The sequence below is a fragment of the Diplotaxodon limnothrissa genome, linkage group LG14, assembly GCF_057381915.1.
Source record: "Diplotaxodon limnothrissa isolate DT_005_m linkage group LG14, D_limnothrissa_male_GT1.1, whole genome shotgun sequence".
NCBI lineage: Eukaryota > Metazoa > Chordata > Actinopteri > Cichliformes > Cichlidae > Diplotaxodon > Diplotaxodon limnothrissa.
The window spans coordinates 12,558,795-12,630,647 of NC_140609.1; the positions used below are offsets into that span (position 1 = coordinate 12,558,795).

Genomic DNA, 71,853 nt, shown 5'->3' on the forward strand with positions numbered 1-71,853 from the left:
GATGTTTATTCTCAGGCTGTGAGGCAGGCCTACGTTTAGTTTGACTTCATTTTATTTGTTTTATGGTGTGTTTTTAATTTTATCATGTGTTTTTGTTCAAATTATAGAATCAAATCTGTTTTATCTCACATCATCATTTTGTGTTAATATTTAAATTGACAGCAGTGCATCTTTTCAGGCTTTGACTTTTCCACCTCCTCGTTGGTCTGTCCCAGTGCAGCAGCCAGAGCTGGATCAAGCAGCCAGCAGCCAGACGCCTCCTGCAGGGAGACTAACTGCAGCAAAGGGTCTCTGGGTGGCTGCTCAGGCACAGCAGCTGGAAAATCTAAGATGCAATAAAAACAAAACCCGATTATGGTGCTAGATGACAAACAGAACTCTACATGATAACTCAGTGCATAAAACACCGCACTGTAAACTATGCAACAGATAAATATTATGTTTTTCACTTGAAAATTACATCTTAAAAATGTAATCATTACATAAGAGCTCCACATCAAACACATTAATCACATCATCTTTGTAGTGAAATAGCTGATGACTCATTAAACGTTTCCATGCAATTTATCCACAGTGAAAAATATCCACTTTGCTGGATCTGAAAATCACGTTTTCCGAGATCAGACAAGAGCGGGCGTGTTCAGTTCACGTGCTGCTCTTTGGCAGTTTTACAGATTTTATTCTGAACATCTTTCTGAAGTGACTGGTTTTTGCTTGTATTCAGCAGAAACTGGAAACTAATCCAACTTGCTGAATGTATTTACACAGTCTTGTTTGCCTCCAGTGCAGTGTCTTTGTCACAAATGTGAGAAACAAATTAAAAGGTGATCATGCCAAAAGGTAGTGAAATTAATACAAAATTGTGAAGGCAAAGTGCCAGAAGAGTAAATACATGGTCACAAACTGTGTATCAGGTAAAATTGTCTAAGTGAGGGTTATGCTTGTGTTTTACTATAACACCATCTAGTGGATATCTAGTGCTCATTGTTCTTTGACAAATACTTTCAAATAGCTTCACAGTGCAAAGCAACCAGAACTGAAGGCAGATACAGTAAAGGCCTCGCAAGGGAGGAAACAACATTTGATATCTATGAGTTCTACACTCCAAACGGTCAATTATTAACAAAAAAACTTGCTTGTTCAATCCAATTTGAGCCTTTGAAAATGGGGGGATTGTATGAAAAAGGCCTAACTCCTGAACGAGCATTTTCAAGGATTTCAAGCACCTGTACCTGTTCAATGTTCACTTGAAAGACCCCCTTATAAAGTACTTCTAGCTGAAATGATGAGGACAAAATCCGTGCTGCTTGTTTGTGAAAAATCTGAAAGTTGTGGCTGTATAGACAAACACAGTGAAAAATTTCTGAAGTCTCAGTGTCTCCCTGTGTGTTGATGCAGAATGTGTGCACACAGAAGACTCAGTGCCAGTTATCAATTTAGTTATTTATTTTTTGCACTGCATTAGATAACATCAAAATAGTGTTTTCAAAAATGACAATAATATTCCCAATTGTGTTATTTTTATGTTGTAATCTTTATGAAAAAACTTAAAAAACAAACAAACAAAAACAAAACACCTACCTCATAATCTTTTGAGTCTGGTATATGGCGGGGCGCTGTGGACACCCAAGTTTGTGAATGCAATAACTCAAGAACGAGACAATGTAGAATTTTTAAATTAATACCATGGTAGCATTTACTAAAAATCTCTGTAAGGTTTAAATCTCAGGGACCTTGACTTCAAGGTCAGAGCTTAACTTTTCTAAAGAAAAGAGGATTTTCCCATTTATAAAACATGTATGTCTACTAGGAGGCTAAAGGTTAGCACTATATTTAAAAAGAGTTACAAACAACAATTAGATGATGCTTAAAGCTGGTTTATTTAATAAACATCCAGTTTATTTCCAATTTGGATCAAATTATGTCTGATTGAAGGACTGATGTAATGGTAAGTTGTCCGCTGCTCCGCTTTGAATATTGGTAAGAACTTGACACAGAGATTACTTAATGGATTTTAAGCAAAATTGTGCCTTAGTTCAAGAACATATTCATCAGTTGTTTTTATGTTTTTAGGCTTTTTTTCCCTTTTCAATTTTCACAAGAATTGCTAGTTCCCCTAGAGTTTTGGCCACCTCAACAATCAAGTGATTCCCTATGAGCAAGCAATGAGCGACAGTGGGAAGGAAAAACTCCCTTCTAAAAGGAAGAAACCTTCGACAGAACCAGGCTCTTAAAGGGACAGCCATCTGTCGCGACTGGTTGGGGTGGGGGGAGTGAAAATTAAAAAAGACAAAAAAGCCAAAGTGATCATTATTGGAGCAGCTTAATTAATTCTTGCAATGTAATCTGCTGTTAATGGCTTTTTACAATCCCTGTTTGTGTTTTTGTCATTTTTGTCCGTGGTTGAAGCAATGCTGGAGATTGATTCTCTATGATCTTTCTGTTTTGAAGGCTGCTGAGAGACCACAAGGTTTGGTCCCCGTTTGCTACTCATGTCAGGGAGAACTCTTAGAGAGGCCAGGACTGAAAAAGGGGTGGTGGAGAACCTCCGAGGGTGTTATGCGCTGGTTTGGATCCAATGCTAACATCTCTTTGATTAGGCTGACAAATACAGTTTGGATTTTTTCCTTGCCCCACATTATACTCAGCATTGGTCCAAGGTCATCGAGGCACTTAAGTTTTATGGATCGAGTGTCGTTGGACTGATAATCTGTTTCATCTTGAAATTGTTTTTCGGTCTTAAATGTCCAGCGTTGTCCGTTGTAGTTGTCTTTTATGAAATAGTTATCAGTGTAAAAGCCAGAGTCTAAAACATGATCTGGTGGCTGTCCCTGGGTCTGTATGATGAATTTCAAAACATCATAATCATTTCTCCCAGGGTAGAAAGGATACCCAGTAGCAAGCTCCACAGCTACCAGCCCCAGGGACCACATGTCTATTGCTTCATTAAATAGACTACCAATCATAACCTCAGGTGCTTTATAACCAACCGTCCCCACACAGTCACCAGGAATCACTGTAGATGCGGGACATGCAATGCCAAAGTCTATAAGTTTGACTTTGATGGGACACTCATAGCGGTCCACAACCATTATGTTTCCAGGTTTGAGGTCAGCATGCACTATTCCCACAGAACCCAGGTGGGACAGGGCATTTGTGAGTTGATGTAAAATTGGCCTGATTTCGCTTATGGGGAGACCCTGGTTTTCCGGGTCCTCTATGTAGTCCCACAGGCTTTGGTCAAGGAGTTCAAAATTTAAGCAGATGCGGTCACCGTCGATGAAAAAGTCGTTCCATTGAACAATGTTGCATCTATCTGCATCCAAGCCTCGCAGCTGCTCCAGGATGAGAATTTCCATTTTTGCCTGTTGCAGAATTTCAGGGTTATTTTTGTTGACTTTAATAGCAACAACTTTGTTGGTTTTTGTATTGCAACATTTGGTTACAATACCAAAGCCCCCTTCTCCAAGGAAACCCTCGACCTCGTAGTGACCTCCCAAAAGGGTCCCTTTAGATATTTCAAGATCATCTATAGAGGAGGATGTGTTGGCTGATGCGTTGACGTATTCTTGTTGAGAAAATTCTTCTGAGTATTGGGAACTGCAGCTGATTTTCTGTGATTCTTCTCTTTTGCAACTAGAAGGCTGCTGAGAGACCACAAGGTTTTGTCCCCCTGTGCTACTCATGTCAGTGCAGGGAGAACTCTTAGAGAGGCCAGGATTGAAAAAGGGGTGGTGGAGAACCTCCGAGGGTGTTATGCGCTGGTTTGGATCCAATGCTAACATCTCTTTGATTAGGCTGACAAATACAGTTTGGATTTTTTCCTTGCCCCACATTATACTCAGCATTGGTCCAAGGTCATCGAGGCACTTAAGTTTTATGGATCGAGTGTCGTTGGACTGATAATCTGTTTCATCTTGAAATTGTTTTTCGGTCTTAAATGTCCAGCGTTGTCCGTTGTAGTTGTCTTTTATGAAATAGTTATCAGTGTAAAAGCCAGAGTCTAAAACATGATCTGGTGGCTGTCCCTGGGTCTGTATGATGAATTTCAAAACATCATAATCATTTCTCCCAGGGTAGAAAGGATACCCAGTAGCAAGCTCCACAGCTACCAGCCCCAGGGACCACATGTCTATTGCTTCATTAAATAGACTACCAATCATAACCTCAGGTGCTTTATAACCAACCGTCCCCACACAGTCACCAGGAATCACTGTAGATGCGGGACATGCAATGCCAAAGTCTATAAGTTTGACTTTGATGGGACACTCATAGCGGTCCACAACCATTATGTTTCCAGGTTTGAGGTCAGCATGCACTATTCCCACAGAACCCAGGTGGGACAGGGCATTTGTGAGTTGATGTAAAATTGGCCTGATTTCGCTTATGGGGAGACCCTGGTTTTCCGGGTCCTCTATGTAGTCCCACAGGCTTTGGTCAAGGAGTTCAAAATTTAAGCAGATGCGGTCACCGTCGATGAAAAAGTCGTTCCATTGAACAATGTTGCATCTATCTGCATCCAAGCCTCGCAGCTGCTCCAGGATGAGAATTTCCATTTTTGCCTGTTGCAGAATTTCAGGGTTATTTTTGTTGACTTTGATAGCAACAAATTCGTTGGTTTTTGTATTGCAACATTTGGTTACAATACCAAAGCCCCCTTCTCCAAGGAAACCCTCGACCTCGTAGTGACCTCCCAAAAAGGTCCCTTTAGATATTTCAAGATCATCTATAGAGGAGGATGTGTTGGCTGATGCGTTGACGTATTCTTGTTGAGAAAATTCTTCTGAGGTTTGGGAACTGCAGCTGATTTTCTGTGATTCTTCTCTTTTGCAACTAGAAGGCTGCTGAGAGACCACAAGGTTTTGTCCCCCTGTGCTACTCATGTCAGTGCAGGGAGAACTCTTAGAGAGGCCAGGATTGAAAAAGGGGTGGTGGAGAACCTCCGAGGGTGTTATGCGCTGGTTTGGATCCAATGCTAACATCTCTTTGATTAGGCTGACAAATACAGTTTGGATTTTTTCCTTGCCCCACATTATACTCAGCATTGGTCCAAGGTCATCGAGGCACTTAAGTTTTATGGATCGAGTGTCGTTGGACTGATAATCTGTTTCATCTTGAAATTGTTTTTCGGTCTTAAATGTCCAGTGTTGTCCGTTGTAGTTGTCTTTTATGAAATAGTTATCAGTGTAAAAGCCAGAGTCTAAAACATGATCTGGTGGCTGTCCCTGGGTCTGTATGATGAATTTCAAAACATCATAATCATTTCTCCCAGGGTAGAAAGGATACCCAGTAGCAAGCTCCACAGCTACCAGCCCCAGGGACCACATGTCTATTGCTTCATTAAATAGACTACCAATCATAACCTCAGGTGCTTTATAACCAACCGTCCCCACACAGTCACCAGGAATCACTGTAGATGCGGGACATGCAATGCCAAAGTCTATAAGTTTGACTTTGATGGGACACTCATAGCAGTCCACAACCATTATGTTTCCAGGTTTGAGGTCAGCATGCACTATTCCCACAGAACCCAGGTGGGACAGGGCATTTGTGAGTTGATGTAAAATTGGCCTGATTTCGCTTATGGGGAGACCCTGGTTTTCCGGGTCCTCTATGTAGTCCCACAGGCTTTGGTCAAGGAGTTCAAAATTTAAGCAGATGCGGTCACCGTCGATGAAAAAGTCGTTCCATTGAACAATGTTGCATCTATCTGCATCCAAGCCTCGCAGCTGCTCCAGGATGAGAATTTCCATTTTTGCCTGTTGCAGAATTTCAGGGTTATTTTTGTTGACTTTGATAGCAACAAATTCGTTGGTTTTTGTATTGCAACATTTGGTTACAATACCAAAGCCCCCTTCTCCAAGGAAACCCTCGACCTCGTAGTGACCTCCCAAAAAGGTCCCTTTAGATATTTCAAGATCATCTATAGAGGAGGATGTGTTGGCTGATGCGTTGACGTATTCTTGTTGAGAAAATTCTTCTGAGGTTTGGGAACTGCAGCTGATTTTCTGTGATTCTTCTCTTTTGCAACTAGAAGGCTGCTGAGAGACCACAAGGTTTTGTCCCCCTGTGCTACTCATGTCAGTGCAGGGAGAACTCTTAGAGAGGCCAGGATTGAAAAAGGGGTGGTGGAGAACCTCCGAGGGTGTTATGCGCTGGTTTGGATCCAATGCTAACATCTCTTTGATTAGGCTGACAAATACATTTTGGATTTTTTCCCAACACCCCCTTATCTTCAGTAGTTGTTCAAGGTCATCGAGGCACTTAAGTTTTATGCATCGAGTGTCCTTGGACTGACAACCTGTCTCATCTTGAAATTGTCTTTCGGTCTTAAATGTCCAGTGTTGTCCGTTGTAGTTGTCTTTTATGAAATAGTTATCAGTGTAAAAGCCAGAGTCTAAAACATGATCTGGTGGCTGTCCCTGGGTCTGTATGATGAATTTCAAAACATCATAATCATTTCTCCCAGGGTAGAAAGGAAACCCTGTAGCAAGCTCCACAGCTACCAGCCCCAGGGACCACATGTCTATTGCTTCATTAAATAGACTACCAATCATAACCTCAGGTGCTTTATAACCAACCGTCCCCACACAGTCACCAGGAATCACTGTAGATGCGGGACATGCAAAACCAAAGTCTGTAAGTTTGACTTTGATTGGACACTCATAGCGGTCCACAACCATTATGTTTCCAGGTTTGAGGTCAGCATGCACTATTCCCAAAGAACCCAGGTGGGACAGGGCATTTGCGAGCTGAAATAACACTGGCCTGATTTCTGTTACTGGGAGAACCCGGTTCCTCCGGTACCGCATGTACTGCCACAGGCTTTCATCGAGGAGTTCAAAATTTAAGCAGATGCGGTCACTGTCGATGAAAAAGTCGTTCCATTTAACAATGTTGCATCTATCTGCATCCAAGCCTCGCAGCTTCTCCAGTATGTAAATTTCCATTTTCGCCTGTTGCAGAATTTCAGGGTCGCTCTTGTTGACTTTAATAGCAACGACTTTGTTGGTTTTTGTATTGCAACATTTGGTTACAATACCAAAGCCCCCTTCTTCAAGGAAACCCTCGACCTTGTAGTGACCTCCCAAAAGGGTCCCTTTACATATTTCAAGATGATTTGAGGTGAAAGTCATCTTGACTGAAATGTGTTTGTTTGCTCAGTGAATTGGTGAGAACGTTTAAAAAAAATTTCAGTGACTCTGAAGAGGTTTACAAATACTTTCAAATATAGCTCTGGTCGAACGTTTGAAGGCTGCGAACAAACTGACTAAAACTTGCTGCTCCTGACCCCTATTTATAGAAAAACTTCAAAGGCTCAAAGGCATGTGCTTGTGACATCATCACATGTCCTTGTGACATCATCACATGTCCTTGTGACATCATCACTCTTCATGAATCAGATTGTCACATGACATTTTAGAATGGGGATGTTTTTTTTTAAAACCGTTTTCAAATTTAACCCTCTGTGGTCCAGGGTATAATTGGCCGTTCTTGACTATTTTTGATTTTACCTCTATATTTCACCTTTAAAATATGTTTTTCTTGCCTTATTTGGCACCATTATTTTCAGCACAACCTCAAATATCTCAAAGTCAAAGTCAACTTTATTTGTCAATTCTGCCACATGTACAGGACATACAGAGAATAGAAATTTCGTTACTCTCAAACCCTAGATGAAATAGCAAATGAACATTTAAATATAAGAGAGTGATTAAAAAATGCAAATAAAATAATTAAAAAGTAAAAATTTAAATAAATACAATACAATTTAACAAGAAAGCTATGCAATATACAATATACAATATTCAGGTATGGGTAAATGACATTGAGTGTAAACCAGGCAGAGTAGTGCAAATAGGCAAATAGTGCAAATGGAGATCTAGTAATATACGGTTAGAGATAGTATAACAACAAAGTCTTATGAGGTAATGGCAGTCCAATGCTCCACAAAGTGACTGGTAACTGGTGCAGGCCAGTGAGTGAGTCAGAGAGTGTGTGTGTGTGTATGTGACAGAGTTCAGTGAGACCATGGAGGAGAGGAGGGGAGAGGGGGCAGAATCGGGAGGGAGTTAAGCTTCCTGACAGCCTGATGGATGAAGCTGTCCTTCAGTCTGCTGGTCCTGGCCTGGAGACTCCGCAGTCTCCTCCCTGACGGCAGCAGCTTGAAGAAGCTTTGCATTGGGTGCGTGGGATCAGCCGCTATGCAAAGGGCTTTTTTAGTGAGACGGGTGCTGTAAATGTCCTGGAGGGAGGGGAGAGAGACACCAATGATCCTCTCTGCAGCTCTCACTATGCGTTGGAGGGTTCTATGACAGGACGCATTGCAGGCTCCAAACCACACAGTGATGCAGCTCGACAGGATGCTCTCGATGGTGCCTCTGTAGAAAGTGTACATGAGAAATTTGAGTTATTGTTTTCATTTTGGTATACTATATTAGCACAGTTGATCTAAATTAATAACACAATAAATTGTGTGTGCATCTCCTGTTTTGTCATGGTTGTATGTCCCGGTTCGTGACAGGCTGCATGAGCTCATCTGGTGGGAGTGTAGTACTGTAGAATTTCAGGCATAAAAACGTGGTTTTCACAGACCTTGTCACAGGGTCTGAGTTGGAAGATTTTGGTAAAGCTTTGTCCCTGAGGTAGTTGAAAAACCCCAGTTGGGTAAAGCGTTTGGGTTTTTTTGTTAACAGACATGCTTATCTATTTAGTTGGTGTTATTTTTTCAGCTAAATTTTTTAGTGCAATTAGCACTTTCAGCATCAATCCATAGCAATGTGTTGTATTTTTCACATTGTCTGTGTGTAAAATACATATGTAAGCATAGATTACACAAAGGATCCTGCACGCCAAGCTGGATACAAATAGAAATCCCTGGAAACAATTCTTTCTGCGCTTAAGAGCAGCTTCCTATTGCAACGCTGGAGGATTTGTCACCATTACTGGATACGCTGCAGAAGCACAGCAAAGCAGTGACTGTGTGGAGTCGAAAACTATTACACCAACTACACTACACAGTCACCCACATTACTCCCTCCAACAGAGGTGGACAACGTCTTTGGGACAACGTCACAGAACACAGAAACGTCACAGGGCTTTGGAGCGTGACGTTACATGAGGCGGGCCACGCCCCCTGCCGCCATCACAGTAGGCCAGACAAAGGATACAGCTTCAGCTATGGTACGTGTTGTGTAGTCGGTTGCAACGTTAAAGCTCACGATCGTGAAGGCAAGAAACTGGATTAATCTTTTCATCGTTTTCCATCCTGGCGGCAACGTGAGGGATCCCATGTATCCACCAAACAAAGACGCCAGGCATGGATTGCAGCGGTGAGACGAGCGGATATCGAGTTCCGTGCAATCCCCAGCTTTTTGTTGGTTTGCTCGCGGCATTTTCTCTCCGGTGAGTTCTAAAGTAATTCATATCACTATCCGATTGTTGAGTCTGACGTCACTAGCCGTGTCTGGGCCTAAACTCTGCTGCAGGTCCATATATCAAATGATCACTGTGGCATTACTGAGAGTTAAAACACTGTCTTAAGTCTTTCATCTTTAATAAAATTATCAGCGTTCTGCTCTACCAGGTGTAACAACTGAGTTAAACATCCAGGCATCCATGACAATGGAATTTATGACATATGAGTTAGAAGTTAGCAGCAAGTTAGCTCGCTAGCTTCTATCTAAATACAATATAGCATGTCCTGACTGCGGGGTTTTGGAAACAAATTAAAACGTACAGCTTTCTTATCACTTCCAACATAAATGAAGACAGAAAACTAAACAGCAGTGACATTTGTAGGGTTACTGAACTTGGGCTAGCTGGTATATAATGATGTGCTACGTGACCGCTAGCGACACAGCTATGTTAGCATAATATAAACACGCTAACTTTTTTTCCACTCGATAAAAGTTAACGTGAGTGTTCTCGGTGGTCAGGAACAAATGTAATCGCATGGCAGGATGCTGTAAAAGGACCAAACTAAAAGGCTTTTAGTGGGGGTTTTTTCAATGCGCTGCGGTCATAGATAATGAGATAAAACATGCTAATGTGTGATGCTGCAGAACCACGTCATGTCGACTGAATAGCTTTTGATTTGGCATTATTGCAGGCAAACCAGCATATGAAATGGATGTAACAAATCCAGTGGTGATGGGAGTGACAGCGTCACGGAAGCTGAAGGGCAGACGAAGGACTGTGTGTGCAGTCAACAGGGCAGAGCAGAAATAAACCGGCTGTTGGAGGAGAACAGACTGCTTCGAGCACAGTTGCAAAAGACAGAGCTGAATGAAACTTTCTTAAAGGACGATACCGAAAAAGTAAGATATTACACTGGACTATATTGTTATGCAGTCTTAATGTCCCTCTTCAACACTGTCAAAGATTTCCTGCCAATATCGAAGAAACTGACAGGTTTCCAAATGCTCTTACTCACACTAATGCGTCTGAGACTTGATCTTCCAGTCCAGCATCTTTGTCATCTATTCCATGTGTCGCACAAAACACTGTCTTCTGTCTTCACCGATACCGTTGATGTTTTGGGCAGACTGACAGAAAGAAGGATGACCTCAAAAAGTGATATAGTCCAGACAGAGCTTACAAATGATGGGCCATTTGCTAAACCTGCAGCACACACTGCTTTCTATGTGAAAGAACCATTCTGTGAGAAAAACTCTACTGCTCATTTGATCTATGACCTCTGAAAAACAGTTCATGATTTCCATTACTATTCAATTATATAAAAAAAGTACATTCCCTGGGTTATACAGCACTGATATGCAAAGCTTAATTGTATATCTGTAACTCTAGAACTGCAGTATTTATAGTTTTCTTAGTTTAATATTTCAATTTCATATTCTTCTTCTAAGTATAAAATCCCTTTTGTTATATTTGTCTCGTTAATTTAACTGAAATACACTGAAAATTGCTCACAAATTAAGGTTTATGTGTCAATACAAATGCAGGTTTTATTGCTGGGAGCTTCCCGTGATGCACTGACTATTTCTTCTTCCATGACACTAATGTTTTGTCTTTGCTTCATCATTTATGTACTGTACTGTATCCCCAGTTTTCCAGCGAGGGCTGCGTACATTTTGATTGCATTAACGTTTTTATCCAGCCTTTATGTGCAAGCTTGAGCTGCAAAATTCAAATGTAGTTACTGACAGGCCAAAGTGCAACAGGGAAGAGATTAAATGGGATCAAAGGGAGTGGCATTATAAATTCCTTCCTTCCTGAGATTCAAATCCTCCAATCAAAACGGTGCCAGCAATGCAAAGACAGATTTCTTTAAAAGATTGCACACAATAACAAAGTCAGTCGTTTATTTATTAAAGCACTGTTAATAATTTTAGTTGCTGCTATTTCAAATAAATGTTTGGTACAACAAATTTCTCCGTGTTCTGTCTCAGGCTTTATTCGGGCCCTGGTACTAGAGCTATGGTCTGTTCTTGAGTGCAGCAGTGACGACATCAGAGTGGTCCGTCCCAAACCAACTCCCATTGACCCCACAGATAGGAGTTGCATTAAGGTATTGTATGTATGTGCGTGCGTGTGTGTGTGAGAGAGAGAGGGAGAAGGAGAAACTTCCTGGAGCCCACAATGCCCCAATTTTTAGATATCTACATAATAGTACAGACACAGATCTCTTAGAAGTTTTGCTTTTCCATCATGTTTTTAGCTCACTGGTTACAAAGGTGTTTAAATTGATTAAAATTAAATTGATTCCAATTATTATTAACCCAGGACTCAGAATAGTGGTCCATGTGTTGCTGTGATACCAGCAGCCATGTAGAAAATTCACTTGTGAATATTCATATTTAAGAAACTGGCAATAGTGATTTTGTTAACAAGAAAGGCTTTTTGCTGATTGGTTTATGGGTGTCTGGGCAAATAAGCCTTACTTTCATAAGACTGCATTTTTAGTTATGTTTTTGGCAGAATTTCTCTCAGGAAAGCTTCAACAAGCTCCAGCGTGAGCCTGTCTGTGTGTGTCTGATGCTTGGCCTCTGACAGCAGCCAAGTCATCTCTCTCAGAGAGACTAGCCAAGTGAATACGGACAGCCAGTGATGTGTAAACTGTGTCCTGCCACAGGCGACTTTAAAGTCTGCCTTATCAGTGGGTTATACATATATGCTGAGGTCAAAGGAAAACTAAATATACACACACCAGCACTTTGGTGAATTAACTCGAGTCTTTGCTTTAATCTTTGGTAGTACATATGAAGATAAGTTCACACATGCACAGAAACATCAGAAGACACATGAAAGTATAGATATTTCTATTTTAGAAAAAAAAATCCATCGTATCTTGTTTTTTTCTTTACGTTTCTTTGAAGCTGTTTAATATAATCTAAGTTGTAGCTCGTTTGTGCAAGTGTCTCTCTTTTTTTCCTTTGATGCTTTTGATGATATGTTTTCCCTGTTCTACCAGACCCAGTGAAAAATGCAGGGAGCTTTCCTGTAGTTTAATATTCTTCAGGCTGCAATAGGTTTCTGCTCAACCACTCTGCTCAGAATATATGTCTTATTCAGTTTTGAGAGTGTGGTAAACCATGTTTTATCTTTGCAATCATAAATTCTTTTTACATTTTGTTTTGCTTTGAATACTACAGATATTATTTGTCATATTATCGGTAGTGTTTGTAGTTGAATAGTGTTATATTATTATTATGTGTTAGGATTTGATCAATCCATGACGTGCACAAATGCATTCACAATGGTCTTTAAAAGCAAATACATTTTTTCTCTCTAACAGCTGCTGTATTTACTTTCCTCTTCAGTCCTTCCTGTACTTGGTCAACCTCCTCTCCTCTTCCCAGTCGGTGTGGCAACTGCTGGGCCGACAGTCTTTGGCCAACAAAAGCGAATACACCCTGAGGGAGATGCCAACCTCCATACCTGTAAGTGTTTTTCTTCTTCTTCTTTTCCACACACTGCAGTTTTTTTTTGTCATCCATCTGAGGGCATGTTTGCACTTTTTATTTGGCCTCCAAACACCACCCACCCATTTGTTTTACTTCAAACGCATTCAAATAAACCCTCTCACACTGAGACTGATATACGTTCTCCACCTTACCCATTGTAAATTTCCACACAGTTTTCGTTTTGCACCCTATCCGGTGCATTCTTGTTCAAAGCCTCTCATTTTACTCCACAGGATTTGATTGACAGACTGATTGCCGTGAATTCGGATGGGAAGATTCATTCTCTCTTCCACTACGAAGAGAGTCACACATTCGGCCTAAGGTGGGATTCATTATTTTTTTCATATTACTTAACATCAGTGGGGAAGTAGACGATATCAGATTATCACCTGGTGACTGCACACACACTTCAGCCTCTGGCAATAGGAGACTGGCATGGTGACGTAATCGGCCTTAAAATGCGGCCTTTAAGGCTGCAGACCCTGAATTGGGATACAGCCTCTGAATCGCTGCATCTTGTAGCTGTGTCGTCTTAAATTGGTCATGTGATTTTGACGCGCCGGCGCGTCCGGCAACCCCAGAGGTTTAACTTAATATTTAAGTGTCTCTTGGTTTTAGACTAGTTGTTTAGTCTAATTTGATGTTTTAAACCAGAAAAGGAAGAAGAGGGCTTAGAATTACAGGTAAGAACTGCTCAGTGGTATGTGATAAACTGTAAATGTAAAGCTTACAGGTCAGTCCTCATGTTTTTAAATCAGATTTTGAGTCTATACATGGCACATTATGCTTTTGCATGTTGTGAAATGTGCTGCAAAACAAACTGAGGTAAACTAACTGGTTTACTGTGATGGATTTAAAGTGCGTGTGACTGGTGCGCAGTGGCTGTGGTGCTCACGGTCAGAGTTCAGTCACAAAGAGGGTAACAGAGATGAATTTAAAGTTAAGGTGATGGTGCTTAGATTCATTCACAGACTGAAACCTTCACACCAACTTTATCCTGTGTCTCTTAGTTTTAGACTAGTTGTTTAGTCTATTTTGATGTTTTAAACCATATCACAGGGTTTTTACTTCACCATTTACGGGGTTTTAACAAGCAAACAAAAGACAGATCGTGATGTTTGAAAATGTTTTGGAAATATTCTTTAAAGATTAGATGTAAAATACGCAGAGGACAAATTCAATTGGTTTATTAGTTTATTACATAAGTTGAAAAAAAGTTAAACAAGTAAATAAAGAAACAACGTAAAAGAAAAGTAAACAAAACAAATCGGTAAATAAAGGAAAATGGTAATAAGAAGGGAAAAAAAAAGAAAAGAGAAAACCCCAACAATCCCCTCTGAGCAAGCACTAGGCGACAGTGGGGAAGAAAAACTGCCTTTAAACGGGCAGAAACTTCCGGCAGAACCAGGCTCACGAGGGGCAGTCAACTGCCGGGACTGGTTGGGGTGAAAAAAGATGAAGGAGAGAGGGAAGAAGTGTTAGGAGAGAAGGGGAGAGGAGAGGTGAAAATTAAGATGGAACAGAGGTGGAGGGAGACGAGGTGACGTCAGCAGTAGAAAAAATAGAAAGAGTAGAAAAAGCAGGAGTGTCCCTCCTCCAGAAGAAGCGGAAACGTTTTTTCTTCTTTTCCATGAGCTTTTCCACGACCACTTTTTTCTCTAGGATGAGGGTTCTCAACTGATCGGTTGTTTCTTCAACTTCCTTCTCAAGTTTCTGGCATCTTTGCTCCATTTCTTTTAATAGATTGCACTTGTCTGTATTTTGCTGTTGTTTTTCCTTGTGCATCTTTTCTAACTGCTCATTTCTTCTTGTGATTTCTTGAAGCTTACGCTGCAGGTCTTCATTTATTTTCTCTTGTTGCTGCTTTTGTGCAAGCATTTCAGCGTTTTCACACTTCAAGTTGTCTGAGTTCAACAACATCTCATTAATGACCTCTGAGTGTTTTTTCGCCATTTCATTGATCCTACGCTGCATCTTTGAACATCGTTTTTCCAATACTTCTCCTTCCAGTTCAGGTGTTCTGTCCTTCATTGTATTAATTTGTTCAGTTGTAGATTTCTTCTCTCCAAGTCCTGGAGAATACGTTTTTTTTCTTTTTCCTGTTGCTCTTTCTCTTGAAGAAGCTCTTTATTTTTGCACTCTGTTTCATCCAGCCTGACTGGATTTGGATTTATTGAAGAAGGACCACCAAAATCTTTGTTCTATTTGGTGTACATGTTAAGAGTTGCTGGACTAACAGTTGGTTTGATTTGCTTCAGAGAATCCTCAAAGTCTTTTATCTTAATGTTGCGCACCTCAGCAGCAGCTATAACACGGACTTGTTCTGGTGCCAACTCTCTTATTGGGCCAAGTGCAGCATCTTTGGCTAATGCTGTCAAATCGCTCCCTGAATATCCTTCAGTCACTTTTGCAAGACAGGACAGTTCGTCTTGGCTCAGTGGACTCCCGTGCGTTCCCAAAAGATTTTTCAGCAGCGTAAATCTTGTCTTCTCATCGGGTAAGGTCACATATACTCTTTTTGCAAAGCGCCTTAATATTGCTTCATCGAGCTCCTGGGGCCTGTTCGTTGCTCCCATTACAAGTACTCTGTCATCCTTTCCTGACTGCAACCCGTCAAACTCAATGAGGAACTCAGTTTTTAAACGGCGAGAGGCGTCGTGCTCCCCCTCCCTCCTTTGACAGAGCAAGCCGTCCACTTCATCGATGAAGATTACTGAGGGCTGTCTCTCTCTTGCAACTGCAAAGAGTGCTCGTACGAGCTTCTCGCCTTCTCCCACATATTTGGAGGTCAAACTAGCAGCACTGATGTTGAAGAATGTTGCATTAGACTCTGCAGCAACTGCTTTGGCGAGCATGGTCTTCCCATTTCCTGGTGGGCCAAATAAAAGCAAGCCACGTGCAGGAGCTCTCAGACCAGTAAAGAGATCAGGTCTTAAGGCAGGAAGGATGACAATTTCTTGAAGTGCTTGCTTTGCCAGATCCTGCCCTGCGATGTCATCAAATGACACAGTCGCTCCACTGTATACAATTTCATTTGTAATTAAGCTGACCAGTTTACTGTCCACATTCTTTTTCATATCCCTCTTCGGGGGCTGTTTCACAGCTGCCGGTCTTCCATTCTGAGTTTTTCCCACCCGAGCGGTTTTCTTTGCATCAGTTATTCTTAATGGAGGTCTTACAGAAGTGGAGGGTCTGATGGTGGTGGAAACACCTGCGGGTTGACTTTTAGGAACTGACTTTGGCTTACTTGCAATTGTTTTGGTCGACATTTCTCTTGCGCGACTTCCCCCCTGTTCACAGTCATAACACGGTAAACTAGTCATAAACGAAAACGTTTAGGCTATTTATCGCATTTAAAGGTCTTTCTTTGGGACAACGTCACAGAACACAGAAACGTCACAGGGCTTTGGAGCGTGATGTTACAGAGGTTTACAAATACTTTCAAATATAGCTCTGGTCGAACGTTTGAAGGCTGCGAACAAACTGACTAAAACTTGCTGCTCCTGACCCCTATTTATAGAAAAACTTCAAAGGCTCAAAGGCATGTGCTTGTGACATCATCACATGTCCTTGTGACATCATCACATGTCCTTGTGACATCATCACTCTTCATGAATCAGATTGTCACATGACATTTTAGAATGGGGATGTTTTTTTTTAAACCGTTTTCAAATTTAACCCTCTGTGGTCCAGGGTATAATTGGCCGTTCTTGACTATTTTTGATTTTACCTCTATATTTCACCTTTAAAATATGTTTTTCTTGCCTTATTTGGCACCATTATTTTCAGCACAACCTCAAATATCTGAAATTTGAGTTATTGTTTTCATTTTGGTATACTATATTAGCACAGTTGATCTAAATTAATAACACAATAAATTGTGTGTGCATCTCCTGTTTTGTCATGGTTGTATGTCCCGGTTCGTGACAGGCTGCATGAGCTCATCTGGTGGGAGTGTAGTACTGTAGTATTTCAGGCATAAAAACGTGGTTTTCACAGACCTTGTCACAGGGTCTGAGTCTAAGATTCAAATTGTAAACACACAAACACTCAGGCTTGCTGCAAACCTTAGCTGATCCCCCGTGGGCTTAATTTACTGCCATTGTTTACGCACCATTGTAATTGCTTCTCTAGTTTGGCATTACACTTTAATTATGGAATGTAATTATATTTTGTCTATTTTTAGTTGTGGCATTGTGTTGTAATTAATGAAGGGCCTGCACACTCCAATATCAATTTACAATTTAAATTCTCCACAGCATGTTTAACTACATTATGTTGTGCCTTTCCAGAATCCCAGATTTACTTACACATCTCCCTTTATGATACATTAGTACTACATTTGACCTAAACCTTTTCCATCCTTTTTCCAAACTCTCATTCATTTTTTACCTGATAACCAAAAACTGTGATAGTGAAAGGCTGAAATATTTCTAGGGGTATGAGATTTCTGTGTGTTTTCTGTAGGTGAGCAGCTGCGAGAAGTTTGGCTACGGGGTGATGGTGACACAGGTGGCAGCAACTGCTCCGGGAGTTGTGGCTCTGCACAGTTCAGGTACTATTGCAGTTATTTGGACACAACAAACACTTGTCAGCTGTGATGCTTAAGGCTTATATTATAAGTTGTTGTTGTTGTTTTTGTGTTGTCGGTATAAAGGAGACTTAAGGCAGCTTAGGGAGAAATGTATTTGTCAAACCGTTTTTGTTTGGGTAAGAAAGAGTAAGAAGAGGCGTTCTTTTTTGATAAATGGATTCACATATCAGTTGTATACTGATACTAGGTTTATCCATATGCAAAAGGCTCCAGGAAATACCGTACTCTTGTCAAAAGAGGTCAAAAAATGAAGCTAGTGAACAAATATTTTAATCCTGCATTCTTTCTATTGGCTAGAAGGGGCGACTCAACTGGTTATGGGAAAAGAAGTCTGATTACTTATCAGCCCTTCGCTTATAACAGCACCGCTGCGTTCTGAAACCTATTCTCTCCTATGACTTTACCCACGCAAGAACAGTTCCCTGCTGTGTTGAGCAGCGCTGGCTGTGGAGCACTCATGTGTTCCATGATGTGACATATGTTTGTGCCATCGATAAAAAGGCAGACTGACAGAAAGAAGGATGACCTCAAAAAGTGATATAGTCCAGACAGAGCTTACAAATGATGGGCCATTTGCTAAACCTGCAGCACACACTGATTTCTATGTGAAAGAACCATTCTGTGAGAAAAACTCTACTGCTCATTTGATCTATGACCTCTGAAAAACAGTTCATGATTTCCATTACTATTCAATTATAAAAAAAAAAAAAAGTACATTCCCTGGGTTATACAGCACTGATATGCAAAGCTTAATTGTATATCTGTAACTCTAGAACTGCAGTATTTATAGTTTTCTTAGTTTAATATTTCAATTTCATATTCTTCTTCTAAGTATAAAATCCCTTTTGTTATATTTGTCTCATTAATTTAACTGAAATACACTGAAAATTGCTCACAAATTAAGGTTTATGTGTCAATACAAATGCAGGTTTTATTGCTGGGAGCTTCCCGTGATGCACTGACTATTTCTTCTTCCATGACACTAATGTTTTGTCTTTGCTTCATCATTTATGTACTGTACTGTATCCCCAGTTTTCCAGCGAGGGCTGCGTACATTTTGATTGCATTAACGTTTTTATCCAGCCTTTATGTGCAAGCTTGAGCTGCAAAATTCAAATGTAGTTACTGACAGGCCAAAGTGCAACAGGGAAGAGATTAAATGGGATCAAAGGGAGTGGCATTATAAATTCCTTCCTTCCTGAGATTCAAATCCTCCAATCAAAACGGTGCCAGCAATGCAAAGACAGATTTCTTTAAAAGATTGGACACAATAACAAAGTCAGTCGTTTATTTATTAAAGCACTGTTAATAATTTTAGTTGCTGCTATTTCAAATAAATGTTTGGTACAACAAATTTCTCCGTGTTCTGTCTCAGGCTTTATTCGGGCCCTGGTACTAGAGCTATGGTCTGTTCTTGAGTGCAGCAGTGACGACATCAGAGTGGTCCGTCCCAAACCAACTCCCATTGACCCCACAGATAGGAGTTGCATTAAGGTATTGTATGTATGTGCGTGCGTGTGTGTGTGAGAGAGAGGGAGAAGGAGAAACTTCCTGGAGCCCACAATGCCCCAATTTTTAGATATCTACATAATAGTACAGACACAGATCTCTTAGAAGTTTTGCTTTTCCATCATGTTTTTAGCTCACTGGTTACAAAGGTGTTTAAATTGATTAAAATTAAATTGATTCCAATTATTATTAACCCAGGACTCAGAATAGTGGTCCATGTGTTGCTGTGATACCAGCAGCCATGTAGAAAATTCACTTGTGAATATTCATATTTAAGAAACTGGCAATAGTGATTTTGTTAACAAGAAAGGCTTTTTGCTGATTGGTTTATGGGTGTCTGGGCAAATAAGCCTTACTTTCATAAGACTGCATTTTTAGTTATGTTTTTGGCAGAATTTCTCTCAGGAAATGTCAATGGTTTATTTAAATTAAACAAGACATTCTACAGGTTGAATAAAAACACTCAGACTGTTGTTCAAGGTTCAACAATGAAGACGTGCACGGGTGGAAGCTCGAAGGAGATCCACACCCGAGGCCTTGCAGTCAGATTTATTTATACAAAGGGACAGTTGCATTTCCTGTTTTTCAAGCATATTTATCAGCATGTGTGTGTGTTCTGTGTGTGTGTGTGTGTGTACGTGACAGGATGTAATGGCATGTGATACACAAATATATGAGCATTGCAATACATTCGAAAGCTTCATAACGGAGGTATCTTTTAATAATAGACATCTGCAGTTTAAACTTTAAGAGTTACTTCTAATGTCCCTGTGAAATATATGAACATTCTGAAGCATGCTAAGTAATAAAACCTTAATGCATAAGTGAATAAATCATAGTACAACTTAAATTCTTCTAACATTCCCTCCTGTTGTTCAAATATTTCATCTGTAACTTTATTGAGTTCAGTAGACAATCACTTGTGAAACATTTTCAATTGCCACGTCATTGACTAAGTACAGACGGAAACTACACATAGTCGTCATCTTCTTCACTGTCCGGGTTCTGATCGCTGTCATAGGCTGCGGGATTATGCACTGCTACATAAGCATTAACGGAATGAGCTATCATATTTGACACCATTTTCTTAAAGCAGGGTATTACACAGGTTGTGAAAACACACATTAATAAGAGTAAGGAGGCAATTCCAACAAGTCCTTTAATCAACAGGGACCTCCACGATCCGTTCAATAACCATGTTAACCAATCTTCAGGATCTAATATTTTGTCTTTTTGTTCTGCATTTCTAATTTGTTTCAGCACGTTTAGAGCGTCGGTCATGTTAGGTGAGTGTATGTTGTCTGGAATGTATGTGTTCTATCGTACACATAGCGGTACCAAGCGTTGTTCATCCAGGGGTGGTCATGGTCCTGTGTCAGGTCACATAGGTGTGAATCGTCGTGTGTCCATCTTTTACTGTGGGTGATCTCTTGGTCTTGTTTCCATAGGTCGCAGGGGTTGGTGCCATTGGGGTCAACACCATATCCTCTTGGACAGTAGGGATTGCAGGGGTTGTCCCTGCAGGCTATGTCCATGCAGATGGCGGCGAGTGCTGTAAACACTGAGATGATGAATAGAAAACACAGGGTTATGCATATGGTCAAGTAGCAGTTTTCAGACCAGTTCTGGGGGTTTAAGCGATCTCTCCATTGTGGGCTTCTGGGGGCTTCTTCTTCTGGGCTGCTCGTCTGCTCCTCCTCCAGCTCCTCTAATTCCTCCATCTCCATCTCCATGTCAGGCATCACGATTGGTCCCCACACCGGGCAGGTAGGCTAGGTTTGAGTCAAGGGAGCGATCTTCCCGACTGCAGCCTCTTTAGGCCTCCCGTGTGGCGACCCCTGGCCAGAGGAGCGAAATCACCTGTGTTGCCACCTGTGACCCTACTCCCCACCAGGCGGTACACAAAGAGGTTTGGAGAGAGCTGGAGTCTATGTGTTGGGCTCAACCTTCTTAGTGTGACTCTGGTGTATCCACGACGGCCTTTCAGCTATTTTGCAGGCTGTAGGGGTCGTCAGAAGAACCTGATAGGGGCCTTCCCACCTTGGTGTGCTCCAGCTTTTCCGCTGGAGGACCTTGATCAGGATCCAATCACCTGGCTTCAATCTGGAAGAAACTGGAGAAGAATCATCCGGCAGTTGGTTGTTCAGTACTATGTCTTTGTTTTTTTAACAGTTCAGTCATCCATTCTGCTAGTGTGGTTTCTCTGATTGACTTGTCTATGGGTTCGCTAGTTAAAGGTCATCCAGTTTAGTGGACGTTACCATTCCTCTGTTTTGCCATATCTTAGCGAAATGATGAACTGCAGCGAAAACGTATTGGCTGTCAGTGTGGATGTTTATTGCTTCGCCTTTGTGTAGCTCACAAGCTCTAATAACAGCAGTTAGCTCAGCACTCTGGGCTGAGTGAGAGGAGGTGAGGGGCTCTGCCTCTATTACAGTATCAGTTGTGGTTACTGCATAACCCACACGGCTTTTCCCCAAGCTATCTTTTGCTGCAGAGCCATCTACAAAAACGTTCTTGTAGCTTTGCTGTGGTGTGCTATAGATATCTGCTCTTGGTTTCGTGTCCTCATCTAATTTTTGCATACAACAGTGTTGTTCACCATCCTCCTCTGTGGGGAGGAGAGTGCTTGGGTTTGGCTGACCACATTTCTCGATTGTGATGTGCGACTGTGACAATAGGATGCCTACATATGAAAGCTGTCTTGCATGTGTCAGATATGATAGATTTGCTTGCAGTAGGATCGAGGTCACAGCGTGTGGCACCTTGATAATCAGGGTGTGTCCGAGGATAAGGTCAGCGGACTTTTTCACTGCTTCCGCTGCAGCCGCACAAGCTTGCACGCACGACGGTAGTCCTGCTGCTACTGAGTCTAATCTGCATGAGTAAAATGCTAGAGGCCTTTGCTTCTCGCCAAATGCTTGAGTTAGCACTGCTCTCATGTAGCCTGAGCCTCCGTCTACATGCAAATAGAAAGGCTTGTCATAGTCTGGCAATGCTAAAACTGTACGTGTTTGTAGCGCAAGTTTTAGATCATGAAATGCTTTTTCTGCTTTTGGTGTCCACTCTATTTTGTCTTTTAGAGCTAAGTGTTTGCCATAGATCAGATCCTGCAGAGGCTGCACTAAAAGTGCGTATTTGGGAATCCAGCATCTGCAGAAATTACATAGGCCTAAATAGCTCATCATTTGCTGCTTTGTGAGAGGTTTTGCTGCGTTCTGCACTGCTAGTTTTCTGCTGTCTAACAGTGTCCTGCCCTCTCCTGTGAGTTTGTGGCCAAGGTATGTAACTTCCTGGCTCCAGAGCTGTAGCTTGTGTTGTGAGACTTTGTGACCCTGTTCTGCCAGATGTCTCAATACCTTCAAAGTATTTGCTTTGCAGTCGACCTGCGTGTGTCCGGTGACCAGGATGTCGTCTACATATAATAGGAATTGTCCTGGAGCAGGCAGAGTGCAAAAAGACATAGATTTCTTTAAAGCTTCTGCATACAGGGTGGGGCTGTTTTGGAAACCCTGTGGTAGCCTTGTGTAGGTGTATTTTTGCCCATCAAATGTGAAACCAAACAACCCGCGTGAGCCAGGGTGCAGTGGTACAGAGAAGAACGCGTTTGATAAGTCTATCACTGAAAACCACTGTTCTTTCCGTGTCACTTGATTTAAGATGGTGTGAGGATTGGCAACTACTGGTGGAATTTGCTCAGTTATCTCGTTGATGGCTCTCAGGTAATGTACAAGCCTATACTTTCCTGTGTTTGCCTTTTTAATTGGGAAGATAGGCGTGTTACAAATTGTTTCATTTGTTTTTACTAATATTCCCGCTTTTTCCATGTCTGCAATCACTGGGCGAATTCCTGCCTTTGCTTCTGCAGATAGTGGATATTGCGGCTTCATTGGTCTGTGTTTTGAAATTACCTTTACTTGTATTGAGTCAGCGTTTTTTATCAGGCCGACATCTGTTGGTCCAGTGGACCATAGGGATTTTGGCAAGTTTGCAATGTCTGTTTCATCTACAGGTGCCAACAGCGATCATTCTGCCCTCTCAGTTACAAGGCATGTTTAAATAATTTCTTGTTTCTCAAAGAATTCACACATTTCACTCATCTTACATATTTCAACTTTGAAGTTAAAGTTTTCTTATTCCATCTCTCTCTCTATATATATATATTTAAACTTTGAATTGCTCACAGTTTACAGCTCTAAAACTGGGCATTGCCACAAATTTGTTTCCAAACCGACAAAATAAAATAATCAAATAAAACAAAAAACAAAAACAAAACATACATGAGTCAGGACACAAAAAGAAAAATGCTGCTACTGAAACAGAGCAGAAGTGTGAGGGAAAACTGAGCTCACATTCTATCACTCATACAAATAGTAAGCTGTTCTTCATTGCGCATGTTTGTGTTCTTAGCCCGGTTTAATCAGTCTCTATGCATTAATCTCCACGAGCTTGTCCTTGTAAGGTTAATGCATTTTCTGCTTGTCCAGGTCTGTTTTGCTCCTGAAGAAACACAACTAAGACATTTTCATTATTATCCTGAGTACTTAAACTACCCGTTTCCCTCTCTCTGGTCAGAAATACCAACTTATGTTATGTGTATAAGTGTAAGCAGGTCTTCAGTACTTTTCCTATGCATGTTAATGTTCAGTGAGTGTAAGCTGCTTTCTTCATTGCCTCTGCATGTTATAATCAGGTGTAATTCATGCATCTTTTCACTGATTTCTTAATTCAAAACCATCCCACTTCTGATTCTTTCCAAAAATAATCTCACATGTAACACTTTGTGTATGTGTGTTTTCTATTCATTGATAGACTGCTCCCTGTGCAGCTTCCGCTCGGAAACAAATAAATAAAAACGTTTAACTCGCTCATTAGCTTAGTAGTGTCCACATATTTAAATCAGCTTCTCAATCTTGTAGCTTTAGCTGTTATCTACAGGGTTTGGCTTATTAGTTGTCATTATAAATGTGCTCTACATCTCAGTAATATTTATCTAGGCTAAATGACAAGTTTTCAAGCAGGTTAAGTGCCTCTATGCACCTAATTGGTTTAGATATTGCCTTTATTTTCTTCATCTCATATGTCATTATACTGAGTTTGAGCAAACCTTAAACTTGATGCAGACTACTTCATAACAATTATCCATCTCACATCATACTGACTAGGATACTTCTTGTCATTAATATTATATTTTTATTAATATTATCATCTTTTTCTTTCTATATAATGACAACAGTATATTACAACATTTATCAGTGTAAATCACTATACTACTACTGAGCCAATTTAATAGTTTAGGATCATCTTACTCAGCAAACAGATAATTTAGTATTCATCCAATCTGTACAAATTTGCTTTTTCTCTGAACAGGTTTGTGCCTACTTTTTAGACTGGTCTTCTGTTTGCCTCATCTCCGATCCAACCTTCAGTCACATTCATTCTCTCTGTTGCCTGTCGAACCAAGTAATTTATTATTTTTTTTGTTTCTATATTTTATTTTGTATCCATCAAGGGCTCTGGGTGGGCTGCAGTCCCACCCGTCATCCAGGCTGGAGACATTTACCTTTTCACACACTTTCCTTGGCTGAACAATGACACAGCCTTAATCTACCTTATGCATCTCTCTTTTTATAGAAAAGGTTTTCATGTGAATGATTTCCTTTTATTTATTTTACACAATCTGGGCATGATCGTCATGCCAACTATATTTCATTGTTTAGTTCTGTTTGTAAGGTTCCTCTTGTAATTTTTTATCTAAATTAGCTATTGCTGTTGGATTGCATTTTCCTTCCCAAGTTGAGTCTTTTAGTGTCTTAGGATTTCTCCAACGATTAGCACTTATCTGTCCGGCGCCTGGACATTTTTTCCTCTAACCATTGTTCATCTGCAGTTAATTCTGGTTTTGTTTGTTTATTCCCCATTTTTCCTTTATTTTGTTTTTTCTTTACACTTTAGATTTTATTAATAGGAAGACAGAACTGTGTAACTTTCTCTGGTATGAGAATCAGGGGTGGTTATTAAGGCAGCCTTCTACCCTTGTCCTATTGTCAGGGGCGGCCTTAATTTTATGCGATGAAGCGCAACCTTCTCCCTTTATCACCAGTATATCAGTTATCACAGGATTACAGTAGGAGTGATGTAGGGTCCTAATGTCCCTTGTCAAAATACATTCACGTCCTTATTACTCACACAGATAACTTCACAAACGCGGCGTATTATTTCTTATCTACTGACACATCCTCTATTTTAGTCCCAGACTAATTTATTTAAACTGCCAGCTTCTCGAAACGAGTCTCCTGGAGACTGCCAGTTCCATTTGAAAGAAGCGAGTTCCACTATGGCTACCAGTCTCTGTAGACGAGCCTTTACACCTCAGGACAGTGTCAGATAATGAAACGATATTATCGCGATGTGTTTTGAGTGTTAATATTCACCTGGCTCCACGTTTTAAGTGCCGGTCAGAGATTCCCCCTCGTTCCCAGGACCGTGGACCACTTTGCTAAGGAACGCTGGCCAACCCCGAATTCACGTAGTTGGTCTTTACTCCTTTGTAGAAAGGAGGCTGTCGACAGACTTCAGCGCGGGCTCTCCACGATATCAGGGAACGACGAGGTCACTCTGTTGGAGCAAAATTAGCCCTAATTATTGGTAATTAACGTCCAATAATGTCCAATAATGTCCACTAATGTCCACTCCGGCTCGAAGGACCATTTTAATGTCAATGGTTTATTTAAATTAAACAAGACATTCTACAGGTTGAATAAAAACACTCAGACTGTTGTTCAAGGTTCAACAATGAAGACGTGCACGGGTGGAAGCTCGAAGGAGATCCACACCCGAGGCCTTGCAGTCAGATTTATTTATACAAAGGGACAGTTGCATTTCCTGTTTTCCAAGCATATTTATCAGCATGTGTGTGTGTTCTGTGTGTGTGTGTGTGTGTGTGTACGTGACAGGATGTAATGGCATGTGATACACAAATATATGAGCATTGTAATACATTCGAAAGCTTCATAACGGAGGTATCTTTTAATAATAGACATCTGCAGTTTAAACTTTAAGAGTTACTTCTAATGTCCCTGTGAAATATATGAACATTCTGAAGCATGCTAAGTAATAAAACCTTAATGCATAAGTGAATAAATCATAGTACAACTTAAATTCTTCTAACAGGAAAGCTTCAACAAGCTCCAGCGTGAGCCTGTCTGTGTGTGTCTGATGCTTGGCCTCTGACAGCAGCCAAGTCATCTCTCTCAGAGAGACTAGCCAAGTGAATACGGACAGCCAGTGATGTGTAAACTGTGTCCTGCCACAGGCGACTTTAAAGTCTGCCTTATCAGTGGGTTATACATATATGCTGAGGTCAAAGGAAAACTAAATATACACACACCAGCACTTTGGTGAATTAACTCGAGTCTTTGCTTTAATCTGTGCTAAGTACAGTAGGAGGTTTGGTAGTACATATGAAGATAAGTTCACACATGCACAGAAACATCAGAAGACACATGAAAGTATAGATATTTCTATTTTAGAAAAAAAAAATCCATCGTATCTTGTTTTTTTCTTTACGTTTCTTTGAAGCTGTTTAATATAATCTAAGTTGTAGCTCGTTTGTGCAAGTGTCTCTCTTTTTTTCCTTTGATGCTTTTGATGATATGTTTTCCCTGTTCTACCAGACCCAGTGAAAAATGCAGGGAGCTTTCCTGTAGTTTAATATTCTTCAGGCTGCAATAGGTTTCTGCTCAACCACTCTGCTCAGAATATGTCTTATTCAGTTTTGAGAGTGTGGTAAACCATGTTTTATCTTTGCAATCATAAATTCTTTTTACATTTTGTTTTGCTTTGAATACTACAGATATTATTTGTCATATTATCGGTAGTGTTTGTAGTTGAATAGTGTTATATTATTATTATGTGTTAGGATTTGATCAATCCATGACGTGCACAAATGCATTCACAATGGTCTTTAAAAGCAAATACATTTTTTCTCTCTAACAGCTGCTGTATTTACTTTCCTCTTCAGTCCTTCCTGTACTTGGTCAACCTCCTCTCCTCTTCCCAGTCGGTGTGGCAACTGCTGGGCCGACAGTCTTTGGCCAACAAAAGCGAATACACCCTGAGGGAGATGCCAACCTCCATACCTGTAAGTGTTTTTCTTCTTCTTCTTTTCCACACACTGCAGTTTTTTTTTTGTCATCCATCTGAGGGCATGTTTGCACTTTTTATTTGGCCTCCAAACACCACCCACCCATTTGTTTTACTTCAAACGCATTCAAATAAACCCTCTCACACTGAGACTGATATACGTTCTCCACCTTACCCATTGTAAATTTCCACACAGTTTTCGTTTTGCACCCTATCCGGTGCATTCTTGTTCAAAGCCTCTCATTTTACTCCACAGGATTTGATTGACAGACTGATTGCCGTGAATTCGGATGGGAAGATTCATTCTCTCTTCCACTACGAAGAGAGTCACACATTCGGCCTAAGGTGGGATTCATTATTTTTTTCATATTACTTAACATCAGTGGGGAAGTAGACGATATCAGATTATCACCTGGTGACTGCACACACACTTCAGCCTCTGGCAATAGGAGACTGGCATGGTGACGTAATCGGCCTTAAAATGCGGCCTTTAAGGCTGCAGACCCTGAATTGGGATACAGCCTCTGAATCGCTGCATCTTGTAGCTGTGTCGTCTTAAATTGGTCATGTGATTTTGACGCGCCGGCGCGTCCGGCAACCCCAGAGGTTTAACTTAATATTTAAGTGTCTCTTGGTTTTAGACTAGTTGTTTAGTCTAATTTGATGTTTTAAACCAGAAAAGGAAGAAGAGGGCTTAGAATTACAGGTAAGAACTGCTCAGTGGTATGTGATAAACTGTAAATGTAAAGCTTACAGGTCAGTCCTCATGTTTTTAAATTAGATTTTGAGTCTGTACATGGCACATTATGCTTTTGCATGTTGTGAAATGTGCTGCAAAACAAACTGAGGTAAACTAACTGGTTTACTGTGATGGATTTAAAGTGTGTGTGACTGGTGCGCAGTGGCTGTGGTGCTCACGGTCAGAGTTCAGTCACAAAGAGGGTAACAGAGATGAATTTAAAGTTAAGGTGATGGTGCTTAGATTCATTCACAGACTGAAACCTTCACACCAACTTTATCCTGTGTCTCTTAGTTTTAGACTAGTTGTTTAGTCTATTTTGATGTTTTAAACCATATCACAGGGTTTTTACTTCACCATTTACGGGGTTTTAACAAGCAAACAAAAGACAGATCGTGATGTTTGAAAATGTTTTGGAAATATTCTTTAAAGATTAGATGTAAAATACGCAGAGGATAAATTCAATTGGTTTATTAGTTTATTACATAAGTTGAAAAAAAGTTAAACAAGTAAATAAAGAAACAACATAAAAGAAAAGTAAACAAAACAAATCGGTAAATAAAGGAAAATGGTAATAAGAAGGGAAAAAAAAAGAAAAGAGAAAACCCCAACAATCCCCTCTGAGCAAGCACTAGGCGACAGTGGGGAAGAAAAACTGCCTTTAAACGGGCAGAAACTTCCGGCAGAACCAGGCTCACGAGGGGCAGTCAACTGCCGGGACTGGTTGGGGTGAAAAAAGATGAAGGAGAGAGGGAAGAAGTGTTAGGAGAGAAGGGGAGAGGAGAGGTGAAAATTAAGATGGAACAGAGGTGGAGGGAGACGAGGTGACGTCAGCAGTAGAAAAAATAGAAAAAGTAGAAAGAGCAGGAGTGTCCCTCCTCCAGAAGAAGCGGAAACGTTTTTTCTTCTTTTCCATGAGCTTTTCCACGACCACTTTTTTCTCTAGGATGAGGGTTCTCAACTGATCGGTTGTTTCTTCAACTTCCTTCTCAAGTTTCTGGCATCTTTGCTCCATTTCTTTTAATAGATTGCACTTGTCTGTATTTTGCTGTTGTTTTTCCTTGTGCATCTTTTCTAACTGCTCATTTCTTCTTGTGATTTCTTGAAGCTTACGCTGCAGGTCTTCATTTATTTTCTCTTGTTGCTGCTTTTGTGCAAGCATTTCAGCGTTTTCGCGCTTCAAGTTGTCTGAGTCCTGGAGAATACGTTTTTTTTCTTCTTCCTGTTGCTCTTTCTCTTGAAGAAGCTCTTTTTTTTTGCACTCTGTTTCATCCAGCCTGACTTTCAGCACTTCGTATTTTTTCTTTATGCCTTTGAGTTGGTCCTGCATTTGTGTGACCCCTTCCTTTTTCTGTCCGAGGATTTGTGCAGTTTGTTCCATAGCTTCATCAAGCGTTCCTTGGAGCGCCTGATTCTTTTGCTCCATGTTTTGGAGATCCCTTTGCATCTCCCCAATAGTAGCATTCGCGCGTTGAAGCTGGGCAGACGTTTCTTTTAATTCAGCACTCTTTGTCTTGTTTTCCTTCATCAGGAACAAAATCTTCTGTCGTGCTTCACCAAACTTTCCTTCCCAGGCCTCACTAATAATTTTTGTGTAAGGCTGGCGTTGCTGTTGTTTTTCCAGCTCTTGATTTCGTGCTTCCAATTGTCTGCACTTCTCCTCCAGTTGAAGCTTCTCTTCTTCAATTTGTTTAATTTTTGCATGTAGGTCGGAGTTTTCCTGTAATGTCCTTTGGACTGATGAGGCACCAATGGATCGTGTCATATCAGGCTTCCCTCTTGAAGTGAGTGGCCGGCCAGACCTCGAAGGAGAGGCAGCAAGATTGTTTATTCTTTGTTGGCATTTTCGTGGATACATTTTTAATCCTGTGCACAGTGACTCTGAAGAGGTTTACAAATACTTTCAAATATATCTCTGGTCGAACGTTTGAAGGCTGCGAACAAACTGACTAAAACTTGCTGCTCCTGACCCCTATTTATAGAAAAGGCTCAAAGGCATGTGCTTGTGACATCATCACATGTCCTTGTGACATCATCACTCTTCATGAATCAGATTGTCACATGACATTTTAGAATGCGCCCCCTGCCGCCATCACAGTAGGCCAGACAAAGGATACAGCTTCAGCTATGGTGGTACGTGTGTAGTCGGTTGCAATGTTAGATCTCACGATCGTGAAGGCAAGAAACTGGATTAATCTTTTAATCGTTTTCCATCCTGGCGGCAACGTGAGGGATCCCATGTATCCGATATCACCAAACAAAGACGCCAGGCATGGATTGCAGCGGTGAGACGAGCGGATATCGAGTTCCGTGCAATCCCCAGCTTTTTGTTGGTTTGCTCGCGGCATTTTCTCTCCGGTGAGTTCTAAAGTAATTCATATCACTATCCGATTGTTGAGTCTGACGTCACTAGCCGTGTCTGGGCCTAAACTCTGCTGCAGGTCCATATATCAAATGATCACTGTGGCATTACTGAGAGTTAAAACACTGTCTTAAGTCTTTCATCTTTAATAAAATTATCAGCGTTCTGCTCTACCAGGTGTAACAACTGAGTTAAACATCCAGGCATCCATGACAATGGAATTTATGACATATGAGTTAGAAGTTAGCAGCAAGTTAGCTCGCTAGCTTCTATCTAAATACAATATAGCATGTCCTGACTGTGGGGTTTTGGAAACAAATTAAAACGTACAGCTTTCTTATCACTTCCAACATAAATGAAGACAGAAAACTAAACAGCAGTGACAGTGGCTGCAAATTTTACCAGGGTTTTAGTCAAATGCCCCCCTGTGATTTTACCTGCACCCTGCGATTTGATTTTTAGTTATTTTAACAGCAAACTGAAGAAAAGCCTTGACTCCGTTGCTCCACTCACCACCAAAAAGATTAACGTAAAACATGCATCACCCTGGAGAAACGAAGAAGTCAAAAAACTCAAAAGAAATTGCAGGGCAGCAGAAAGGAGATGGAGGAAAAATAAAAATAATATCAACCATCAAATATTTTCCGAGCAATTTAAAATGTACAATAATACATTAAGGAAGTCAAGAAATTCATACTTCGCCAAAATAATCAGTATTAACAAAAATAATCCCAAGGTCCTCTTTTCCACCATAGATCATTTATTTAACCCTGATTTTAACAGCTCCCAAAGAACCCCCACAGACTCGCTCTGTGAGCAGTTTGCAGACCACTTCAGGGGAAAGATCAGCGCCATCAGATCTGATATTTTATCTAATCGCGATATGATTGTAAACACATCTGAGGGCTCTGTACCTGAGGAGACACTGGACAGCTTTGTCCTGGTTAATGCTGAGAACTTTCAGAAGGTTTTCTCCACAGTGAGACCCACCACATGTCTTTTAGATCCAATCCCCTCTTCACTCTTTAAAACACTTTATGGATTTTAAAACGGCGGTGGTGAGGCCCCTTCTGAAGAAGAGCAATTTGGATTGTAATGATTTTAATAACTACAGACCTGTATCCAACTTACCATTTTTAAGTAAAGTCTTAGAAAAACTTGTTTTTACTCAGATTACTGATTTTCTCAATGATAGACAGATCCTGGAGATATTCCAGTCTGGATTTAGGGTGAACCACAGCACAGAGACGGCTCTCCTAAAGGTTTTAAATGATCTTAGATGTAACTGGGACGCCCAAAAGCTCTCAGTCCTGGTGCTGCTGGATCTAAGCGCAGCCTTTGATACAGTAGACCACGCTATTCTTTTAAACAGACTAAAACACATGGTGGGCCTCTCTGGTGCTGTACACAACTGGTTCACTTCCTATCTCTCTGACAGATCTTTTATGGTGAGTATGGATACATGCTCCTCTAAGATCCATAAAATGACATGTGGTGTGCCTCAAGGGTCGGTTCTAGGCCCTGTACTTTTTAATTTGTATATGTTGCCTCTCGGCAGTGTCATCAGGAGGCATGGAGTGAACTTCCACAGTTACGCTGATGACACGCAGCTGTACATCTCCGTGTCTCCTGATGACACCAGACCAATGGATGCCCTTTTTAACTGTATCTTGGATATAAGATCTTGGATGGCAGAAAACTTTTTACAGCTTAACCAGGACAAAACTGAAGTTTTAATTGTCGGTCCTGAGGCTCAGAGAGAGAAACTCTTGTCTAAATTAGAGGCATTTTCACTATGTCCTTCGCTACAAGTGAAAAACCTGGGTGTTATTTTTGACTCTGAGCTTGGTTTTATCCCACATGTTAAACATGTAACCAAAATTGGATTTTATCATCTAAAAAATATAGCCAGAGTCCGCCCTATTCTCTCTCGGGCCAACACGGAGATGCTGATGCATGCTTTTATTGCCAGTCGCATTGATTACTGTAATGCCCTGCTCTCTGGTCTTCCTAAGAAGAATATTTCAACTTTACAACTCTTGCAAAACTCGGCAGCTCGTGTGCTGACGAAGACCAGAGGGCGGGCCCACATTACACCGGTTTTAGAATCGCTGCATTGGCTCCCCGTGTGTTTCAGGATCGATTTTAAAGTTCTTTTATTGGTTTTTAAATGTCTTAATGGTCTTGGGCCTTCTTATCTCTCAGATCTGCTTTTACCATACGAACCCTCGCGGACCCTGAGGTCCTCTGGTACTGGCCTTTTGATTGTCCCTAAAGTCAGGACACATACTCACGGAGAGGCAGCTTTTCAGTGGTATGGTCCTCGTCTGTGGAACAGCCTGCCGGAGGAGCTCAGGGCCGCAGAGAACGTACATGTTTTTAAGAACAGGCTCAAGACCCACCTTTTTAATTTAGCTTTTACTTAGCGTTTATTTATTTTTTATGCTTATTTATTCTATCCTGTTATTCTATTATTAATTTAGGATTTACCTAATATTTTTTGATTTTATTCTTATTCATTTTTTAATCTTCTTACTCTATTTATATTTATATTTATATTGTATCCTGTTCTTATTTATTTTATCATTTTACCCTGTATATATCGTATTGCGTCATATCTCCAGTGTTTCCTCGGAGGGCGCTCTCTGCACCGGGGCTGTTATTGACCGTGGCTGCTGGTCTCTGGGGTCCTCTCAGCCTGGTTGGGGGGCTCCTTGGCCTCCCTCCGGCTGTGTGCCCAGCCCGGAGGCTGCGGTCTGTGACCGGCTCCCGGTGCAGACGGCTCTCTGTTATAATGTTTCCTCACTTGGCTCATGCGAGCCCAGCCCAATTTTTACTCTTTAAGTGTGCGCGTGTGTGTATGTGTGTGTGTGGGTGGGGGTGGGGGGATATATGTGTATTGAGAGTGTGGGGAGTGAGTTGGAGGGTGGGGTGGGCTGCTTTTAACTATGTAAAGCACTTTGTGCTACATTTTTTCTGTATGAAAAGTGCTTTATAAATAAAGCTTGATTGATTGATTTGTAGGGTTACTGAAGTTGGGCTAGCTGGTATATAATGATGTGCTACGTGACCGCTAGTAACACAGCTATGTTAGCACAATATAAACACGCTAACTTTTTTTCCACTCGATAAAAGTTAACGTGAGTGTTCTCGGTGGTCAGGAACAAATGTAATCGCATGGCAGGATGCTGTAAAAGGACCAAACCAAAAGGCTTTTAGTGGGGTTTTTTTCAATGCGCTGCGGTCATAGATAATGAGATAAAACATGCTAATGTGTGATGCTGCAGAACCACGTCATGTCGACTGAGTAGCTTTTGATTTGGCATTATTGCAGGCAAACCAGCATATGAAATGGATGTAACAAATCCAGACTGGGCACCAACACTGCACATGGGGCACGACGACAAACCTGTGTCAGACTCGGACCGGCACGCAAGGCGTATGCAACGGAAGCGAAAAAGAGCACCCATTGCAGGTAAACACCCCCCTCTGAAAACATACTAAATTGCTCTTATGGTACACTAATCCGCACATAACTTAAAGATGAATCACACACCTGTCATTGGAATATTGGTGTACATTAACCTTAAGTCTATGCACTATTTTTTATCTTACAGGCTTGATGATCGATGAAGGTCTGACAGAAGAACAACAACCATGTCATGGAGGCAGTGGACAGCAGTTGTGTTGGACAAGTGGAGGTTGACGTACCAGCTGCAAATGTGGACAGTGGTGATGGGAGTGACAGCGTCACGGAAGCTGAAGGGCAGACGAAGGACTGTGTGTGCAGTCAACAGGGCAGAGCAGAAATAAACCGGCTGTTGGAGGAGAACAGACTGCTTCGAGCACAGTTGCAAAAGACAGAGCTGAATGAAACTTTCTTAAAGGACGATACCGAAAAAGTAAGATATTACACTGGACTATATTGTTATGCAGTCTTAATGTCCCTCTTCAACACTGTCAAAGATTTCCTGCCAATACCGAAGAAACTGACAGGTTTCCAAATGCTCTTACTCACACTAATGCGTCTGAGACTTGATCTTCCAGTCCAGCATCTTTGTCATCTATTCCATGTGTCGCACAAAACACTGTCTTCTGTCTTCACCGATACCATTGATGTTTTGTATGCCCACTTAGGAGCACTGGTGCACTGGCCTGAGAGGCACTGTCTGCAGGCGACAATGCCTCCACAGTTTACTGAAACTTTTGGAAAACGAGTAGCAATCATTGTTGACTGTTTTGAGATTCGAACAGAAAGACCATCTAATTTAAAGGCACGCGCACAAACATACTCTCATTACAAGGGTACACAGACCATAAAATACCTCATCGGGATTACACCCCATGGAGCTATTTCTTTCATTTCCAGGGGATGGGGGGGTCGTGCATAGAGCAGGGCGATATGGCCAAAAATATTTATCACGATATATATTTGAAAATTTGCGATAACGATATAACCGACGATATAATTGATGCGAGACAAAATACAACTCCACAACATTACTAGCGCAAAAAGACAACCTTCCATTTATTTTCACCTAAACAAGAAGCTGGTTTTTATGTACATTAAAGCTTTATAAAAATGTAACAGTGCAAATGCAAATTCCTTGCTGAAAGTTTAACCAAAAGGCATTTCCAGTAGAAATGGGCTGACATATCCTGAGCATAACCATGTATAATATCCACTGAAGTTAAAAAGAGGTGCTTTGCAACATTAAACTGCAGTGTGCAGTACGCATTTTTCGGACCATAAGGTGCACGGGATTATAAGGCACATTAAGCGAAACAAAGCAGTCAGATAAATCAAACTTTATTAAACTCATTCTTCTTGCTTCCTCCACTTCTGTACCATTGATTCATTAATGTTGAATTCTCTGGCAGCTGCTCTATTCCCATGTTGTTGCAGTATATTAATGACTAACCTGGTATTGTGGATAGATTATCTCAGTTGTTCTCCTGACTGAAGTTTGGTCCGTTTACAGCATCCTGCCATGCGATTGCATTTGTCTCTAACCATGAAGAACCTTCACGTTAACTTTTATAAGTGGAAAAGTGTTAGTGTTCGTCCTCCAGCTTCACTGTTTATGTTATGCTAACATAGCTGTGTCGCTAGCGATCACGTAGCACATCATTATATACCAGCTAGCCCAACTTCAGTAACCCTACAAACGTCACTGCTGTTTAGTTTCCTGTCTTCATTTATGTTGGAAGTGATAGCAGAGCTGTACGTTTGATTTTTTTCAGAAATCTCTCAGTCAGAACATGCTAAATCATGCTTAGGTAACTAGCGAAACTAGCGAGCTAACTTCCGCTAGCTTCCTGCTAACTTCTAACTCCATTAAATGTAATAACTTTTTGTTTTCATGGAAGTTAAACTTTATAGTTACACCTGGTAAAGCAGCAATGCTGATCGTTTTACTAAAGATGAAAGAATTTAGACAGTTTTTAACTCTCAGTGATGCTGCAGTGTTGTTTGACCTGAAGCATACGGAGTTTAGGACCCAGATTACTCCCAGATTTAAGAGCATCTTAGTCCGACAAATACGACAATAACGACGACCGCTTGCATGTTCTGCAAAAAAATGTGCTTTGTCGTGTATCTGACAGACAAACACCAAACCAGTTCCACATCACGGAAGTTGCACCATTTTTACAAACCAATTCTGGTTCATCTGTTTCACTCAACAATCGGCCATGTGCGTATGAAAACAAAGGCACTGCGCATGCGCGTTTTACTCCCATTCTATCGCGATATTTCATTTTCCTATCGTTGCCTAACATTATACCGGTATTACCGTGAATGGTATAATATGGCCCAGCCCTAGTCGTGCATCAGATAAACACATCATAGAGAGATGTGGCATTCTTCAAAAGCTGTTACCAGGGGACGTAGTATTGGCTGACAGAGGCTTTGACATCAGAGATGCTGTAGGAATGATGTGTGCGGAGGTCAAGATTCCAGCTTTCACAAAAGGCTACTGTCAACTTGATGCAAGGGACGTTGAACAAACGAGAGCAATTGCCCACCTGAGAATTCATGTTGAGCGAGTAATAGGTAGTTTGCGCAACAAGTTCAAAATGTTACACACAGTCTGATTACTCTTATCATGTGAGGCTGAAGACACAACACTTCTTGATAAGATCGTTAAGGTTTGCTGTGTTTTTGTTAATATGTGCCCCAGTGTTGTTGTCAAACCAGGGCCAAATGACACTTGCTCCTGTTGAGTATTCTTAAAGCTGTTCTTTTGGATGTACTGTACATTGTAAATAGTTGTACTTTGTGTGAAGTTGTTTTAATAAAACAAAAAAGAATAGTATATTTGTTTGTTTTTCTTTATTATAGATCTATTCACATGTACACAGCAATCACATAAAAATGAAATGCAAACTATTTACATCGCACCACACAGCTGTCATCAATCTTTAACCACAACATGAAACATTACAGGCTATTTAGAGCAGCACGTTGTTTCGAGAAGTATTTCCCAACAAGTTCAGGAAGGCACATTTTACGAAAGAAGTCTTGTGCTTTCTTTAAGCGCGGTTTCCAGAAATCCACAGCAGGGAAGACGCGAGTCACAGCAAGGTCTCTCTGTGTCCACACAACGAGGCCACAGTGGCTGGCGCCCGTAACAAAGACTCAGCGTCTCTGTTGTGTAAACACGCCAGTGATTGGGGTAATGTGGGTGACTGTGTAGTGTAGTTGGTGTAATAGTTTTCGACTCCACACAGTCACTGCTTTGCTGTGCTTCTGCAGCGTATCCAGTAATGGTGACAAATCCTCCAGCGTTGCAATAGGAAGCTGCTCTTAAGCGCAGAAAGAATTGTTTCCAGGGATTTCTATTTGTATCCAGCTTGGCGTGCAGGATCCTTTGTGTAATCTATGCTTACATATGTATTTTACACACAGACAATGTGAAAAATACAACACATTGCTATGGATTGATGCTGAAAGTGCTAATTGCACTAAAAAATTTAGCTGAAAAAAATAACACCAACTAAATAGATAAGCATGTCTGTTAACAAAAACCCCCAAACGCTTTACCCAACTGGGGTTTTTCAACTACCTCACTGACAGAATGAGCCCAGGTATTGCCAGTGCCACTGATGGAAATGAGCCACAGCAGCTCTTCAGCACCTACAAATGAGACCTGCCCACACCAACAAGCAAGAAGGGAGACCAGGTGGCGAGCATCGCCACACTTTCCAATCCAATAAACTACCATTGCAGTTAGTAGTAAGTGGTTGATTAGTGCAGCAACAACAAAAACACACTGAATGTCATTTTAAAATACACAAAATGTTTTATTTTACATTCTATCGAAGTTCCTGCTGGAAAGTGCTGTACTGTACAAGATGCTTCCCTCACCGCAAACTCAGGTTTACTGCTGGATAAATTTTATTTCCACATTAGTCAACTCAACAACCAAGACAGAGCACAATAGAGACAATAAGGGGGTGGCTGTAGCTCAGGCGGTAGAGCAGGTCATCTGCTGATCGGAAGATTGGTGGTTCGATTCCTGGCTTCCCCCAGTCTGCATGCCAAATATCCTTGGGCAAGATATTAACCCCAAATTGCTCTCCGATGCATCCATCGGAGTATGAATGTGTGTGAATGTTACTTAGAAAGCACCTAGAACAATGTGCTTGTGCGAATGGGTGTGAATGGGTGAATGCACAAGTTGTGTAAAGCGCTTTGAGTGCTCAGAAGAGTAGAAAAGCGCTATATAAGAACCAGTCCATTTACCAATATGTGCACTGGTCTAATGATGTTTATGGCTCCCAAAGTATCGAGTATTGAGGTCTATTGCACTGTTGACTATTTACAAAAGTATTGCACAAAAGGTATTGCACAGTGAGGTGAAGAGGCACTACAGCTTAGTTGTTCCCCCCTCCTTTGTCCTCCTGTTTCCCCTCCCTCTCCCCTCCAGAGAGGAGTTAAACAGTCTGATGGCGTGTGGGACAAAGGAGTTTTTAAGTCTGTTAGTTCTTGTCTTGGGGAGAAGCAACCTGTCATTGAACAGACTCTTCTGGTTGTTAATGGCCGTGTGCAGAGGATGCCTGGCATTGTCCATAATGTCCATCAGTTTCTTTAGTGTCCTTTTCTCTGCCACTGTCACCAGGGTGTCCAGCTTCATGCCGACCACAGAGCTAGCCTTCCTGATCAGTTTTTCCAGCCTGGATGAGTCCTTCTTTGCTGTGCTGCTCCCCCAGCACACCACAGCATAGCACTTTAAGAATCTAAAAGATAACAAAATCTGATAGGTAAAAATAACATTTTGAACCAACTAGGTGGTTCCCAAAAATCTGGCGTGCTGTGAGTCCTTAAAAAAATTGAGGAAACCGGAAAAGTAGCAGGACTAAATAACTCTGTACAGCAGATGAACTGTATCTGGAAATCATGTCCTTAAGATGTAGAAAAATATAAAGAAAAGCAAAGACTTGAAGTACCTGAGAGATGCACTGGCCCTTTAATGGATCCATCTGCTGTTTGCTGAAGCCTCATCAGAAACGGTCTCAGTGGAAGGCTGTCAGGAAGCCATTTTTAGTGAAGAGAAACAGGGAGAAAAGGCTGAGGTATGGTAAATTACACGAGAACTGGACTATATCAGTGGCAACAGGTCTTACAGCATTATGAATTCATATTTGACATTTTTGGTTCAAATAATTGTTGATATGACTCCAACAGAGGGTGTTTACATCCATCTGTAAAACACGATGAAGGCTCTGCCAGTGGTGTTGGGAATCTTGAGAAAGCTGATGGAAATATGAACCAGATATTAAGATTTTCATTAATCATGCAGTCCCAGCTGAAAAGCATCTAGTTGGAAAAGGCATATTTTTATTCATTACGACAATGATCCCAAACACACGGTGAATGCAGTAAACGTATACCTAGATCAGTCATGGATTGGCCTCCCCAGAGCCCAGACCTCAACATTTATTAAAGCAGTGTGTTCCGGAAAGAGAGAGTCCAGGCTATGTTCGATAGTAAAGGTGGCCATACCAAATATTGACTTTCAAGTACATTTTTGCCTTATGTACTGTATTTCCATTTATGTTTGCACGTTTCAGTGAATTGCTCTGCCTATTTCCCATTTTCCCAGCAGAATATAACGAAATGAGGATGCCTCAAGACTTTTGCAATATTGTATCAGAAGGAGAAAAAAGGTGACAAATGTCCCAGTTCTTCGTGGTTAATCTTGTTAATGTTGCCTTCTGTTTTCTAATGGTTTCCTGCCAAAAACCCTAAAAAAGTGTTCTCCAACCTCGTGAATTGAAAACACTGGATTTGTTATAGAATAACTTCTAATTAGCTATTATTTCACAGAGGAAATAAGATAATCGATAAAAGAAAAAAAGACGTGAAAAGGAGACAATAAAAGAAGCCCCTTCCTTTCCCACATGTGCTAAACTTAGAGCCAAAGCCTCACCCTGCCGCTTTCCGCTTCATTAGAGCTGTTTAAACAAAACAAGTTTAAAATAGGGTTTCTATCTGAAACAGCACATGCAGTTAAAAGGCCAATGTGGAAAATAAATCCTTGTGATTATAGTTGAACAGGAAGCAGCACTTGCTCTGCCTTTCAGCCCCATTGAACAAGACGTCAGCAGCTCTATGGAGGTAGTTTAGTCTTTTTTACAAATTCAAAATTAAATATGCGAGCACTCAAAAATTAAGGTTCACTGAGAAATGTCCTCATTTTTTAAAAAGAAAGGCATATTCCTTGTTATTTAATACAACATTCAATTGATCAGAAATGTTAGAAATCATGGTAAATGGGCTCATCAATACAAAATCATGATTGTCTTTTTAATTGTATAACTTTGTAGACTACTTTTCCCAAACCATCACTCTAGTGCTCCACTGGCACCTCGTATTACTTAATGCAAGTAGTTTACAGGTGTTGTGTCGTGTCTTTCTACAGATGTAGAAAGGTCAGCTACTCAAGAGACCTTCCCCAAATCTCCCTCATCTTCATCTTCGTCAACGAGGCTCTGTCGGTGATCCTGCGCTCAGTCCACTCAGCTGTCAATCACACACTTGCTCAAGGAGGTCATCCTGGTGGACGACAACAGCGATGACGGTCAGTATAGATTAAATATTTTCTTCAGCTAATACCAAATAAGAAGAGTGGCTTTTTCGCCCTCTGATTAGAAGATGGTTTATAGTGAGTGAAACACAGAATTTCCATCTAAAATCCACTGAGTCATCAGCAGGATTTCTACTGAAAGCAACAAAATACACATCAAATTGTCATTCAGCATCCCAGAAATAATTATCTTATACAATAAGTGTCATGTAACCTGAATATAATTATATAATTAAGTTTTATATTATTATAAAACTGAAACTAGTGAATAACCTTTGCACTGTCCTCTTCCTGCTGTGACAAAACAAATTTCCCACGTGTGGGACTAATAAAGGTTATCTTATCTTATCTTATCTTATCTTATCTTATCTTATCTTATCTTATCTTATCTTATCTTATCTTATCTTAAAAAGGTGGCGCGGTCGTTGATGCTCAGGAAGCAGTAGACCCCCGTTGGTGTTGTTTAGAGTGAGTTGGAGCTTAAAACAGCACCGCAGGGAGCTGAGTGAGAACTTTTATGTCATCTCTCTATTTGCATGTGTGCTTCTGTATTTCTTTATTTATCAACTGTGTTGTTGTGGTGATGAATTTGTATGTTTTTTATGTTTGTTTTCAGCTTTTGATAGTGTAGCAGTGACAATAGTTGGCATACATTAGTGGTTATTTAGGATAGGATGAGCTAATAAGCCATCATGTCTTTGTATTTTGCTAGGAAAATGGGAAATAGATGCAGCAGTTTACTGAAACTTGCAAACATAAGATGCCAGATGCATCTCTCAGGTTGTGTGTCAGTTTTGTGTTATTTCTTAAGGACACAACTTTCAAATTCTGTTCGTCTGCTGTAGATGTTTTTATTTAAGCTGCCAGTTCTTTTGTCCTCTACTTGTTTAGTTTCTTGACATATGTCAAGTTTTTGGCTAATAGCTCTTTGGTAATCACCTTGCTGGTGTGTTATCGTTGTCATTTTTTGTGCAGGAAACAAATTGTGTATTTGTGACAAGCTGCTGGTAATGTGCCAGTAACGAATTTGTCCCTTGAGTTAGGTGCCTTTATTATGTGTGAATGATTCATAGGAACAAACAAATAAAGGACTGCACTGAAAATTATAATAAAATGATGTCCAAAGAAAAATTTGAAGGAGCTTCAGAAAGCCTGAAGAACGTGAAATAAATTACAGAATTAAAAGACAGTTCGGTTCCTTGGAAGCAAAATGTAAAGACAAAATGTTCACACATGGCTCTATGCAACTAAATAAGAGCTTTAGGATTGTCTGAAAGTATTTGTTTGGGTTTTTGCTCGTAATTATCTGCTCCACTCTATGTTCACCTGTTCCTTATTACCCGGCTGCTCTAAAGTGATTTCTGCCAATCTTTGTCAGCTCATCTGTGAGCTTGTTTCACTCATGCGCTCTGCAACAGTCCCTCATGTTATTCTCTGCTTCACAGGTTTTTTACTCATTTTCCACCCCTTGGGCTTTGTTCTCCCAATATCAGCTTTATTTAAATAAGCTTTCTTTATGGTGGTTTTGCTGATTTTCTGTATTCATTTGGAAAAGCTTACAAACCTAACACAAATAATTGGGGTATAACCCTCAATCTCATTGGGCCTGTTTGAGTGCACATATGTCAATGAACTTAAAAAGGGCTAGTATGTGCACTTTGCTAAAGAAATGCTTTGATTATATATATATACAGTGAGTATATTTTCATAGGTACAGTGGGGCAAAAAAGTATTTAGTCAACCACCGATTGTGCAAGTTCCCCCACCTAAAATGATGACAGAGGTCAGTAATTTGCACCAGAGGTACACTTCAACTGTGAGAGACAGAATGTGAAAAAAAAATCTTAGACTCAGACCCTGTGACAAGGTCTGTGAAAACCACGTTTTTATGCCTGAAATACTACAGTACTACACTCCCACCAGATGAGCTCATGCAGCCTGTCACGAACCGGGACATACAACCATGACAAAACAGGAGATGCACACACAATTTATTGTGTTATTAATTTAGATCAACTGTGCTAATATAGTATACCAAAATGAAAACAATAACTCAAATTTCAGATATTTGAGGTTGTGCTGAAAATAATGGTGCCAAATAAGGCAAGAAAAACATATTTTAAAGGTGAAATATAGAGGTAAAATCAAAAATAGTCAAGAACGGCCAATTATACCCTGGACCACAGAGGGTTAAATTAGAAAACGGTTTAAAAAAAAACATCCCCATTCTAAAATGTCATGTGACAATCTGATTCATGAAGAGTGATGATGTCACAAGGACATGTGATGATGTCACAAGGACATGTGATGATGTCACAAGCACATGCCTTTGAGCCTTTGAAGTTTTTCTATAAATAGGGGTCAGGAGCAGCAAGTTTTAGTCAGTTTGTTCGCAGCCTTCAAACGTTCGACCAGAGCTATATTTGAAAGTATTTGTAAACCTCTGTAACATCACGCTCCAAAGCCCTGTGACGTTTCTGTGTTCTGTGACGTTGTCCCAAAGAAAGACCTTTAAATGCGATAAATAGCCTAAACGTTTTCGTTTATGACTAGTTTACCGTGTTATGACTGTGAACAGGGGGGAAGTCGCGCAAGAGAAATGTCGACCAAAACAATTGCAAGTAAGCCAAAGTCAGTTCCTAAAAGTCAACCCGCAGGTGTTTCCACCACCATCAGACCCTCCACTTCTGTAAGACCTCCATTAAGAATAACTGATGCAAAGAAAACCGCTCGGGTGGGAAAAACTCAGAATGGAAGACCGGCAGCTGTGAAACAGCCCCCGAAGAGGGATATGAAAAAGAATGTGGACAGTAAACTGGTCAGCTTAATTACAAATGAAATTGTATACAGTGGAGCGACTGTGTCATTTGATGACATCGCAGGGCAGGATCTGGCAAAGCAAGCACTTCAAGAAATTGTCATCCTTCCTGCCTTAAGACCTGATCTCTTTACTGGTCTGAGAGCTCCTGCACGTGGCTTGCTTTTATTTGGCCCACCAGGAAATGGGAAGACCATGCTCGCCAAAGCAGTTGCTGCAGAGTCTAATGCAACATTCTTCAACATCAGTGCTGCTAGTTTGACCTCCAAATATGTGGGAGAAGGCGAGAAGCTCGTACGAGCACTCTTTGCAGTTGCAAGAGAGAGACAGCCCTCAGTAATCTTCATCGATGAAGTGGACGGCTTGCTCTGTCAAAGGAGGGAGGGGGAGCACGACGCCTCTCGCCGTTTAAAAACTGAGTTCCTCATTGAGTTTGACGGGTTGCAGTCAGGAAAGGATGACAGAGTACTTGTAATGGGAGCAACGAACAGGCCCCAGGAGCTCGATGAAGCAATATTAAGGCGCTTTGCAAAAAGAGTATATGTGACCTTACCCGATGAGAAGACAAGATTTACGCTGCTGAAAAATCTTTTGGGAACGCACGGGAGTCCACTGAGCCAAGACGAACTGTCCTGTCTTGCAAAAGTGACTGAAGGATATTCAGGGAGCGATTTGACAGCATTAGCCAAAGATGCTGCACTTGGCCCAATAAGAGAGTTGGCACCAGAACAAGTCCGTGTTATAGCTGCTGCTGAGGTGCGCAACATTAAGATAAAAGACTTTGAGGATTCTCTGAAGCAAATCAAACCAACTGTTAGTCCAGCAACTCTTAACATGTACACCAAATAGAACAAAGATTTTGGTGGTCCTTCTTCAATAAATCCAAATCCAGTCAGGCTGGATGAAACAGAGTGCAAAAATAAAGAGCTTCTTCAAGAGAAAGAGCAACAGGAAAAAGAAAAAAAACGTATTCTCCAGGACTTGGAGAGAAGAAATCTACAACTGAACAAATTAATACAATGAAGGACAGAACACCTGAACTGGAAGGAGAAGTATTGGAAAAACGATGTTCAAAGATGCAGCGTAGGATCAATGAAATGGCGAAAAAACACTCAGAGGTCATTAATGAGATGTTGTTGAACTCAGACAACTTGAAGTGTGAAAACGCTGAAATGCTTGCACAAAAGCAGCAACAAGAGAAAATAAATGAAGACCTGCAGCGTAAGCTTCAAGAAATCACAAGAAGAAATGAGCAGTTAGAAAAGATGCACAAGGAAAAACAACAGCAAAATACAGACAAGTGCAATCTATTAAAAGAAATGGAGCAAAGATGCCAGAAACTTGAGAAGGAAGTTGAAGAAACAACCGATCAGTTGAGAACCCTCATCCTAGAGAAAAAAGTGGTCGTGGAAAAGCTCATGGAAAAGAAGAAAAAACGTTTCCGCTTCTTCTGGAGGAGGGACACTCCTGCTTTTTCTACTCTTTCTATTTTTTCTACTGCTGACGTCACCTCGTCTCCCTCCACCTCTGTTCCATCTTAATTTTCACCTCTCCTCTCCCCTTCTCTCCTAACACTTCTTCCCTCTCTCCTTCATCTTTTTTCACCCCAACCAGTCCCGGCAGTTGACTGCCCCTCGTGAGCCTGGTTCTGCCGGAAGTTTCTGCCCGTTTAAAGGCAGTTTTTCTTCCCCACTGTCGCCTAGTGCTTGCTCAGAGGGGATTGTTGGGGTTTTCTCTTTTCTTTTTTTTTCCCTTCTTATTACCATTTTCCTTTATTTACCGATTTGTTTTGTTTACTTTTCTTTTACGTTGTTTCTTTATTTACTTGTTTAACTTTTTTTCAACTTATGTAATAAACTAATAAACCAATTGAATTTGTCCTCTGCGTATTTTACATCTAATCTTTAAAGAATATTTCCAAAACATTTTCAAACATCACGATCTGTCTTTTGTTTGCTTGTTAAAACCCCGTAAATGGTGAAGTAAAAACCCTGTGATATGGTTTAAAACATCAAAATAGACTAAACAACTAGTCTAAAACTAAGAGACACAGGATAAAGTTGGTGTGAAGGTTTCAGTCTGTGAATGAATCTAAGCACCATCACCTTAACTTTAAATTCATCTCTGTTACCCTCTTTGTGACTGAACTCTGACCGTGAGCACCACAGCCACTGCGCACCAGTCACACGCACTTTAAATCCATCACAGTAAACCAGTTAGTTTACCTCAGTTTGTTTTGCAGCACATTTCACAACATGCAAAAGCATAATGTGCCATGTATAGACTCAAAATCTGATTTAAAAACATGAGGACTGACCTGTAAGCTTTACATTTACAGTTTATCACATACCACTGAGCAGTTCTTACCTGTAATTCTAAGCCCTCTTCTTCCTTTTCTGGTTTAAAACATCAAATTAGACTAAACAACTAGTCTAAAACCAAGAGACACTTAAATATTAAGTTAAACCTCTGGGGTTGCCGGACGCGCCGGCGCGTCAAAATCACATGACCAATTTAAGACGACACAGCTACAAGATGCAGCGATTCAGAGGCTGTATCCCAATTCAGGGTCTGCAGCCTTAAAGGCCGCATTTTAAGGCCGATTACGTCACCATGCCAGTCTCCTATTGCCAGAGGCTGAAGTGTGTGTGCAGTCACCAGGTGATAATCTGATATCGTCTACTTCCCCACTGATGTTAAGTAATATGAAAAAAATAATGAATCCCACCTTAGGCCGAATGTGTGACTCTCTTCGTAGTGGAAGAGAGAATGAATCTTCCCATCCGAATTCACGGCAATCAGTCTGTCAATCAAATCCTGTGGAGTAAAATGAGAGGCTTTGAACAAGAATGCACCGGATAGGGTGCAAAACGAAAACTGTGTGGAAATTTACAATGGGTAAGGTGGAGAACGTATATCAGTCTCAGTGTGAGAGGGTTTATTTGAATGCGTTTGAAGTAAAACAAATGGGTGGGTGGTGTTTGGAGGCCAAATAAAAAGTGCAAACATGCCCTCAGATGGATGACAAAAAAAAACTGCAGTGTGTGGAAAAGAAGAAGAAGAAAAACACTTACAGGTATGGAGGTTGGCATCTCCCTCAGGGTGTATTCGCTTTTGTTGGCCAAAGACTGTCGGCCCAGCAGTTGCCACACCGACTGGGAAGAGGAGAGGAGGTTGACCAAGTACAGGAAGGACTGAAGAGGAAAGTAAATACAGCAGCTGTTAGAGAGAAAAAATGTATTTGCTTTTAAAGACCATTGTGAATGCATTTGTGCACGTCATGGATTGATCAAATCCTAACACATAATAATAATATAACACTATTCAACTACAAACACTACCGATAATATGACAAATAATATCTGTAGTATTCAAAGCAAAACAAAATGTAAAAAGAATTTATGATTGCAAAGATAAAACATGGTTTACCACACTCTCAAAACTGAATAAGACATATATTCTGAGCAGAGTGGTTGAGCAGAAACCTATTGCAGCCTGAAGAATATTAAACTACAGGAAAGCTCCCTGCATTTTTCACTGGGTCTGGTAGAACAGGGAAAATATATCATCAAAAGCATCAAAGGAAAAAAAGAGAGACACTTGCACAAACGAGCTACAACTTAGATTATATTAAACAGCTTCAAAGAAACGTAAAGAAAAAAACAAGATACGATGGATTTTTTTTTCTAAAATAGAAATATCTATACTTTCATGTGTCTTCTGATGTTTCTGTGCATGTGTGAACTTATCTTCATATGTACTACCAAACCTCCTACTGTACTTAGCACAGATTAAAGCAAAGACTCGAGTTAATTCACCAAAGTGCTGGTGTGTGTATATTTAGTTTTCCTTTGACCTCAGCATATATGTATAACCCACTGATAAGGCAGACTTTAAAGTCGCCTGTGGCAGGACACAGTTTACACATCACTGGCTGTCCGTATTCACTTGGCTAGTCTCTCTGAGAGAGATGACTTGGCTGCTGTCAGAGGCCAAGCATCAGACACACACAGACAGGCTCACGCTGGAGCTTGTTGAAGCTTTCCTGAGAGAAATTCTGCCAAAAACATAACTAAAAATGCAGTCTTATGAAAGTAAGGCTTATTTGCCCAGACACCCATAAACCAATCAGCAAAAAGCCTTTCTTGTTAACAAAATCACTATTGCCAGTTTCTTAAATATGAATATTCACAAGTGAATTTTCTACATGGCTGCTGGTATCACAGCAACACATGGACCACTATTCTGAGTCCTGGGTTAATAATAATTGGAATCAATTTAATTTTAATCAATTTAAACACCTTTGTAACCAGTGAGCTAAAAACATGATGGAAAAGCAAAACTTCTAAGAGATCTGTGTCTGTACTATTATGTAGATATCTAAAAATTGGGGCATTGTGGGCTCCAGGAAGTTTCTCCTTCTCCCTCTCTCTCTCACACACACACGCACGCACATACATACAATACCTTAATGCAACTCCTATCTGTGGGGTCAATGGGAGTTGGTTTGGGACGGACCACTCTGATGTCGTCACTGCTGCACTCAAGAACAGACCATAGCTCTAGTACCAGGGCCCGAATAAAGCCTGAGACAGAACACGGAGAAATTTGTTGTACCAAACATTTATTTGAAATAGCAGCAACTAAAATTATTAACAGTGCTTTAATAAATAAACGACTGACTTTGTTATTGTGTCCAATCTTTTAAAGAAATCTGTCTTTGCATTGCTGGCACCGTTTTGATTGGAGGATTTGAATCTCAGGAAGGAAGGAATTTATAATGCCACTCCCTTTGATCCCATTTAATCTCTTCCCTGTTGCACTTTGGCCTGTCAGTAACTACATTTGAATTTTGCAGCTTCTGATTGGCTATACTTTTACAGTGTAAAAGTATAGCCTTTATTGCACATAAAGGCTGGATAAAAACGTTAATGCAATCAAAATGTACGCAGCCCTCGCTGGAAAACTGGGGATACAGTACAGTACATAAATGATGAAGCAAAGACAAAACATTAGTGTCATGGAAGAAGAAATAGTCAGTGCATCACGGGAAGCTCCCAGCAATAAAACCTGCATTTGTATTGACACATAAACCTTAATTTGTGAGCAATTTTCAGTGTATTTCAGTTAAATTAACGAGACAAATATAACAAAAGGGATTTTATACTTAGAAGAAGAATATGAAATTGAAATATTAAACTAAGAAAACTATAAATACTGCAGTTCTAGAGTTACAGATATACAATTAAGCTTTGCATATCAGTGCTGTATAACCCAGGGAATGTACTTTTTTTTTTATAATTGAATAGTAATGGAAATCATGAACTGTTTTTCAGAGGTCATAGATCAAATGAGCAGTAGAGTTTTTCTCACAGAATGGTTCTTTCACATAGAAAGCAGTGTGTGCTGCAGGTTTAGCAAATGGCCCATCATTTGTAAGCTCTGTCTGGACTATATCACTTTTTGAGGTCATCCTTCTTTCTGTCAGTCTGCCCAAAACATCAACGGTATCGGTGAAGACAGAAGACAGTGACACATGGAATAGATGACAAGGATGCTGGACTGGAAGATCAAGTCTCAGACGCATTAGTGTGAGTAAGAGCATTTGGAAACCTGTCAGTTTCTTCGATATTGGCAGGAAATCTTTGACAGTGTTGAAGAGGGACATTAAGACTGCATAACAATATAGTCCAGTGTAATATCTTACTTTTTCGGTATCGTCCTTTAAGAAAGTTTCATTCAGCTCTGTCTTTTGCAACTGTGCTCGAAGCAGTCTGTTCTCCTCCAACAGCCGGTTTATTTCTGCTCTGCCCTGTTGACTGCACACACAGTCCTTCGTCTGCCCTTCAGCTTCCGTGACGCTGTCACTCCCATCACCACTGGATTTGTTACATCCATTTCATATGCTGGTTTGCCTGCAATAATGCCAAATCAAAAGCTACTCAGTCGACATGACGTGGTTCTGCAGCATCACACATTAGCATGTTTTATCTCATTATCTATGACCGCAGCGCATTGAAAAAAAAACCCACTAAAAGCCTTTTAGTTTGGTCCTTTTACAGCATCCTGCCATGCGATTACATTTGTTCCTGACCACCGAGAACACTCACGTTAACTTTTATCGAGTGGAAAAAAAGTTAGCGTGTTTATATTATGCTAACATAGCTGTGTCGCTAGCGGTCACGTAGCACATCATTATATACCAGCTAGCCCAAGTTCAGTAACCCTACAAATGTCACTGCTGTTTAGTTTTCTGTCTTCATTTATGTTGGAAGTGATAAGAAAGCTGTACGTTTTAATTTGTTTCCAAAACCCCGCAGTCAGGACATGCTATATTGTATTTAGATAGAAGCTAGCGAGCTAACTTGCTGCTAACTTCTAACTCATATGTCATAAATTCCATTGTCATGGATGCCTGGATGTTTAACTCAGTTGTTACACCTGGTAGAGCAGAACGCTGATAATTTTATTAAAGATGAAAGACTTAAGACAGTGTTTTAACTCTCAGTAATGCCACAGTGATCATTTGATATATGGACCTGCAGCAGAGTTTAGGCCCAGACACGGCTAGTGACGTCAGACTGAACAATCGGATAGTGATATGAATTACTTTAGAACTCACCGGAGAGAAAATGCCGCGAGCAAACCAACAAAAAGCTGGGGATTGCACGGAACTCGATATCCGCTCGTCTCACCGCTGCAATCCATGCCTGGCGTCTTTGTTTGGTGGATACATGGGATCCCTCACGTTGCCGCCAGGATGGAAAACGATGAAAAGATTAATCCAGTTTCTTGCCTTCACGATCGTGAGCTCTAACGTTGCAACCGACTACACACAGTCACTGCTTTGCTGTGCTTCTGCAGCATATCCAGTAATGGTGACAAATCCTCCAGCGTTGCAATAGGAAGCTGCTCTTAAGCGCAGAAAGAATTGTTTCCAGGGATTTCTATTTGTATCCAGCTTGGCGTGCAGGATCCTTTGTGTAATCTATGCTTACATATGTATTTTACACACAGACAATGTGAAAAATACAACACATTGCTATGGATTGATGCTGAAAGTGCTAATTGCACTAAAAAATTTAGCTGAAAAAATAACACCAACTAAATAGATAAGCATGTCTGTTAACAAAAAAACCCAAACGCTTTACCCAACTGGGGTTTTTCAACTACCTCAGGGACAAAGCTTTACCAAAATCTTCCAACTCAGACCCTGTGACAAGGTCTGTGAAAACCACGTTTTTATGCCTGAAATTCTACAGTACTACACTCCCACCAGATGAGCTCATGCAGCCTGTCACGAACCGGGACATACAACCATGACAAAACAGGAGATGCACACACAATTTATTGTGTTATTAATTTAGATCAACTGTGCTAATATAGTATACCAAAATGAAAACAATAACTCAAATTTCTCATGTACACTTTCTACAGAGGCACCATCGAGAGCATCCTGTCGAGCTGCATCACTGTGTGGTTTGGAGCCTGCAATGCGTCCTGTCATAGAACCCTCCAACGCATAGTGAGAGCTGCAGAGAGGATCATTGGTGTCTCTCTCCCCTCCCTCCAGGACATTTACAGCACCCGTCTCACTAAAAAAGCCCTTTGCATAGCGGCTGATCCCACGCACCCAATGCAAAGCTTCTTCAAGCTGCTGCCGTCAGGGAGGAGACTGCGGAGTCTCCAGGCCAGGACCAGCAGACTGAAGGACAGCTTCATCCATCAGGCTGTCAGGAAGCTTAACTCCCTCCCGATTCTGCCCCCTCTCCCCTCCTCTCCTCCATGGTCTCACTGAACTCTGTCACATACACACACACACACTCACTGGCCTGCACCAGTTACCAGTCACTTTGTGGAGCATTGGACTGCCATTACCTCATAAGACTTTGTTGTTATACTATCTCTAACCGTATATTACTAGATGTCCATTTGCACTATTTGCCTATTTGCACTACTCTGCCTGGTTTACACTCAATGTCATTTACCCATACCTGAATATTGTATATTGTATATTGCATAGCTTTCTTGTTAAATTGTATTGTATTTATTTAAATTTTTACTTTTTAATTATTTTATTTGCATTTTTTAATCACTCTCTTATATTTAAATGTTCATTTGCTATTTCATCTAGGGTTTGAGAGTAACGAAATTTCTATTCTCTGTATGTCCTGTACATGTGGCAGAATTGACAAATAAAGTTGACTTTGACTTTGAGATATTTGAGGTTGTGCTGAAAATAATGGTGCCAAATAAGGCAAGAAAAACATATTTTAAAGGTGAAATATAGAGGTAAAATCAAAAATAGTCAAGAATGGCCAATTATACCCTGGACCACAGAGGGTTAAATTTGAAAACGGTTTTAAAAAAAAACATCCCCATTCTAAAATGTCATGTGACAATCTGATTCATGAAGAGTGATGATGTCACAAGGACATGTGATGATGTCACAAGGACATGTGAGGATGTCACAAGCACATGCCTTTGAGCCTTTGAAGTTTTTCTATAAATAGGGGTCAGGAGCAGCAAGTTTTAGTCAGTTTGTTCGCAGCCTTCAAACGTTCGACCAGAGCTATATTTGAAAGTATTTGTAAACCTCTTCAGAGTCACTGAAATTTTTTTTAAACGTTCTCACCAATTCACTGAGCAAACAAACACATTTCAGTCAAGATGACTTTCACCTCAAATCATCTTGAAATATGTAAAGGGACCCTTTTGGGAGGTCACTACAAGGTCGAGGGTTTCCTTGAAGAAGGGGGCTTTGGTATTGTAACCAAATGTTGCAATACAAAAACCAACAAAGTCGTTGCTATTAAAGTCAACAAGAGCGACCCTGAAATTCTGCAACAGGCGAAAATGGAAATTTACATACTGGAGAAGCTGCGAGGCTTGGATGCAGATAGATGCAACATTGTTAAATGGAATGACTTTTTCATCGACAGTGACCGCATCTGCTTAAATTTTGAACTCCTCGATGAAAGCCTGTGGCAGTACATGCGGTACCGGAGGAACCGGGTTCTCCCAGTAACAGAAATCAGGCCAGTGTTATTTCAGCTCGCAAATGCCCTGTCCCACCTGGGTTCTTTGGGAATAGTGCATGCTGACCTCAAACCTGGAAACATAATGGTTGTGGACCGCTATGAGTGTCCCATCAAAGTCAAACTTACAGACTTTGGTTTTGCATGTCCCGCATCTACAGTGATTCCTGGTGACTGTGTGGGGACGGTTGGTTATAAAGCACCTGAGGTTATGATTGGTAGTCTATTTAATGAAGCAATAGACATGTGGTCCCTGGGGCTGGTAGCTGTGGAGCTTGCTACTGGGTATCCTTTCTACCCTGGGAGAAATGATTATGATGTTTTGAAATTCATCATACAGACCCAGGGACAGCCACCAGATCATGTTTTAGACTCTGGCTTTTACACTGATAACTATTTCATAAAAGACAACTACAACGGACAACACTGGACATTTAAGACCGAAAGACAATTTCAAGATGAGACAGGTTGTCAGTCCAAGGACACTCGATGCATAAAACTTAAGTGCCTCGATGACCTTGAACAACTACTGAAGATAAGGGGGTGTTGGGAAAAAATCCAAAATGTATTTGTCAGCCTAATCAAAGAGATGTTAGCATTGGATCCAAACCAGCGCATAACACCCTCGGAGGTTCTCCACCACCCCTTTTTCAATCCTGGCCTCTCTAAGAGTTCTCCCTGCACTGACATGAGTAGCACAGGGGGACAAAACCTTGTGGTCTCTCAGCAGCCTTCTAGTTGCAAAAGAGAAGAATCACAGAAAATCAGCTGCAGTTCCCAAACCTCAGAAGAATTTTCTCAACAAGAATACGTCAACGCATCAGCCAACACATCCTCCTCTATAGATGATCTTGAAATATCTAAAGGGACCTTTTTGGGAGGTCACTACGAGGTCGAGGGTTTCCTTGGAGAAGGGGGCTTTGGTATTGTAACCAAATGTTGCAATACAAAAACCAACGAATTTGTTGCTATCAAAGTCAACAAAAATAACCCTGAAATTCTGCAACAGGCAAAAATGGAAATTCTCATCCTGGAGCAGCTGCGAGGCTTGGATGCAGATAGATGCAACATTGTTCAATGGAACGACTTTTTCATCGACGGTGACCGCATCTGCTTAAATTTTGAACTCCTTGACCAAAGCCTGTGGGACTACATAGAGGACCCGGAAAACCAGGGTCTCCCCATAAGCGAAATCAGGCCAATTTTACATCAACTCACAAATGCCCTGTCCCACCTGGGTTCTGTGGGAATAGTGCATGCTGACCTCAAACCTGGAAACATAATGGTTGTGGACTGCTATGAGTGTCCCATCAAAGTCAAACTTATAGACTTTGGCATTGCATGTCCCGCATCTACAGTGATTCCTGGTGACTGTGTGGGGACGGTTGGTTATAAAGCACCTGAGGTTATGATTGGTAGTCTATTTAATGAAGCAATAGACATGTGGTCCCTGGGGCTGGTAGCTGTGGAGCTTGCTACTGGGTATCCTTTCTACCCTGGGAGAAATGATTATGATGTTTTGAAATTCATCATACAGACCCAGGGACAGCCACCAGATCATGTTTTAGACTCTGGCTTTTACACTGATAACTATTTCATAAAAGACAACTACAACGGACAACGCTGGACATTTAAGACCGAAAGACAATTTCAAGATGAAACAGATTATCAGTCCAACGACACTCGATCCATAAAACTTAAGTGCCTCGATGACCTTGGACTAATGCTGAGTATAATGTGGGGCTGGGAAAAAATCCAAAATGTATTTGTCAGCCTAATCAAAGAGATGTTAGCATTGGATCCAAACCAGCGCATAACACCCTCGGAGGTTCTCCACCACCCCTTTTTCAATCCTGGCCTCTCTAAGAGTTCTCCCTGCACTGACATGAGTAGCACAGGGGGACAAAACCTTGTGGTCTCTCAGCAGCCTTCTAGTTGCAAAAGAGAAGAATCACAGAAAATCAGCTGCAGTTCCCAATACTCAGAAGAATTTTCTCAACAAGAATACGTCAACGCATCAGCCAACACATCCTCCTCTATAGATGATCTTGAAATATCTAAAGGGACCCTTTTGGGAGGTCACTACGAGGTCGAGGGTTTCCTTGGAGAAGGGGGCTTTGGTATTGTAACCAAATGTTGCAATACAAAAACCAACAAAGTTGTTGCTATTAAAGTCAACAAAAATAACCCTAAAATTCTCCAACAGGCAAAAATGGAAATTCTCATCCTGGAGCAGCTGCGAGGCTTGGATGCAGATAGATGCAACATTGTTCAATGGAACGACTTTTTCATCGACGGTGACCGCATCTGCTTAAATTTTGAACTCCTTGACCAAAGCCTGTGGGACTACATAGAGGACCCGGAAAACCAGGGTCTCCCCATAAGCGAAATCAGGCCAATTTTACATCAACTCACAAATGCCTTGTCCCACCTGGGTTCTTTGGGAATAGTGCATGCTGACCTCAAACCTGGAAACATAATGGTTGTGGACCGCTATGAGTGTCCCATCAAAGTCAAACTTATAGACTTTGGCATTGCATGTCCCGCATCTACAGTGATTCCTGGTGACTGTGTGGGGACGGTTGGTTATAAAGCACCTGAGGTTATGATTGGTAGTCTATTTAATGAAGCAATAGACATGTGGTCCCTGGGGCTGGTAGCTGTGGAGCTTGCTACTGGGTATCCTTTCTACCCTGGGAGAAATGATTATGATGTTTTGAAATTCATCATACAGACCCAGGGACAGCCACCAGATCATGTTTTAGACTCTGGCTTTTACACTGATAACTATTTCATAAAAGACAACTACAACGGACAACACTGGACATTTAAGACCGAAAGACAATTTCAAGATGAAACAGATTATCAGTCCAACGACACTCGATCCATAAAACTTAAGTGCCTCGATGACCTTGGACTAATGCTGAGTATAATGTGGGGCAAGGAAAAAATCCAAAATGTATTTGTCAGCCTAATCAAAGAGATGTTAGCATTGGATCCAAACCAGCGCATAACACCCTCGGAGGTTCTCCACCACCCCTTTTTCAGTCCTGGCCTCTCTAAGAGTTCTCCCTGACATGAGTAGCAAACGGGGACCAAACCTTGTGGTCTCTCAGCAGCCTTCAAAACAGAAAGATCATAGAGAATCAATCTCCAGCATTGCTTCAACCACGGACAAAAATGACAAAAACACAAACAGGGATTGTAAAAAGCCATTAACAGCAGATTACATTGCAAGAATTAATTAAGCTGCTCCAATAATGATCACTTTGGCTTTTTTGTCTTTTTTAATTTTCACTCCCCCCACCCCAACCAGTCGCGACAGATGGCTGTCCCTTTAAGAGCCTGGTTCTGTCGAAGGTTTCTTCCTTTTAGAAGGGAGTTTTTCCTTCCCACTGTCGCTCATTGCTTGCTCATAGGGAATCACTTGATTGTTGAGGTGGCCAAAACTCTAGGGGAACTAGCAATTCTTGTGAAAATTGAAAAGGGAAAAAAAGCCTAAAAACATAAAAACAACTGATGAATATGTTCTTGAACTAAGGCACAATTTTGCTTAAAATCCATTAAGTAATCTCTGTGTCAAGTTCTTACCAATATTCAAAGCGGAGCAGCGGACAACTTACCATTACATCAGTCCTTCAATCAGACATAATTTGATCCAAATTGGAAATAAACTGGATGTTTATTAAATAAACCAGCTTTAAGCATCATCTAATTGTTGTTTGTAACTCTTTTTAAATATAGTGCTAACCTTTAGCCTCCTAGTAGACATACATGTTTTATAAATGGGAAAATCCTCTTTTCTTTAGAAAAGTTAAGCTCTGACCTTGAAGTCAAGGTCCCTGAGATTTAAACCTTACAGAGATTTTTAGTAAATGCTACCATGGTATTAATTTAAAAATTCTACATTGTCTCGTTCTTGAGTTATTGCATTCACAAACTTGGGTGTCCACAGCGCCCCGCCATATACCAGACTCAAAAGATTATGAGGTAGGTGTTTTGTTTTTGTTTGTTTGTTTTTTAAGTTTTTTCATAAAGATTACAACATAAAAATAACACAATTGGGAATATTATTGTCATTTTTGAAAACACTATTTTGATGTTATCTAATGCAGTGCAAAAAATAAATAACTAAATTGATAACTGGCACTGAGTCTTCTGTGTGCACACATTCTGCATCAACACACAGGGAGACACTGAGACTTCAGAAATTTTTCACTGTGTTTGTCTATACAGCCACAACTTTCAGATTTTTCACAAACAAGCAGCATGGATTTTGTCCTCATCATTTCAGCTAGAAGTACTTTATAAGGGGGTCTTTCAAGTGAACATTGAACAGGTACAGGTGCTTGAAATCCTTGAAAATGCTCGTTCAGGAGTTAGGCCTTTTTCATACAATCCCCCCATTTTCAAAGGCTCAAATTGGATTGAACAAGCAAGTTTTTTTGTTAATAATTGACCGTTTGGAGTGTAGAACTCATAGATATCAAATGTTGTTTCCTCCCTTGCGAGGCCTTTACTGTATCTGCCTTCAGTTCTGGTTGCTTTGCACTGTGAAGCTATTTGAAAGTATTTGTCAAAGAACAATGAGCACTAGATATCCACTAGATGGTGTTATAGTAAAACACAAGCATAACCCTCACTTAGACAATTTTACCTGATACACAGTTTGTGACCATGTATTTACTCTTCTGGCACTTTGCCTTCACAATTTTGTATTAATTTCACTACCTTTTGGCATGATCACCTTTTAATTTGTTTCTCACATTTGTGACAAAGACACTGCACTGGAGGCAAACAAGACTGTGTAAATACATTCAGCAAGTTGGATTAGTTTCCAGTTTCTGCTGAATACAAGCAAAAACCAGTCACTTCAGAAAGATGTTCAGAATAAAATCTGTAAAACTGCCAAAGAGCAGCACGTGAAGGTAACCGACATGAAGATAACAACAGGGTAACAAATGCAAGTGAATATGAGCATCTTTTTATTTCGCAGCCTTCCGTAAAGACGCTGAAACACACACTGTAAAAAAAATCCGTAAAAATACAGTACTATCTACTGTATAAACGTGAAGGAATTTTCCGTATTAGTCATTTACAGGTATTTTTCTGTATTTCTCAACTACTGCAATGCATTCTTTCAGGCTTCATCTGGATTTTGGACTCTGAAGTTGGAGAAACTGTCTTCAAATTTCTGTGGTAAGTATTAAAACTCATGTTTCCTTTTATCAAAATAATATTTTTCAAAAGACTCTGCGTTTTTATTTAGAAAGAATTGTTAATTTATTTGTTAACTGGTTTCGGCTGTCTCCAGACAAGTCAGGAATATTTTGCTGACTCATTTTTAAAAAAATAATTGTTATTTAGGTTTAACATGACTTAAGCTTTATTTTAGTTAATGTTAAAATAATTTTTACTGTGATACCACCAGTTTTGCCCTTCAGTGGCTGAACCAGTTTTCATAAATATTATAGTTAGCTGTCTGTGTCTCTCTGGGTATTACACAGCTGTGACTGCTAACTAGCTAATTAGCGAAAGTCAGCGATGTGGATAACTGGGGAAAGTGAGAACTTATGGTCCTAGAAATTATTCTAGGACTCTCATAAGTACTGTATCAATACCCATGTTTTACAGTTGGCTCTACTGTACACTTTAAAGGGTTTCGGGCAAAGTTACACTAACCCTAGTTTAACCCTCAGACCTTCCTGGCTGACGCTAGCAAATGCTAATGTAGCATTAGCTTTTGCTGATGATACTTTAGCAGCACTCTGATTTGGGCTGCTAAAGTAAATACTTTTAGCTAGCTGACCAGCATAGATTATTTCGGTGGTTAACAGACTGTAGTGGTAATATTATTGAAAGTATAGTTTCACCTCACCACATGTCTATTTTGTAGCACATAGAAATGTTTAGTTAATATTTATAGACAGACACATTTTCCCTGTAACTGTGTTTTTACTCCAGCATTTGTTGAAAATGTAATTTATGAAATGTTGAGCAGCATTTCTAGTATGTGGAATACTTTTGTCACCCCACTGTGCAAATATGATTAAATACTAATAATTATTACTAAAAAAAATTCAATAATAAATCAATAATAACTATTTCTTGATTGAACTATAATGTAAGCGCAGTGCTGGTGTGCAGGGGCTTTATATGCCTTGTCTATATCAAGCTTTTAGCCAAATATAAGCAGAGATATTTGTATCTTTCTTAAAAATCCAGATCCTTACAGATTATTTGAGAAATGGTTCAACAGCTATCACTACTTGACTCTAAGTCCTGCAGTGGAAAAATATCCCTTATTTCACCTTTGATCACACACTTTGGTTTTCCAGTGCAGAGCAATGAAAGACTTCACCAAGTGAAAAAAAAGATGAAGATACAAGCTGGTAATGATCCAGAGCAGCTGGTCTCAGGAAATGAAGAAAAACCCTGACCACCTTCTCTACAAACACAAGGTGAGTTTAATGTTGTGGTTGATTTCGTTTTTCAAGGTACCGGTATGTATGTTACTTTAATTATAAACTGCTTTTGTTGCAACAGAATGGTGTTATGTGTATGCAACTACGTGAATTATAATCCTTTGTAGGGCTGTGTGATATGACCAAAATCTCACATCCCAATATAAGACATTTCTCTCCTGATAACGATATATATCACAAAATAGTGCATTTTCTGTAAATTCTGTGATTCTCGGGCAACTCGACTTATGTGAAGTGTTTTCAGTTGGGCGTCGTGTACCTGGAGTCGAGTGTTTTGACCGATGCATGAAACGATACATTTTTAGACATGAGTTTAAACGGCTGCCATTTTCTTTCTGAGTATTTATTTCACGGCGTGCTGCGAGGAAAAGCCTGTTCTAACGTTTGAGTCTAAGGATTATTTTGAGCATTTTCATTAATGAAGTGAATGTAATTCAGTAATCAAAGGTGTTTGGCTATAACTGACTACATGTGTATACTGTATCATAAGTGGACAGACATGGATGTAAACCACACCTTAACCATTTGGCTGAGGCAAAACTACCACAAGGCAGTGATTCTAACTAAAAGGTACTATGGATATTATTACATGTGAACATATAGTTAAATATGACATTTTTTGTTTGTCGGGTGTCCTGTTTGAAGAAAACACTTGGTAGCCACTTGAATGAATGTAAATAAACACATTTACATGAGGGCAACCTGATTTTAAGGAAATAAAAATGCTCAAATTTGAAAGCTTGTGAGTTATTTTGTTCATGTATCAGCTGTTTAGTAGTTTTATGACAAGATGGATGCTGTCATTATATTTTAGTATAGTTTTAGAGTTGAGGAGAATAAAAGAATATTTAACATTAATTGTACCAATGTTGTTGTGTACGAAGCACAAATTAATTTAAGTTTTAATTTATGAATTTTTGAGTACATGGTGTACTAGGTTGTAATTGCATAGAAATGTACGTTCAAGGATATAAAGAACTATATTTAATGAGTTACAGTGAAAAGAAGTGCTTGGAAATAGTAATATAAACAGAAATTTCAAATTTTCTATTTACGGAAAATATCAGTTAATGATACAGAAAATATACTGTGAATAAACGGAATCTTCCGTTTTATAGCTGAAGGAAATGTCCGTAAATAGTACAGAGAGTATACTGTAAATCTACAGAATTTTCCGTTTTATCGTTTACAGAAAAGTCCGTCAAACTTCCGTAAAAAAACAGAAAATGTACTGGCAGAAAATTACCAGGACATTTTCCGTTTTTCTACGGAATATTTTTTTACAGTGTGGTTCTGCCAGAGGTTTCTTCCTGTTAAAAGGGAGTTTTTCCTCTCCACGGTCGCTCATAGGGATCAATTGGGTACAATAACTTTGTTGCTTTTTGGTCCGTCACATTGACCAAAAAGCAACATGTTCTTAATAGAGTGGCAAGTGAGTGTTTTACATTTTCCATCTGTGAACGGTAGCTTCTACTGCTCATTTATTGATTTGGCACCAATTTGGCACAAAATAAAGAAAACTTTAAACGACAACAAATGTTCTCGTCTTTCTTCAAGTCATTTTCAATAAACAAATTCAATAAATCAAATTGCATTCAGTTATTCTTGTATTTCCTCGCGTAATTAGTGGCTATCTAGTCAGTAGCCCAAAGTGCAATATGTTAGCTACTAATAATATCTTTGTATTGTTTTTCTTTGGACCGATGCTCACATCGATGCTTCTGTTTGTTGTTGTGGAAAAATAATTTAAACATCGAAACCAAACCGATTTTCTGAGATTTATTTTAAGAAATTTCAAACCTCTGCAAAGGGATCAATAAAGCCGTCGTGTGGATACAATCTTGTCTATTCAGTGGTTGGGAGTGAAGTTCTCACCTTCATGTAGGCACCAGCGTGATAATTAAGTGTGTCAGCAAGACCAGGTATTTAAGGAGCGGCTGTGGCAGCAGCCAAAGTAACTGCTGTTTCCCTTTCAAGCTTCCTAGTTTTTCCTGGAGTTCAGCCTTCAAGTTGATTCTTCCCTCCCTTAATTCAATTTACTTATTTGTAAGCTACATGTATGCTCACTAACAAAGCTAAATGAGCTAAAGCTAACGGTGCTCTTTAAATTTGAAGAAAATCCAGTTCACTTTCTTTTCTCATCAGTCCTCTCGATTGTGTCTTGTAGCAGGTTTTTGGCTTTAACACATCAAAGATCTGATGGGTTGAGTTGGCCATAAGGCTCGTCAAAGTTTAATAGTGGTGGCTTATTGGGAAAAACAGTCCTGACAAAGTCAATCAGCCCCTCCTCCCAAACATTAATGGATGATGCATGCATGAATACTCAGCAAACATCATCTATAAAAAAGGATCTGTATGTTCTGTATGTTCTGTATGTTCTGAATCACCATAAAGTTGCTAATAGCAAGAACACAACACAGCCGGGGGTCTGCCACTCTTTGTTTATTCAGATCTCTTTTCACACAATACTCTTGTTGCTTCTGAGCCTCTCGTTTTACTAAAGGTTATGATGGAGCAGCAAGACTGAACCAGTGGCTGGATAACATGAGGAGGAAGGAGTGGAGACCTGCACAAACATCATGTCTTTAAAGTGCTCGCTTTAAAACAGAATGCTTTCTAAGAGTGAAAGTTTAAGAAAATCTAACTGTAATATTTAACATGCCTACTCTCCTTTCCCCCTATTTGTACTAATTTAGGGAGCACAGCAGTTGCAGCCATTTTAAGGTTTGTTTTTTGTTTTTTCTCAGGCGAGGTCATCTGTCAGAGGGGCAAGAGGCAATATTTTGGTAAGTACTGACACAGAGGTAAGTGACTCTCCAGGTTTATTAAAGAAGGAATCAGAGTTTGGCAGTGCTGTTAAAAATTCAAAATGATTAAATTTAAAAAATAGAATTTCTTTCATTTCAATATTAGAAAACCAGACTGTTTATATTCAGTGTTATTTATGTCATTTAAATTTAAATGCTCATTTTTGTTTTGTGTGTGTTGTTGACGAGTATTAAGACTAAGACACAGATTATTTTCTGTCCCAAGGAAGGTCGATACGTTGGCCTTTAGCCAAAAGCAGACAGACAACTCTGATCAGCAATTCTTTCAGGTTTGTCTGTTTTGATGATGCTATTAATTGTTATTATCCTTTATCCAGGTAACTTTCAGAGAGGAGCGAAGCCAGCGTGCTCTGTAAACTCTCATTAAAAAAAAGATAAGTACATATTGATTTTATATTATTATGACAGCTCCTCCTCAGTGAACACTTCCTCTAGTTGCTGAAATCATTTACTAATTTTTTTCTTCCCATTTGTCTTTTGTTTTTCAGAGAAAACAGAGAGGAGACAAGGTGACATTAAGACCTAAGACAGGACGGATTGAACCCTTTCTCGTAAAAAGATAAGTATTCACTCTGCTTTTAATCAGAATATTGATAAATATCTAAAATTCTGCTCACCTGGTTGATAAAGTTACTAAAACGATTCCCTCTTTACTGTCATTTGTCCTTTAGAGAGAAGATGAGGAGAGTGAACGTCAGCAAGAATGAACAAAGTGGTAAGTAGTAAATAGTGTTTACGGTTGTTTCTAAAATATCCCAAACATTAAAAAATCGTTGAGGTTTTAACTTTTATTCTTTCTTTTCTGCCTCTTGTTTCTAAATGTCAGGAAAAAGAGCCAAGATGAGAAGAAACTCCACACAGAAGATGTTCCCTCAGTAAAATGGTAAATATATTCATCTTGTTATGACGTTTGCTCACAATAACCAGGAGTGTTCCTGTTGTTCTGAAGTGATTCACTCTCATTTGGTGTTATTTGGTGAAAACAATAAAAAGACCTCTTCAGGTCTTTTTATTGTTTTCTCTCTGCAGAGGAAAGTGATGAGACTGATGAAGAAATACTAAATACAAAGACTGACAAAGGGAACTGAAAAAGTCAAACCAAAACCTATACTGGGGGAAAACTATAGGAAACAGAACTACTGAGGCAAGGAAACACGAGGGGACGGAGATTAACACTCTGACAAGGGACAAAGGGAGACTGACACAATATTTACACACAGGAGGCTGATTATGGGAACTAAGGACACATAGAAACACAGCTGAACCGAATAAGAAATGAACAACAAGTCGAAACAACAGTTCAACAAGTTTCTAAACAGAACAAATAACTTTCAGGATGTTTCAACAATGTGTAAAATGAGTTCTTATCTTTTTTTTGTGAGAGGGCCTTTGATGTTTCTCTTTGGATCCTCCTTCCATCCATTTCTTCAGCTTATCCAATTCAAGATTGGAGCCATCCCAGCTGTTATGGGGCCAGAGGCAGGAGTACAACCTGGACAGGTCAGTCTAACACAGAGAAACAGACAACTATTCACACTCACATTCAACCTAACTGCATCTCTCTGGACTGTGGGATGAAGCTGGAGTACCTGGAGGGAACCACAAAGGTGCCAGGACTGTCTTCTCTCAGGTGACGGCCGTTCACGCTGCTCTGAAGACCCTCAGTTGTCTTTGGATCAAATAACACCAAATGAGAGTGAATCACTTCAGAAACACAGGAACACTCCTGGTTATTGTGAGCAAACGTCATAACAAGATGAATATATTTACCATTTTACTGAGGGAAAATCTTCTGTGTGGAGTTTCTTCGCAGCGTGACTCTTTTTCCTGACTTTTAGAAACAAGAGGCAGAAAAGAAAGAATAGAAGTTAAAACCTCGACGATTTTCAAATATTTTAGGACATTATTTTAGAAACAACCTTAAGCACTATTTACTACTTACCACTTTGTTCAGGCTTGCTGACGTTCGACATGCTTCACTGTATATTATAATCTCAAGCGCTTCCTTGCTGGAGTCGGGCTCCGGATGCTGCTCTCTTCCTCCGGAGCCTTCCTCTTAGCACGCTTTGCCGACATATTTAGAAAACGGCAGAGCACCGAAGTGAGAACTCTGCCGTCCGCGCTGTAGTCTGTTATTCTCCAGCGGTTCGTCATCTCAGTGTCCTCTGTTCGGTAAACAGTGGAGATGACTCTGGTGACGAGGAGGCCGTCGACAGTCAAGGTGCCGACACAGTTCCTCCGATCTGCCTTCAGCACAGCAAGATCCGCTTTCTCTGGAAGAACTGGAGTCAGGAAGCGTGGATGAGAGCTGGAGCCCGCAGGCGGCAGCATCATGCCAGCTGGTGAGTCCGTAGGAGGAGAAGGAGTGGTGTTCTCTCTCTGGCTCTGCCTCACATGGACAAATGGTGTCGTCACCTGGTCCCGGTGGAACAATCCTTTAAAAGGTATGTAAGGAAAGTCCTTGGACCCCGTCACCAGGTTATGGTAAAGAGTGAGGACCAGGTGGGACATGGAGTCCAGTTGGCTGCTGCTCAGTTCACGGTTCCTCAAGTTAATGACGACCATCTGAGGAGCAGTGATTGGACTCACCAGCTCAGCTACGAGAAAGCAAAGCATGCGTGTACGTTAATCATGTGATCACACAAATTAAAGCCTGAATTTAAATTGTCCAGACATGGCTTTACATCATCATAAGCTCTTCCACACACAAACAGTAAGAAGCTCCCAGCAGAACTCATTGTTTATGAAAGCCTTCACCTTTTTTGGTAAAAGTTTTCATGCGGTGTAAGGCTGCATGGACTTTCACTGAGGTTTTAATACGCATTCACATTAAGGAGCAATATCTTCATATTAGTTGAGCACCGATATTTTGAGAATAAAGCAGCTACATTTAGGTGAGAAACCTTCCACCACCTCATTGCAGGCACACACTGTTTCAATCTCAAACTCATCCAGCGACTCTGTGAACTTTTAAAACTCCATTCTCCAGCTTTATAAAATTCACAATCTATGAAACTTTCAGGTATAACTCAGCGCCAGCAGCCCAAACATGTCAACTCAAACCCTCTACATGCAAAAACGGCCGCGCGCTGACGTCAACGTCCTCCAACGCTTTACGTCGTTTCCAGGGCGCGTGCATTCAATTGGTTTTTTTTTCCAGCAATTTAAAAAAAAACATGGCGCCATCTTTATAGTGTACTGGCACATGTTAAAATTGATGTTACTCAAGTATGAAACATCTCATCCTAAACGTTAACACTCATGAAGTCCTACTTCCAAACAATAAAAGACAAAAATCTAAGTTGTATTTGTTTGCTAGCACTCTGACATATTAGCCTGCTGCACTCACCATAGCATTGATCTATCACCTCGTCAATGAAAAGGGAGAGCAGGTGCATCTCGCGACTGAAGTTTGTAGAAGTCATTTTGCAAATCCTTCTTGAAGATTTTCAAACGTTGGCTGTAGTTTGAAAAATCCGAGTTTTCACAGCACTAGTGGGAAAAAGCTCCTGTTTGCGCTCAAACGTGAAACCCGAATTCCAATTTTGCCTCCTGCTTTTATACCTGCACTCAAACACGTCATCATCACCATGACTCCCAGTGGCACCGAAAATCAATTTTATTTATTTAAAATAAAGTTCGTCTAATTATCATAGCTTTTTCAAAAATATGTATATTTCTCATTTTGTTTTACTGTTTTATTCATCCTTTATAAAAAATATGTTGCCAAACTTTGTCGTTTTAATTCTTTAAAAAAATCATTAATTCACCAGTTTACAAAAATGAAGATCGATATCTGAAATTTAAATAAATAAATAAATAATTACAATTGATAATGGATTTTTAGCATTAAAGAATAGTTTTTCAATGCGCTTTAAATGTTATCAGAGCCGATGTTGTGCCAAAAAGTGATCGCAGTCCAAAAAGTGATTTACGGTATTGAAACGTTTGTTTGTGTCATGACATTTGTAAACAGTTGATGTTTAAGGTGCAGTTCACGTGGAAGCCAGAGGAGGGTGGTGTTGTGCGCATAATACAAAGTGATGACGAAACCTAAAAGACGGTGTCATGTCTGCTCCCTGAAGCAATCTCATAACAGTTTCAATCTATTTCAAGCCAGTTAGCACATTTCTGTTATGAAGTTTAATAATTTTTTGGCAGTAAACTTTTAAATCCTTTTATTATGAATATCACATTTTCAGATTTTCAAGAGAGACCAGACCAATAGGGCAGCAGAAATCACAAAAATAAATAAATAAATAAGAGTTTTATAAAGATTAAAACAGTAAAAAAAAAAAGAGAGAGACTGGAATGATTATGATGTATAACACAGAATATGTACAATAACAGAGTCATAAACACACCTAGAAAACACGTGATACTTTTTATTTCATCTATAACCTCTGTGCAAATTTTGTTGACTGCAAAGTGTTTATGAATATGTTTTTAAAAGCTGGTTATCTGACTGTCAGTTAATAGCAATTAAAAAGAAATTTTTATTATTCCTAAATGGAAAAAGTCCATTATGAATTTTTGTTATGAATTTCATTTATCAATCCACCTCCTCACTGCTCTTTCCCGGTGCAGCAGCCAGAGCTGGATCAAGCAGCCAGATGGCTTCTGGAGGAAGACTAACTGCAACAAAGGGTCTCTGGGAGGCTGCTCAGGCACAGCAGCTGAAAAATCAAAGATGAAATAAAAACTGGACCTGATCATGGTGCTGCATGAGACAAAAAGTCTAGATGATAAACCAGTGTATGAATTGGTAACACTGCTTATGATGATCATGTTTAGGTGGAAACTAGCGAGCTAACTTACTGCAAAACTCTAACTCAGTTAAATTGAATAAACTCTGTTTTCATGGATGCCTGGATGTTAAACTTAATTGTTAAACCCGGTAAAACAGCAACGCTGATCATTTTATTAAAGATGAAAGAAGTTAGACCGTTTTTAGCTCTCAGTGATCCCTCAGTGTTCGTTTGACTTTGGGACCTGAAATATGGCAGCTTTTCACTTACACATTTTAAACCACTCATTCATAGAAATAGTTTCCAGTCAAAGATCTGGACAGATCCACCAAGTTCACAGTAGTTTTACAATTTTCTGCAGCGCAGAAAAAAAAACCCCTGAAAACATCACACCTCTGAAGTAACACATTGTGATTCATGTACCGTGGGCCAGGGCTGTGGCATCTAATGTCTGGTTGTCAGTGTCCTTTGGAAAAGCAAGTGATTGTCCTAAAATCAGATGTCCCAGCAGATTGATCTAGTTTGCCAACAACATGAGAGGCTGCTCCTACCTGTCCTAGTGAGCTCGGCATAAATCAGTGACCTCTGACCCTGGAAAAGTGTTGTGATTAGTGGAGAGAGGACAGTGACAGACACTTCCTTTGGTAAATCCAATATGACTGAGATGTCGACCACAGTCAGCTGCAGAGCAAACTGCAGCGACTGCATCACCTGAAAAATAATGAAAAACCCTGAAAAAATATACATTTATGTTTTTGGAATTTATGTCTTCTGTTCAAATAATAATATCATCTTGCCTTTTCATGATAATTGTTATGACTCATTGTCTTACTTTTGGTTGCATCCTGTCAGTCCCTGTGATGAACTGAGCGTGACCTCCTCCTTCCTTGGCCATCCCATTGATGAGAGCAGAGCTGGCCCCTTCCCCAATCCCAAAAGAGAAACACCTGCAATACAACAGCTGTTTTTAAGACACACAGGTTTGGTACGCAGCACATGTCATCATCTTTTTGTTGTTTTACCTGTGAGAACCTGAATTCTCAATCACTTCTTTGGTGTTCCCCACCTCTCCATCAGTAAAGACAAACAGCAAAAGAGGAGAGTTTTTTCATCTACACAAGCAAAAGCTCAACTCTTTGGCAGGTATACAAGTATGCTTTCAGTAATCTGTTTTAGCAAGTAAATCAAACATAACCTGGAGTTTTGCAGAAGCATCCAAAGGCAACATGGTGTTTTACAGTGATATCACTTTAAGTCACTGAGATCACATGAATACAACTCACGGGAAGATGTGTTCACAACGAGACCCCAAACTGTAAAATGTTTGAATAGCAGCCCATTGGTAAACTCTTCAACAGGAGCAGAGGACTGTCCTGAAGGGAAGAGGGAAAAGATGGTGAGGCCACTGTGTGAGAGGAACGATTTGAGGAAAGATTTGAGGAAATATTTTGTAACTCTAACACCACTTTATGAATACTCTGGCACTGCTGGTGCGAGTATTACTCATATTTTCAGATTGATTCACTACCAACACAAACTCTCCACATGAAGCCATTGAACACATCAGAGACATGAAAAGGACAGAAAAATGTCAAGTTTACAGTTTCCAATATATTCCAATACAATTAAATTCCAGGTTGAAGAACTGGGATCTTGAATTTTTATTTGCAAACTAATGACTTCACTTATTTTTCACTCACCCGGCTCAGCAGAGGCCTGTCCTGCCTCCACCACAGCAGTGGGCTGGTGGGCGTCTTTGTAATAAATCAGCAGTTCAACATCTCTGTCAAACTTGTGTCCTGCAGCCAGCTTGACCTGCACACCACAAACACATTCATATTTATTCCTCAGCAACAAGTAACAACCACACACAGCAGACACATCAGCACTCTACCTACCGTGGCCTGGGTTTGATCAGTGTTGAGGTACTGCAGAGGGTCCAGGGAGCAGTTGGACTCTACTTTATGGATTGGACGAGGAGAGGAGACAGAAGAAACATCACTGGACAACCAAAACTATTTTACAGCTATTTTAGTTTAAAACCATAAAAAGTGACAGAAAAGGAATATGTTTGTTTTTGTAAATATGCTCTTGACTTTTATGATCTATGGATGGTATAATGACAAATATCAGTATAATGAGGAAAACATCATTTTTGCCTCTCTCTTTTTTAAACAAACCTTTAAAGTGATATAAGATTTTATGTCAGCGCGAGTTAGTGAGTGTTAAGTAATTATAAACCTCTTTATGATCTAACTTTTTGGAAAAAATAAGGGAAACTCCACATAACATTTTCTTAATTAGTTAAAACCATTTACTGATATAAAGTCATGACGTTTGGCCAGCTTGAAGATGGAGAGAAAGACACTCTTTTTTTATTAATCCTTTATTTATCCAGGTAAAAAAAATCTCATTGAGATTAAAAATCTCATTTCCAAGAGAGACCTGGCATCATGGCAACAAAAGTCACATACCACATCATCTTCTCGTCCTCACAGGAGAAGTCAGATTCCAGTGAGGTTAAAAAGCTACAGAGAAACAGGTCAGTTCTTAAATCGACGTAATGATGAGTCAGAATGTCAGACATTTAAACTCTTCAGACTTTTAATCAGCTGTTGTGTGAGAGATAAACCCTCCAACCAGAGTTTACACATTGCTAAAACACATTGAATGTTAAGGTGTTGCCATGGTAAAATATCTATAGAGGTCAAAAGTTTGACATTTCAGCTTCACTTTTTATCCAGCCTGTGATTTGGTTTTATTTGAATACAAATTTTGGTAAATGGTTAATTAAGACTGATTATGATGAATTGAAAACTTGAAAAATGTAATTAAATAAAAACACTTATAGACATACATGGTTTGCTCTCCCCTTTAAAGTGCACTTTAGTCTTGTTCATTTTCAGCTGCAAACAAACAGAAATGTGAGTAATAAATATTTCATGATCTAATCTGTGCAGACAAAGAAGTTGCTGGTGTTGTGAGGCTGGTGACAGCCCAACATATGTTTGAGGCATTGGAGCAAACAATTTTAAAAAATGTGGATGCCTCTCTGCCCCAAACTATTGCAGCTCGTTGGAGGCTAATTCCTTCCCGAGCTCCAGCTCCTCCTGGAGCTCCAGCCCCTGCTCGAACTCCAGCTCCTCCTCCAGCTCCAGCTCCTCCTCAAACTCCAGCTCCAGAACAAAGGAAACCTCGAAGGGTTGTTAGACACCCTCCAGAGGTGGACTTTAAAGGGCTTATCATGGGGTACCTCCTGTCAATTGACGAAAAGTTAGGGGAGGAGCTTCAGCCAGTCTCTGATCCTTCAGAGACTCTCCAGCTGAGCCTCAGCTTGCTGAGTCAGGACGACTGGTAAAATGATTTTCTACTGTTATCATTAATTATTTTCAATTTAATGTGAGGATGTGAGTTTTAAAACTATTTGATGTTCCTACAGGAAGAAAAAGAAAGAGGGGTTGCGATACATCCGCACCCTGGTGCGGCATCACCAAGAGGAGTTGGAGTTAAACCTCCGTAGAGTTTGCTTGGGGGTGACACAAGAGGTATACCAGCTGTTTTTCTCTACATCTGTCTTTATGCCACCCTCTTCTGTCCATGTTTGCAAGCGTGCCCTGTCTCATGCATCTTTGTAACAAGTTTGATTTCTAACTGCTGAAATTTCCTCTGATTCTTTAGATTAAAAACAATCGCTCTTGTGTCCTGTGCGGCACTGGACACCGTAATATATTTGTGTGTACACCTCAGAGAGAGGATGGACAAAGAAGCTGAATGGACCTGTGAGAGTTTACTCCAGGTGTTTGTAAGGGCAAATGCCAATATGCTCATTCAGCAGCATGCCAAGGAAGCTCTGACCGCTCTGGTTCACGGTTGCAGCCCGAGTCGCTTTCTAAACAGCCTGGTGACTATGGGTTTGAAGTAAGTTCACACCTGTGAAGAGTATCTGTGACCCCAGCATCACAATCAGATCAGGTGAAAATCAAACACACTGAGTGGATTTGTCTGTGTTTCCTTCCTCAGACATAAGAGCGTTCTCGTGAGAGCTGGTGCCGCACTGGGGCTCCTTATAATCAATAAATTCATGGAAGCAGAGAAAGTTCTGTCTGCAGGACGGATTTTCACCAAATGCTTCCTGTTGGCTGTCAGTGAACTGTGTCAGGATGCTTCCTCTGAAGTCAGGTCAGTGTGAACTTTTAACAATTATAGGCTGATATTTCTATTTTGACTTTCTTTTGATAAATTCTCTGCATTTACTTAGAAACTAATGTGCTGATTAAAAATGCTTCTCTCTGCAGAGCTCATGGAAAGGCCATCCTAAAAGACCTGGTCAAACAGAGGAAATTCAGAAAGATGTGGGAAGAAAGCGTCTCGGATAAATCCCGCTGGGAGGTGGAAAGAAGACTCAGAGACGTATTTCAGAAATAACAGACACAGGTAAGCCACACAGCATACATGAGCAGCCTTCAAATTAATAAACCACTTTGAAGGCTGCTCATTTCTGTGTGGTATTTTCAGAAATTTCCCACATCACGTCTGCTTCAGGTAAGTATATATGTCATTTAAATATTTAATATAACATTCACAGTAATTAAATATTTAAAATGCACAAAAAACACTCACTTATCCACCAACCGGTCGAAGCAGATGGCCGCCCTCCCTGAGCCTGGTTCTGCCAGAGGTTTCTTCCTGTTAAAAGGGAGTTTTTCCTCTCCACGGTCGCTCATAGGGATCAATTGGGTACAATAACTTTGTTGCTTTTTGGTCCGTCACATTGACCAAAAAGCAACATGTTCTTAATAGAGTGGCAAGTGAGTGTTTTACATTTTCCATCTGTGAACGGTAGCTTCTACTGCTCATTTATTGATTTGGCACCAATTTGGCACAAAATAAAGAAAACTTTAAATGACAACAAATGTTCTCGTCTTTCTTCAAGTCATTTTCAATAAACAAATTCAATAAATCAAATTGCATTCAGTTATTCTTGTATTTCCTCGCGTAATTAGTGGCTATCTAGTCAGTAGCCCAAAGTGCAATATGTTAGCTACTAATAATATCTTTGTATTGTTTTTCTTTGGACCGATGCTCACATCGATGCTTCTGTTTGTTGTTGTGGAAAAATAATTTAAACATCGAAACCAAACCGATTTTCTGAGATTTATTTTAAGAAATTTCAAACCTCTGCAAAGGGATCAATAAAGCCGTCGTGTGGATACAATCTTGTCTATTCAGTGGTTGGGAGTGAAGTTCTCACCTTCATGTAGGCACCAGCTTGATAATTAAGTGTGTCAGCAAGACCAGGTATTTAAGGAGCGGCTGTGGCAGCAGCCAAAGTAACTGCTGTTTCCCTTTCAAGCTTCCTAGTTTTTCCTGGAGTTCAGCCTTCAAGTTGATTCTTCCCTCCCTTAATTCAATTTACTTATTTGTAAGCTACATGTATGCTCACTAACAAAGCTAAATGAGCTAAAGCTAACGGTGCTCTTTAAATTTGAAGAAAATCCAGTTCACTTTCTTTTCTCATCAGTCCTCTCGATTGTGTCTTGTAGCAGGTTTTTGGCTTTAACACATCAAAG

The 71,853-nt window shown here is 40.3% G+C and overlaps 4 protein-coding genes and 2 pseudogenes across 4 annotated transcripts; 2 read left to right on the forward strand and 4 right to left on the reverse strand.

The window, feature by feature from the left end:
- Positions 1-2,495: 2,495 nt before the first annotated feature.
- On the reverse strand, positions 2,496-6,179 carry LOC146618515 (uncharacterized). The gene has a single exon (XM_085371515.1). It carries the CDS (start codon positions 6,177-6,179, stop codon positions 2,496-2,498), a length of 3,684 nt encoding a protein of 1,227 aa, XP_085227641.1.
- Positions 6,180-15,127: 8,948 nt separating this feature from the next.
- LOC146618516 (spastin pseudogene) lies at positions 15,128-16,195 on the reverse strand (annotated as a pseudogene).
- A 17,388-nt stretch (positions 16,196-33,583) lies between these two features.
- LOC146618517 (uncharacterized) lies at positions 33,584-34,790 on the forward strand. Its single transcript, XM_085371703.1, has 2 exons — positions 33,584-33,750; positions 33,893-34,790. Exon 2 carries the CDS (start codon positions 33,938-33,940, stop codon positions 34,664-34,666), a length of 729 nt encoding a protein of 242 aa, XP_085227829.1. The 5' UTR covers positions 33,584-33,750; positions 33,893-33,937; the 3' UTR covers positions 34,667-34,790.
- Positions 34,791-42,965: 8,175 nt separating this feature from the next.
- LOC146618518 (spastin pseudogene) lies at positions 42,966-44,033 on the forward strand (annotated as a pseudogene).
- A 19,127-nt stretch (positions 44,034-63,160) lies between these two features.
- LOC146618519 (uncharacterized) lies at positions 63,161-64,933 on the reverse strand. The gene is made up of 4 exons (XM_085371516.1): positions 64,885-64,933; positions 63,478-64,132; positions 63,306-63,366; positions 63,161-63,204 (listed from the first exon to the last, which is right to left on the reverse strand). The coding sequence occupies exons 1-2, from the start codon at positions 64,931-64,933 to the stop codon at positions 63,522-63,524; spliced, it is 660 nt and encodes a 219-aa protein (XP_085227642.1). The 3' UTR covers positions 63,161-63,204; positions 63,306-63,366; positions 63,478-63,521.
- A 1,925-nt stretch (positions 64,934-66,858) lies between these two features.
- On the reverse strand, positions 66,859-68,765 carry LOC146618520 (von Willebrand factor A domain-containing protein 5A-like). Its single transcript, XM_085371517.1, has 6 exons — positions 68,758-68,765; positions 68,182-68,284; positions 67,984-68,098; positions 67,567-67,656; positions 67,116-67,230; positions 66,859-66,994 (listed from the first exon to the last, which is right to left on the reverse strand). The coding sequence occupies exons 1-6, from the start codon at positions 68,763-68,765 to the stop codon at positions 66,991-66,993; spliced, it is 435 nt and encodes a 144-aa protein (XP_085227643.1). The 3' UTR covers positions 66,859-66,990.
- Positions 68,766-71,853: the final 3,088 nt, after the last annotated feature.

What these genes read in the sequence shown, in the direction of transcription:
- LOC146618515 (XM_085371515.1), bottom strand. Translation starts at nt 6,179, where the DNA reads ATGTTAGCATTGGATCCAAACCAGCGCATAACACCCTCGGAGGTTCTC.
- LOC146618517 (XM_085371703.1), top strand. Translation starts at nt 33,938, where the DNA reads ATGGAGGCAGTGGACAGCAGTTGTGTTGGACAAGTGGAGGTTGACGTA.
- LOC146618519 (XM_085371516.1), bottom strand. Translation starts at nt 64,933, where the DNA reads ATGCACCTGCTCTCCCTTTTCATTGACGAGGTGATAGATCAATGCTAT. An exon ending in GGTGATAGATCAATGCTATG is followed by an intron (nt 64,133 to 64,884) that starts GTGAGTGCAGCA and finishes GCTTTCTCGTAG; the next exon opens with CTGAGCTGGTGAGTCCAATC.
- LOC146618520 (XM_085371517.1), bottom strand. An exon ending in CTGATCAAACCCAGGCCACG is followed by an intron (nt 68,099 to 68,181) that starts GTAGGTAGAGTG and finishes TGTGGTGTGCAG; the next exon opens with GTCAAGCTGGCTGCAGGACA. An exon ending in ACAGGCCTCTGCTGAGCCGG is followed by an intron (nt 67,657 to 67,983) that starts GTGAGTGAAAAA and finishes TCTTCCCTTCAG; the next exon opens with GACAGTCCTCTGCTCCTGTT.